This window comes from Hydractinia symbiolongicarpus, chromosome 3, assembly GCF_029227915.1.
Source record: "Hydractinia symbiolongicarpus strain clone_291-10 chromosome 3, HSymV2.1, whole genome shotgun sequence".
NCBI classification, from domain to species: Eukaryota; Metazoa; Cnidaria; class Hydrozoa; order Anthoathecata; family Hydractiniidae; genus Hydractinia; species Hydractinia symbiolongicarpus.
The window spans coordinates 14103554-14159370 of NC_079877.1; the positions used below are offsets into that span (position 1 = coordinate 14103554).

The 55817-nt window shown below is 33.7% G+C and overlaps 4 protein-coding genes across 7 annotated transcripts; 2 read left to right on the forward strand and 2 right to left on the reverse strand.

Annotated features, from left to right (window-relative positions):
• Positions 1 to 18925: 18925 nt before the first annotated feature.
• Positions 18926 to 24252, reverse strand: LOC130635883 (uncharacterized). Of its 2 annotated transcripts, XM_057445404.1 has the most exons (3): positions 24219 to 24237; positions 23979 to 24065; positions 18926 to 19941 (listed from the first exon to the last, which is right to left on the reverse strand). In XM_057445404.1, the coding sequence occupies exon 3, from the start codon at positions 19933 to 19935 to the stop codon at positions 19438 to 19440; it is 498 nt and encodes a 165-aa protein (XP_057301387.1). In that variant the 5' UTR covers positions 19936 to 19941; positions 23979 to 24065; positions 24219 to 24237; the 3' UTR covers positions 18926 to 19437. The 2 variants fall into 2 exon arrangements, with proteins under 2 accessions (XP_057301387.1, XP_057301386.1); XM_057445403.1 differs by having other exon boundaries at positions 23979 to 24252.
• Positions 21463 to 23971, reverse strand: LOC130635880 (uncharacterized). The gene has a single exon (XM_057445397.1). It carries the CDS (start codon positions 22681 to 22683, stop codon positions 21463 to 21465), a length of 1221 nt encoding a protein of 406 aa, XP_057301380.1. The 5' UTR covers positions 22684 to 23971.
• Positions 24253 to 24336: 84 nt separating the features above from the next.
• Positions 24337 to 27284, forward strand: LOC130635882 (uncharacterized). Of its 2 annotated transcripts, XM_057445402.1 has the most exons (3): positions 24443 to 24493; positions 24555 to 24653; positions 24762 to 27284. In XM_057445402.1, the coding sequence occupies exon 3, from the start codon at positions 24795 to 24797 to the stop codon at positions 25392 to 25394; it is 600 nt and encodes a 199-aa protein (XP_057301385.1). In that variant the 5' UTR covers positions 24443 to 24493; positions 24555 to 24653; positions 24762 to 24794; the 3' UTR covers positions 25395 to 27284. The 2 variants fall into 2 exon arrangements, with proteins under 2 accessions (XP_057301384.1, XP_057301385.1); XM_057445401.1 differs by lacking the exon at positions 24555 to 24653 and having other exon boundaries at positions 24337 to 24493.
• A 5118-nt stretch (positions 27285 to 32402) lies between these two features.
• On the forward strand, positions 32403 to 38603 carry LOC130635881 (uncharacterized). Of its 2 annotated transcripts, none has more exons than XM_057445400.1 (5): positions 32403 to 32987; positions 33645 to 33771; positions 35582 to 35614; positions 36575 to 36703; positions 37157 to 38603. In XM_057445400.1, the coding sequence occupies exons 1-5, from the start codon at positions 32643 to 32645 to the stop codon at positions 37396 to 37398; spliced, it is 876 nt and encodes a 291-aa protein (XP_057301383.1). In that variant the 5' UTR covers positions 32403 to 32642; the 3' UTR covers positions 37399 to 38603. The 2 variants fall into 2 exon arrangements, with proteins under 2 accessions (XP_057301383.1, XP_057301382.1); XM_057445399.1 differs by having other exon boundaries at positions 32407 to 32987; positions 36902 to 38603.
• The last annotated feature ends 17214 nt before the right edge of the window (positions 38604 to 55817 follow it).

The following is a 55817-nucleotide window of genomic DNA, read 5'->3' on the forward strand; positions in this document are numbered from 1 at the left end:
CAAAATTGTGGTATGTGTATACTAAAACAGTGCAGGTTTTCACTTATAGAATAGTAGCTAGTTTCCAGTCCCCCTCTCCCCCATTTCAATGTTAAAGTCATTGTCACAGTTTGAAAAATGCAGTTGGCTACTCAACCCACAGCCAGCCATTGGCTTCAACATTGAAATGGGGGGAGAGGGGGGCTTGCATCTTTGTTTATCTTATAAGCTTATGTTGCATTGGAAATTTTATCAACAATTTTGGCCAGGATTGTAGCTGATCGCTTGGTCGGTATTTACAAAACCGATAATTGCACGAAGAGCGTTGTAGTTAATCCGGCATTGATTTGTATTTGAAGTTCATCAATAATTAAAATTGTATATATATATCTAATCACAACCATAATGGTGGCGTAGCTGCGGTGCACGTGACAACACCGATACTTTGTAACAACCGATATTTGTTAAGATATTTTTTATGTTATGTTGTTATTTGTGCTAATTTCTGCGCGTATTCAGTACGAGCAAATTTAAATAAGGGTGAGAAAGAGAAAATAACATGTAGACCGCAGAGTTATATTATCGTACAATAACACTTCTATTTTTTACTTTTTTTTCTTCCTTATACAAAATGCGCTACTTTTGTTATATATGTATTTTACGAAAAAGCAGCCCAACTTACTTTGATTTTTAATCTGATAGAGAGATTCATTATGATCCAAATGTTTTCTTAAATTTTCGCCTAATATCAGCCTGAAGTTTCCGATAAACTAAGTTTTAATTAAAAAAATTGAGTTTTAAATACTTCAGTACCAGTAAGTGGATTTTTTCAGGCGTCATATGACAACGGAAAATAATTCCATAAAAATTGTCTCCGAGTGCGTGTTCGCTATAGCGTTAAATGCAGTCAGATGATAAAGAGTCAAGAACCTTAACTACTCAAAACAGCAATATCGCAGCTTTATATTGTGAAGTGTACTTATTTGCACCATATGCTTAAACTTCGAACGACATACTAAAGTTCGATCTCTTAAAAAATGCGAACTTTGCATTTATTTATGTGTTTGAATGTTTTTGCTTAAAGAGTTTATGGATGAATGTTCTTTCTTGCGTATTTCCATGGAATCAATGTTCTTTCTTGCGTATTTCTATGGATTGAATGTTCTTTCTTGCGTATTTACATGGATTGAATGTTCCTTCTTACGTATTTCCATGGATTGAATGTTCTTTCTTGCGTATTTCCATGGATTGAATGTTCTTTCTTGCGTACTACCATGGATTGAATGTTCTTTCTTGCGTGCTTCCATGGATTGAATGTCCTTTCTTGCGTATTTCCATGGATTGAATGTTCTATCTTGCGTATTTCCATGGATTGAATGTTCTTTCTTGCGTATTTTCATTGATTGAATGTTCTTTCTTGCGTAACTTCATAGATTGAATGTTCTTTCTTGCGTATTTCCATGGATTGAATGTTCTTTCTTGCGCACTTCCATGGATTGAATGTTCTTTCTTGCGTATTTCCATGGATTGAATGTTCTTTCTTGCGTTTTTCCATGCATTGAATGTTGTTTCTTGCGTTTTTCCATGGATTGAATGTTCTTTCTTGCGTATTTCCATGGATTGAATGTTCTTTCTTGCGTATTCCCATGGATTGAATGTTCTTTCTTGCGCACTTCCATGGATTGAATGTTCTTTCTTGCGTATTTCCATGGATTGAATGTTCTTTCTTGCGTTTTTCCATGCATTGAATGTTGTTTCTTGCGTTTTTCCATGGATTGAATGTTCTTTCTTGCGTATTTCCATGGATTGAATGTTCTTTCTTGCGTATTTCCATGGATTGAGTGTTCTTTCTTGCGTACTACCATGCATTGAATGTTGTTTCTTGCGTTTTTCCATGGATTGAATGTTCTTTCTTGCGTATTTCCATGGATTGAATGTCCTTTCTTGCGTATTCCCATGGATTGAATGTTCTTTCTTGCGCACTTCCATGGATTGAATGTTCTTTCTTGCGTATTTCCATGGAATCAATGTTCTTTCTTGCGTATTTCTATGGATTGAATGTTCTTTCTTGCGTATTTACATGCACTGAATGTTCCTTCTTACGTATTTCCATGGATTGAATGTTCTTTCTTGCGTATTTCCATGGATTGAATGTTCTATCTTGCGTATTTCCATGGATTGAATGTTCTTTCTTGCGTATTTTCATTGATTGAATGTTCTTTCTTGCGTAACTTCTTAGATTGAATGTTCTTTTTTGCGCACTTCCATGGATTGAATGTTCTTTCTTGCGTATTTCCATGGATTGAATGTTCTTTCTTGCGTTTTTCCATGCATTGAATGTTGTTTCTTGCGTTTTTCCATGGATTGAATGTTCTTTCTTGCGTATTTCCATGGATTGAATGTTCTTTCTTGCGTATTCCCATGGATTGAATGTTCTTTCTTGCGCACTTCCATGGATTGAATGTTCTTTCTTGCGTATTTCTATGGATTGAATGTTCTTTCTTGCGTTTTTCCATGCATTGAATGTTGTTTCTTGCGTTTTTCCATGGATTGAATGTTCTTTCTTGCGTATTTCCATGGATTGAATGTTCTTTCTTGCGTATTTCCATGGATTGAATGTTCTTTCTTGCGTATTTCCATGGATTGAATGTTCTTTCTTGCGTGTTTACATGGATTGAATGTTCTTTCTTGCGTACTACCATGGATTGAATGTTCTTTCTTGCGTGCTTCCATGGATTGAATGTCCTTTCTTGCGTATTTCCATGGATTGAATGTTCTATCTTGCGTATTTCCATGGATTGAATGTTCTTTCTTGCGTATTTTCATTGATTGAATGTTCTTTCTTGCGTAACTTCATAGATTGAATGTTCTTTCTTGCGTATTTCCATGGATTGAATGTTCTTTCTTGCGCACTTCCATGGATTGAATGTTCTTTCTTGCGTATTTCCATGGATTGAATGTTCTTTCTTGCGTTTTTCCATGCATTGAATGTTGTTTCTTGCGTTTTTCCATGGATTGAATGTTCTTTCTTGCGTATTTCCATGGATTGAATGTTCTTTCTTGCGTATTCCCATGGATTGAATGTTCTTTCTTGCGCACTTCCATGGATTGAATGTTCTTTCTTGCGTATTTCCATGGATTGAATGTTCTTTCTTGCGTTTTTCCATGCATTGAATGTTGTTTCTTGCGTTTTTCCATGGATTGAATGTTCTTTCTTGCGTATTTCCATGGATTGAATGTTCTTTCTTGCGTATTTCCATGGATTGAATGTTCTTTCTTGCGTATTTCCATGGATTGAATGTTCTTTCTTGCGTATTCCCATGGATTGAATGTTCTTTCTTGCGCACTTCAATGGATTGAATGTTCTTTCTTGCGTATTTCCATGGATTGAATGTTCTTTCTTGCGTATTTCCATGGATTGAATGTTCTTTCTTGCGTGTTTACATGGATTGAATGTTCTTTCTTGCGTACTACCATGGATTGAATGTTCTTTCTTGCGTGCTTCCATGGATTGAATGTCCTTTCTTGCGTATTTCCATGGATTGAATGTTCTATCTTGCGTATTTCCATGGATTGAATGTTCTTTCTTGCGTATTTTCATTGATTGAATGTTCTTTCTTGCGTAACTTCATAGATTGAATGTTCTTTCTTGCGCACTTCCATGGATTGAATGTTCTTTCTTGCGTATTTCCATGGATTGAATGTTCTTTCTTGCGTTTTTCCATGCATTGAATGTTGTTTCTTGCGTTTTTCCATGGATTGAATGTTCTTTCTTGCGTATTTCCATGGATTGAATGTTCTTTCTTGCGTATTCCCATGGATTGAATGTTCTTTCTTGCGCACTTCCATGGATTGAATGTTCTTTCTTGCGTATTTCCATGGATTGAATGTTCTTTCTTGCGTTTTTCCATGCATTGAATGTTGTTTCTTGCGTGTTTCCATGCATTGAATGTTGTTTCTTGCGTTTTTCCATGGATTGAATGTTCTTTCTTGCGCACTTCCATGGATTGAATGTTCTTTCTTGCGTATTCCCATGGATTGAATGTTCTTTCTTGCGCACTTCCATGGATTGAATGTTCTTTCTTGCGTATTTCCATGGATTGAATGTTCTTTCTTGCGTTTTTCCATGCATTGAATGTTGTTTCTTGCGTTTTTCCATGGATTGAATGTTCTTTCTTGCGTATTTCCATGGATTGAATGTTCTTTCTTGCGTATTTCCATGGATTGAATGTTCTTTCTTGCGTGTTTACATGGATTGAATGTTCTTTCTTGCGTACTACCATAGATTGAATGTTCTTTCTTGCGTGCTTCCATGGATTGAATGTCCTTTCTTGCGTATTTCCATGGATTGAATGTTCTATCTTGCGTATTTCCATGGATTGAATGTTCTTTCTTGCGTATTTTCATTGATTGAATGTTCTTTCTTGCGTAACTTCATAGATTGAATGTTCTTTCTTGCGTATTTCCATGGATTGAATGTTCTTTCTTGCGCACTTCCATGGATTGAATGTTCTTTCTTGCGTATTTCCATGGATTGAATGTTCTTTCTTGCGTTTTCCCATGCATTGAATGTTGTTTCTTGCGTTTTTCCATGGATTGAATGTTCTTTCTTGCGTATTTCCATGGATTGAATGTTCTTTCTTGCGTATTCCCATGGATTGAATGTTCTTTCTTGCGCACTTCCATGGATTGAATGTTCTTTCTTGCGTTTTTCCATGCATTGAATGTTGTTTCTTGCGTTTTTCCATGGATTGAATGTTCTTTCTTGCGTATTTCCATGGATTGAATGTTCTTTCTTGCGTATTTCCATGGATTGAATGTTCTTTCTTGCGTATTTCCATGGATTGAATGTTCTTTCTTGCGTATTCCCATGGATTGAATGTTCTTTCTTGCGTAACTTCATAGATTGAATGTTCTTTCTTGCGTATTTCCATGGATTGAATGTTCTTTCTTGCGTATTTTCATGGATTGAATGTTCTTTCTTGCGTTTTCCCATGCATTGAATGTTGTTTCTTGCGTTTTTCCATGGATTGAATGTTCTTTCTTGCGTATTTCCATGGATTGAATGTTCTTTCTTGCGTATTCCCATGGATTGAATGTTCTTTCTTGCGCACTTCCATGGATTGAATGTTCTTTCCTGCGTTTTTCCATGCATTGAATGTTGTTTCTTGCGTTTTTCCATGGATTGAATGTTCTTTCTTGCGTATTTCCATGGATTGAATGTTCTTTCTTGCGTATTTCCATGGATTGAGTGTTCTTTCTTGCGTACTACCATGCATTGAATGTTGTTTCTTGCGTTTTTCCATGGATTGAATGTTCTTTCTTGCGTATTTCCATGGATTGAATGTCCTTTCTTGCGTATTCCCATGGATTGAATGTTCTTTCTTGCGCACTTCCATGGATTGAATGTTCTTTCTTGCGTATTTCCATGGAATCAATGTTCTTTCTTGCGTATTTCTATGGATTGAATGTTCTTTCTTGCGTATTTACATGCACTGAATGTTCCTTCTTACGTATTTCCATGGATTAAATGTTCTTTCTTGCGTATTTCCATGGATTGAATGTTCTATCTTGCGTATTTCCGTGGATTGAATGTTCTTTCTTGCGTATTTTCATTGATTGAATGTTCTTTCTTGCGTAACTTCTTAGATTGAATGTTCTTTTTTGCGCACTTCCATGGATTGAATGTTCTTTCTTGCGTATTTCCATGGATTGAATGTTCTTTCTTGCGTTTTTCCATGCATTGAATGTTGTTTCTTGCGTTTTTCCATGGATTGAATGTTCTTTCTTGCGTATTTCCATGGATTGAATGTTCTTTCTTGCGTATTCCCATGGATTGAATGTTCTTTCTTGCGCACTTCCATGGATTGAATGTTCTTTCTTGCGTATTTCTATGGATTGAATGTTCTTTCTTGCGTTTTTCCATGCATTGAATGTTGTTTCTTGCGTTTTTCCATGGATTGAATGTTCTTTCTTGCGTATTTCCATGGATTGAATGTTCTTTCTTGCGTATTTCCATGGATTGAATGTTCTTTCTTGCGTGTTTACATGGATTGAATGTTCTTTCTTGCGTACTACCATGGATTGAATGTTCTTTCTTGCGTGCTTCCATGGATTGAATGTCCTTTCTTGCGTATTTCCATGGATTGAATGTTCTATCTTGCGTATTTCCATGGATTGAATGTTCTTTCTTGCGTATTTTCATTGATTGAATGTTCTTTCTTGCGTAACTTCATAGATTGAATGTTCTTTCTTGCGTATTTCCATGGATTGAATGTTCTTTCTTGCGCACTTCCATGGATTGAATGTTCTTTCTTGCGTATTTCCATGGATTGAATGTTCTTTCTTGCGTTTTTCCATGCATTGAATGTTGTTTCTTGCGTACTACCATGCATTGAATGTTGTTTCTTGCGTTTTTCCATGCATTGAATGTTCTTTCTTGCGTTTTTCCATGGATTGAATGTTCTTTCTTGCGTATTTCCATGGATTGAATGTTCTTTCTTGCGTATTCCCATGGATTGAATGTTCTTTCTTGCGCACTTCCATGGATTGAATGTTCTTTCTTGCGTATTTCCATGGATTGAATGTTCTTTCTTGCGTTTTTCCATGCATTGAATGTTGTTTCTTGCGTTTTTCCATGGATTGAATGTTCTTTCTTGCGTATTTCCATGGATTGAATGTTCTTTCTTGCGTATTTCCATGGATTGAGTGTTCTTTCTTGCGTACTACCATGCATTGAATGTTGTTTCTTGCGTTTTTCCATGGATTGAATGTTCTTTCTTGCGTATTTCCATGGATTGAATGTCCTTTCTTGCGTATTCCCATGGATTGAATGTTCTTTCTTGCGCACTTCCATGGATTGAATGTTCTTTCTTGCGTATTTCCATGGAATCAATGTTCTTTCTTGCGTATTTCTATGGATTGAATGTTCTTTCTTGCGTATTTACATGCACTGAATGTTCCTTCTTACGTATTTCCATGGATTGAATGTTCTTTCTTGCGTATTTCCATGGATTGAATGTTCTATCTTGCGTATTTCCATGGATTGAATGTTCTTTCTTGCGTATTTTCATTGATTGAATGTTCTTTCTTGCGTAACTTCTTAGATTGAATGTTCTTTTTTGCGCACTTCCATGGATTGAATGTTCTTTCTTGCGTATTTCCATGGATTGAATGTTCTTTCTTGCGTTTTTCCATGCATTGAATGTTGTTTCTTGCGTTTTTCCATGGATTGAATGTTCTTTCTTGCGTATTTCCATGGATTGAATGTTCTTTCTTGCGTATTCCCATGGATTGAATGTTCTTTCTTGCGCACTTCCATGGATTGAATGTTCTTTCTTGCGTATTTCTATGGATTGAATGTTCTTTCTTGCGTTTTTCCATGCATTGAATGTTGTTTCTTGCGTTTTTCCATGGATTGAATGTTCTTTCTTGCGTATTTCCATGGATTGAATGTTCTTTCTTGCGTATTTCCATGGATTGAATGTTCTTTCTTGCGTGTTTACATGGATTGAATGTTCTTTCTTGCGTACTACCATGGATTGAATGTTCTTTCTTGCGTGCTTCCATGGATTGAATGTCCTTTCTTGCGTATTTCCATGGATTGAATGTTCTATCTTGCGTATTTCCATGGATTGAATGTTCTTTCTTGCGTGTTTACATGGATTGAATGTTCTTTCTTGCGTACTACCATGGATTGAATGTTCTTTCTTGCGTGCTTCCATGGATTGAATGTCCTTTCTTGCGTATTTCCATGGATTGAATGTTCTATCTTGCGTATTTCCATGGATTGAATGTTCTTTCTTGCGTATTTTCATTGATTGAATGTTCTTTCTTGCGTAACTTCATAGATTGAATGTTCTTTCTTGCGCACTTCCATGGATTGAATGTTCTTTCTTGCGTATTTCCATGGATTGAATGTTTTTTCTTGCGTTTTTCCATGCATTGAATGTTGTTTCTTGCGTTTTTCCATGGATTGAATGTTCTTTCTTGCGTATTTCCATGGATTGAATGTTCTTTCTTGCGTATTCCCATGGATTGAATGTTCTTTCTTGCGCACTTCCATGGATTGAATGTTCTTTCTTGCGTATTTCCATGGATTGAATGTTCTTTCTTGCGTTTTTCCATGCATTGAATGTTGTTTCTTGCGTGTTTCCATGCATTGAATGTTGTTTCTTGCGTTTTTCCATGGATTGAATGTTCTTTCTTGCGCACTTCCATGGATTGAATGTTCTTTCTTGCGTATTCCCATGGATTGAATGTTCTTTCTTGCGCACTTCCATGGATTGAATGTTCTTTCTTGCGTATTTCCATGGATTGAATGTTCTTTCTTGCGTTTTTCCATGCATTGAATGTTGTTTCTTGCGTTTTTCCATGGATTGAATGTTCTTTCTTGCGTATTTCCATGGATTGAATGTTCTTTCTTGCGTTTTTCCATGCATTGAATGTTGTTTCTTGCGTTTTTCCATGGATTGAATGTTCTTTCTTGCGTATTTCCATGGATTGAATGTTCTTTCTTGCGTATTCCCATGGATTGAATGTTCTTTCTTGCGCACTTCCATGGATTGAATGTTCTTTCTTGCGTATTTCCATGGATTGAATGTTCTTTCTTGCGTTTTTCCATGCATTGAATGTTGTTTCTTGCGTGTTTCCATGCATTGAATGTTGTTTCTTGCGTTTTTCCATGGATTGAATGTTCTTTCTTGCGCACTTCCATGGATTGAATGTTCTTTCTTGCGTATTCCCATGGATTGAATGTTCTTTCTTGCGCACTTCCATGGATTGAATGTTCTTTCTTGCGTATTTCCATGGATTGAATGTTCTTTCTTGCGTTTTTCCATGCATTGAATGTTGTTTCTTGCGTTTTTCCATGGATTGAATGTTCTTTCTTGCGTATTTCCATGGATTGAATGTTCTTTCTTGCGTATTTCCATGGATTGAATGTTCTTTCTTGCGTGTTTACATGGATTGAATGTTCTTTCTTGCGTACTACCATAGATTGAATGTTCTTTCTTGCGTGCTTCCGTGGATTGAATGTCCTTTCTTGCGTATTTCCATGGATTGAATGTTCTATCTTGCGTATTTCCATGGATTGAATGTTCTTTCTTGCGTATTTTCATTGATTGAATGTTCTTTCTTGCGTAACTTCATAGATTGAATGTTCTTTCTTGCGTATTTCCATGGATTGAATGTTCTTTCTTGCGCACTTCCATGGATTGAATGTTCTTTCTTGCGTATTTCCATGGATTGAATGTTCTTTCTTGCGTTTTCCCATGCATTGAATGTTGTTTCTTGCGTTTTTCCATGGATTGAATGTTCTTTCTTGCGTATTTCCATGGATTGAATGTTCTTTCTTGCGTATTCCCATGGATTGAATGTTCTTTCTTGCGCACTTCCATGGATTAAATGTTCTTTCTTGCGTTTTTCCATGCATTGAATGTTGTTTCTTGCGTTTTTCCATGGATTGAATGTTCTTTCTTGCGTATTTCCATGGATTGAATGTTCTTTCTTGCGTATTTCCATGGATTGAATGTTCTTTCTTGCGTATTTCCATGGATTGAATGTTCTTTCTTGCGTATTCCCATGGATTGAATGTTCTTTCTTGCGTAACTTCATAGATTGAATGTTCTTTCTTGCGTATTTCCATGGATTGAATGTTCTTTCTTGCGTATTTCCATGGATTGAATGTTCTTTCTTGCGTTTTTCCATGCATTGAATGTTGTTTCTTGCGTTTTTCCATGGATTGAATGTTCTTTCTTGCGTATTCCCATGGATTGAATGTTCTTTCTTGCGCACTTCCATGGATTGAATGTTCTTTCTTGCGTATTTCCATGGATTGAATGTTCTTTCTTGCGTTTTTCCATGCATTGAATGTTGTTTCTTGCGTTTTTCCATGGATTGAATGTTCTTTCTTGCGTATTTCCATGGATTGAATGTTCTTTCTTGCGTATTCCCATGGATTGAATGTTCTTTCTTGCGCACTTCCATGGATTGAATGTTCTTTCTTGCGTTTTTCCATGCATTGAATGTTGTTTCTTGCGTTTTTCCATGGATTGAATGTTCTTTCTTGCGTTTTTCCATGGATTGAATGTTCTTTCTTGCGTATTTCCATGGATTGAATGTTCTTTCTTGCGTATTTCCATGGATTGAATGTTCTTTCTTGCGTATTCCCATGGATTGAATGTTCTTTCTTGCGCACTTCCATGGATTGAATGTTCTTTCTTGCGTATTTCCATGGATTGAATGTTCTTTCTTGCGTTTTTCCATGCATTGAATGTTGTTTCTTGCGTTTTTCCATGGATTGAATGTTCTATCTTGCGTATTTCCATGGATTGAATGTTCTTTCTAGCGTATTTTCATAGATTGAATGTTCTTTCTTGCGTAACTTCATAGATTGAATGTTCTTTCTTGCGCACTTCCATGTATTGAATGTTCTTTCTTGCGTATTTCCATGGATTGAATGTTCCTTCTTGCGTATTTGCATGCATTAAATGTTCTTTCTTGCGTATTTCCATGCATTGAATGTTCTTTCTTGCGTACTTCCATTCATTGCGTACAAATCATACAAATCAGAAGCAATATATCAAACTGTTAAAAAGTATACGTAGAACTGAAGTAGTAAATTTCATGATTTGTAGAAGAGAAACATTTGGCCCAAAAATATGTAAGTATTAAAATACCGCGCAACACAAACACAAACACAAGACGAAACCAAAGGACAAACAATCAAAGTATTTTGAGGGTAACTTTTTATTTTCTAAAAATCGTTTCATTTATTTATGCACAAAAATTCAGCAGCGGTAGAAATATACTTTAACTGATATTTTCTATTTTTATGTTCTTCAATAACATTAAAGTTTTTGTATTTTTTTCTCAATACTTTACAAAGAGTACTTAACATATGAATACGAGATGTACGAGGAATACGAGAATCAAAACAACTAATCTTTATTTAAAATACTATTCCCTACACCAAAATAATCAACCCATAGTATACAAGGTAATTATAAATTATATATTGACTTTTACCTCAAAAAACTATTATTATATTTAATTTCTTTATTCATCTGATTCATCTCCATACGGCCAATGTCCTCCATAGTTACCATTTTCATTTAAGGTAGATCCATGTATTCCAAGACCTGATCGGATTCCGACTAAACCGCGTCCACCAAGGCCAGCTCCAACATGCACATTTTTGCCAACTAAACCTCGTCCAACAAGACCTGACCCGATGATTCCTCTGCCTCCATTCAATCCATATCCCCCGTATCCTTTTCCTCCAACTAAACCACGTCCACCCAATCCTATACCTGCAAGGCCTGATCCAATAAAGACATTGCGTCCTCCTAATCTTTGTCCCCCAATGATTCCTACCCGTCCTAATATACCAATACCGGAACCAACAGTGATTCTGTTACCACCTCGGATACCTAATTTACCTAAACCTCCCAAGACACGTCCTCCGATGATTCCACAGCCTCGTCTAATTCCATACACAACACGTCCGTGACCGGAATAAACGTAACCACTGCGTCTGTATGGTCCATATATGCTTGGATCACTTTCTTCATCTTCTGCCATTTCGTCACCACTCCAATGTGGGCTATATCCAACAGAAACTCCTTTCCCAGTTCCGATAGATTTGCTTATTTCAAGACCAGATCGACCTCTTACCAAACCATGACCTCCAAGAATTCCTCCAACGCAAGATTTTTCTATAACTAAGCCGTGCCCACCAAGGCCGGCTCCAAAAAGCACATTTTTGCCAACTAAACCTCGTCCACCAAGACCTGACCGGATAATTCCTCTTCCTCCATTCAATCCATGTCCTCCGTATTCTTAAAAACGTTGCGTGCGCGCCCCAAATTTCAAGGTTTAGGAGAGTTTTTTATATGTGCGCCCATTTATTTATGTAGAAAAGCAGGACTACATATAAGTAAATTTATAAATTTGTTGGAAACAGAAGGTGCAAAATGTGCTGGAAATAATTTTTATATTCTTCTCTTTTTGAAAATGAAGTTTTACCAATTATAAGCAAGTATTTCTTTTTTTAATAGGATTATTTCATCTGAGTCTGCCTTATATACTTTCAACCCATTGTTATTGTACCAACGTGAAATCAAAACACAACGTCACACGGAAAGTCGTCTATAAATTTTTAGAAGTTACAAGCGTCCGCGAAAGTTTTTTCCTGCGAAATGCAGAATTTTCGCGGTTCTACCAAACCGCGAAACTTTCTTCCAGCGAAAGTTTCTTCCTTTAAAGTACGTGTTCGGTATCAGAGTAAGAATTCGAATTCGTACCTTCTTTTTCGCTAAGTGAATGAATCAGACTGTACATAATCTTCAAGTAAGTGTTAGAACACAAGTTGATAAGCATTCATTACATCAATTTGCTACTTTTATGCAAGAAAACAAAATTAACAATAGTCAACCATATACTAACAAAATAAACAATCTCCAAAAAAATGAGATTGACTTGTGTGGGATTGGGATTAAGGGTTGGATTAAGAACGTACTGGCTTGACAAATTTCTAAGAATTATTAATGTTGGGAGGGAGCAGTTATTGGGATAAATTTTCGCGGATTTTGACCTAATCCGAGAAATCAATTTACGCGAAAATCTGAAAAGTATCAGTTCGTGAAAATTTTTCCCTGCTAGGGAAATGTCTGATCCGTAAAATTTATGTAAGAAAACTTTCATAGTCGAAATCGCTACTACGACAAGCGTTCGTTATTCCCTTTACACTCTCTGTCACCTTCCTGTTTTCCCATAAGTAAAGAAACGAGGGAAAGTTGTGAGATATAATCTATTCTTTCTTTTAAAAGAGACTACCTACCGATTACAAAAGTAACTAAGATCTATTTTCAACCTCACAGAAGTGTTTACTCTCATAAAATTGAAACAAAAGGGAAGAAGAATTGGACCAAGATATACAATATAAAATTGAATCTGATCCTGAAACAGATGTTAACTTTTTTTCGTAACACATTTCATCCATTCGAACTATAAAGCTATTGCAGTTAATTTTTTAGCCCCTTATGGAAACATCGATGACACTTAAGCACACCTGTTTTTAACTCGAATTTTAGTACGAACACACTATATTATGTGTGCAAAAGCCATTTTTACATTTTTCTTCAAAACGGCAGACAAAAAAAAATTTTTTTTAAAAGATTATACATTATTTTTTTCTGAAAGATAGTAATGTTCTCCATTTCCCTCCTTTTCCAAAAAAAATCACGAACTTAAAAGTACTTCCAACGATACCAAGGAGACCCCAAATTGTTTTTCTGGGCAGAATTCACCTTATAAATTCATTCTTTTAAGAGATTTTTAACTGTAACTAAAGGCTAATTTTTTCAATTCAAAAAGTAGTAAAAAAGTGGCTCATCCGCGAAAATAAGATCCCGTGAAAGGCCTAATTTTCGGGGATGAGCTCAACTGCGAAAAGTAGTGAAAGTTAGATGTTTTGATTTTGACAGGCAAATCTAAATTAGAAAAAAAATGTCAACTTGTTTTGCTCACTTTTGCTGGTAACACACTTTTGATGTAACAACAAATTCCGACCGCTACAGATTATTTCTGTCATCAAAATACTAAAACAAAATTAAATAAGAAAAAAAAAGACGTCGCTGCGAAGAATCTGTTTTTGGTTATAAATATCTTTTTAAAATATGGAAGCTAATTGGTGTATTTTTTATATTTATTGATTCTGGTCTTTTTCTTATCCTTAATTATGAATTTATACCTTCATACTTTTATGCATTTCAGAGAAATAACGAAGCGTAAATAGCACCTAAATATGTTTTAGCATGAAAAAAACTTTGTTTGTGCTGCGGCATTTTTCTAGACAACAAAAGTTGGCAAATATCATTAAGAAATGATTACCAGAGAGAACAATAAAAAACATGCTCGATTTTATTTTTAGCTATATTAATGGCTTTCATTTATCACAACACAAATAGGGTGGTTTCGTTTATTTTGTGAATCCATCTTGATTCCACTCATTTGACGTGTGTGAAATGTGTTTAAGTTTTCTTAAGAGATAAAAAATGATTGTATCTTCATCTATATTTACTTAAAAACTTTATCACTGTGACTTTGGTGACTAATGAGTGCAGCTTTAGTAATTTTACGTGTGTGGTTAATTTCAAGAAGCAAATCATATTTTTCGTTGTCATTTTGTCTCCTAAAAAACAGGGAATTTTGATGACACTTGTTTGGGACTTTGTTTGTATGAAAACCACTCTGGACATAGGCGTCCTGTTATTAGCAACGTGAAAAGCACGTATAAACACGCCGTTCTATTGGCTCGTGGATAATTTGTTACCGCTGAAAAATTATCTTTTTTTTTAAATGGTAGTAAAAATTGTGTATTATAAACATTTAAATAACTGAAGAATTTCATTCCCATTATTATATTTGTCCATCTTGGTCTAAATTTAAATGTGCAATCATGTGCCATGATTATTTTGATATATTTAGGAATCACTATTGAACAGTTCTATGAGAACGCATTGGCTGAAAAACAAAAAACAAAAAATGTGCACGCTTAACGCAATTTTTAATGCAGAGTTATTAAAAGTTCAATATAGATATTTTTACCGCAACTAACACTAGCTAACCGTTACTACTCAATTAAGCCTAATGTGAATGTGCTTTGTAAGCCACCAGCAACATATGTGGGTCTTGTCTGTCTTTAATAACGGCCATATTCCGTCTGTCTGTTTATGAGCGAGGAAAAGTCGTGTTACAGAAACACAAAATGCGATATACAAAGGACGGGCCAATCCCGTGGATTTATCCACAGGCTACCCCCTAGTCTCTTAAAGAATAGTAGCATTCCATCTGTCTGTTTGTGCCCGAGAAAAAAGCCGTGTTTCGAAAACATGAAATGCGATATAAAAAGGACGACGTCTGCCTGTCTGTCACGCAAAATGGTAACGGCGGCTTCTTTGATCTTGCTAAGTCCTTAAAAAACCGGGGGCTTGAAATATTTAATGTTGTTATATGTTAAGCAGGGTTTCCATTCAGCGATCTTTGTGCGTAGCGAACGGAGCAAAGTTGGCGGACAAAATCATATCATTTCCATTGTGTGCGCTTATAAAAAGCACGCATAAAAAGCGCGCATAAAACTAAAATGTCAACAAAGATGGCGACAGTTAACAAGTTACTAATCTTGCAAGCAAACTTACTGTTAATGTTGTTGCACTGGCTTAGAATTAAAAGAAAGAGAAGGGAAGACAGGAAAAAGCGATTTTAGGTGCGAGAAATTTTTAAAGACAGAGAAGAGAAGGGTGATTTCCAGCATTAAGTTTGAGATCTATAGTTGTTTGACCACCATTATTTTTACAGAAATTTCAGAATGTGTCCAGGGAAATTTGAACTCTTGCTGTCCGGGGTAGCTACATTCATTTCTAAATCAGGGACCAGGCGTGCCACGACTACGCCTGCTAAACGTCTCTGCGTACCTTTGCGCTATTTGGTAACTGGAGACTTTCAATTTACAATTGCATCAAGCAACCGGGTCAGCCCAACAACAGCATGCCGTATCATACGAGAGACCACACTAGTTATTTGGGAAATGTTGTGTAGTTTGGTATATCATTATTTATTTTTATGTCTGGCCGAAGAGTAAAATTAGCTAAATGCAGTTTGGCTAGCTACACAACAAAATTCTTAATCAATATTTCTTATGCTAAATGCAGTTAGTAGGTAGCAACACCTTTTGTTACTGTCATGAAAACTTACTCCGCAAAAAAAAAATTGCTGAGTGATTTTTCTAACGGGATGGGGTAACGACGGGCTGTTTCCCGTGTTTTTATTCAAAGCGAAGTTGCAATAAAGTTTTTTTTTGAAAAGGGTATTACGCCTATACACATGTGCAAAACCGTTTTCCTGTACTAAGAACTCAACCGTTGTTAGACGGATTATTTCCAGTTTGTTTTGTTTAAATTGAAGCTGTGAAAAGTTTTTTGACGCCTTATATGGATATGCGACACGGTTTACCTGTATGTGATAAGCGCTTAGCCGAGTGTTAACGGAGTGTATCCTATGTTGTTATGCAAACCGAAATTACAACACAGTTTTTATGAAAAGAGTATTGCACCTAACGCATTGACGACACAGTTTACCTGTACTAAGAGCTCATTCCAATGTTAATAGTGGCTGTTTCCTGTTTCTGTTTAACCCGAAGTTATGATAAAGTTTTTTTCAAAAAGAGGTATATATTATGCCAATATGGATGTGCGGCATTGTTTGACTCAGCCCGGAATAATATTTTTTTTGAACCTTTAGCAGGACCATTCTCTGAAAAATAATAAAGTTATGTAAATGTGTTTTTGTTTATAAACTTGTATGTTCCAACTTTATGGTCAAATCTTAGATATCCTAAAATTCATACGATTTTAGTCATGTCGCAGGTAAAATAAAACATTTCCGAAATATCGGTGCACCACAAGCAATAATATTTAATAATTGATATGCAAAAACGTCTTCGTTTCTTTCTTAAGAATGTTAAGTGTAGTGCAGTATTGTAGTAATTTTTATAGATTATTTTTTTACGAGCATCTCATTCTGAAGTCTGATTGGCTTGCATTTTTTTACCACTTTGGCTACTTAAACTTACGATCCTTGCTTTGCTCGCCAGCCTGTCACTCACATTCTACATAAATTTTTTTGGGAAACTAAATTTGTAGACTTGGAACTAATGTTCTAAAAAGGTCCTTGGTTAGGAAACTGTCCTTGCTAGTTTAAGAAAATACCATGGAATAACACCTATTTATTTCAAATGACAGAACAACATTGTAGAAGTTCTGTACAAAACAGGCTACTGCCGATACTGAACAAAATTACATTCGAACAAGAATCTGAAATCTTTTAGCCTGCAAGGGCTTTTCATTATTCATTAAATAAAAAGATTACTTTAATTTTAAGATATACATGTTTTATAAAAAACAAAGAACAAAAAAACAAAATTTAAAAGTTATAAAATATGACGACGGCATTTAAGTATGAACACGCGTACCCTTCAAAGTTCTACTGATGACAGCGTGCTTCGTGGACGGTCTAATGTAATGGTGGCCATTTTGAAGGGTTGTAGGTCGATTTTTGACCTTTTTGTTTTCTAAAAGCTTTGTAATGCGCTTATATGTTTTGCATGTTAAAATAACAATATTATTCTAACTATGAATACATCTTCAACAAACGATTCTTAATATTTTGGTTACAAACGTAGTTTTTGAGGGAGCATGATTAAGTCCAGCTCTGGTAAGCTAGCTACTAGTCCAATTTATTGCTAATCTTTTGAAGTTTTCATTCAGTTAGGTATAAGGGCTTTTATCTTAGCCAGGTTATTTATCATTATGTTGGGTTTGTGACTATCTAGCTAGATGTTTATTTATATCTGGCTGTAAAATGGAAGTAGTCAAATGCAGTTTAGCTATACCAAAATTTTTAATCGATTATTTTTATGCTAAATACAGTAAGGTAGCTATACCTTTAATTAATTAATATTTTTTATTCTACAAATGAAATTGCTGAAACGGCGGGATTTTTCCTGTATTTCTAATTAAACAGAACTGGCAATAAAGTTTAGGAAGGGGTATTGCGCCTACATGGATATGCAAAAATGGGTTACCTTTAGCTACTAAGCGCTCTGCCTGGTGTCACGATTAATTTTCACTGGAACTTTCCCACAAAATAAAATTACTGAGTAACTTTTTTAGCGGCCTACTCTGTTTTTATTTAAGCTGAAGTTAGGATATAGCTTTTTGGAGCATGGTAATAGATATACCACATACTGCATACGTGAACTGGAGCGCTCCACCTAAATGTGTGGCACAATTTCCGGTTTTTATTAATTGCTTAACCAAGTGTCCCACACTAGGCCACACTTTTACTTGTGGCTTAACCCAGGGTTTCGAAGCCGGGGTCCTCCGACTAGTTCTTTAAATTAAAAACTTCATATACAGCAGTTGATTTGTTTATAAGAAAGTATCAGTAACATCCTCTTGCGCGCCTGGCAAAATAAGGGTTTAGCTGGATACCATGAGCTCTACGCATCCAGACCTAGTGTAATCTCTATCTGTTTCTCTGGTCACTTTAAGGTGATTTTAAAAACTCAGAAAAAATCAAGAATAGTGTACAAACAGAGTGGTGCCAAAATGGATTAATTCTCAAAACTTCACACACAGTTTCCTATGTGCAGTATTTTTATTACACGTTTTTGTATAGTATTTTTAAGGGAATTTGCTATAAAAATATTCTTTTTTCTACCGTTGCTTCAGTAGAAGAAAGAACTTTTGCACTCCCATCAAAAAGTAACCAATTTGAAGTGCCAATGAAAATAAAGTTGAGGATTATGCCACGAAATATAGTGAAGTGGGTAATGCAGAAAGGAATAGGTTTAAAACAAGAAATATTTGGAAATAATACATTTTTCGAGCATAGACGCTTCGTGATATCAAATAATTACTTTAATTTCTTTTAATTGGATAAAGAAAGTTTCAAACTCTTATACGTTGTCTCCATTAATAACAAATTCATTCATAACAATTTCATTTAAGACATTTCAAGCTGACAACAAAAATATTTTTCTTTGCTGAGACGGGTAAGAGGAAAGTTCGAAGGATAAAAATCCGTCAAGTTTGTTTCACTGTCCGAATTTTTTAGAAAAAAATCCTGGCAACAAGGTTGAGAAAAATTGGGTTAAAACGATTATATACAGTTAACTCCTGGTAACTTTCCAGGGATTATAGTTCAAGCTATAGCGATTTTTTCAAGGGCAACCTCGATCCCAGGGCCTGTAGCCTTTTTTGATATAAGGATTAAACTCTTACGCCGTTCATCCTCATGTCAAAAAAGGCTACAGGCTCTGGGATCGAGGTTGTTTCAAGGGGTGGGGAAGCAATTACCTGGAAAAGGTGCAATGTTAAGTCCCTTTTAAATTAATTTTTTCTTCACAGACAACATCAACTATCTAATCTATATTACATCAGAAATTAATAAAGTTCGAGTTATTCAAAGAAGTTAGCCTCAAAAGGGGAACGAAAAATGGATCGAGTTAATGAATATTCATGTTATCCACAGGTTGGAGTTTTTTTATAAGAAAATATTAGTGTAGATAATGAAAGTTCGAGCTATCCGGTGTTTGAGTTACCGGGAGCTAATTGTATTGACCTTTCAAAAAGCGTTCGAAGTTACTGTACGGATAGAAAGTCTTGCGTTTATGTCAATAAAACGCATGTGTTCTTCCCATGAAGTCACAGATAATTCTTAACTCGTGAAATTTTATACCAAGGAAATCATGCATTTTCTTATAAGCAAAATGAGGTGACGATCCTTCTAATTAAATAAAGCAAAATAGTATTTAAAAATTTAAAGAATAATTGAATGAGTACAAAATTTTTTCATAAAATGACAGGAAAAAAGGTATGTTTTAAATATTTGAAGTCAACTGATAGTGATCATGTTGGCAGCAGCTTTGGCATGTTTTGTTAGTTCTGCTTGAATAATCCCGATCTCTTCTCTTGTCAGCCCCCTGTTTTCCAAATGCGTATGTTGACTTCTTGATACATCAAGTACGATTCCTAAGAAACGTGTCACCTTCGTCTTGGTTGTACAGATTTGTCTCTGAGCGGTAAACACTACCGATGATTCAATTGCTTTCCATATGACATTGACTTTATTATACGCCTTCGTGTTGGTGGTGATCTCAAAATAGTAAAGTATAGCGAAGTTTTGGCTGCAGCAAAAGTTGTACGTTATTTCCCCATTTTCTTCACTGTTAAGCGCGTCTTCAGCAATTTTTTTACAATACTCTAAAGACAAACCTACGATATCCAATTTCAGTAGATTTGCCAAAGCGTTGACAGAGGAGGCGTTATAATCCTTTGCACCCACTGTCATATTGGTTGTTATTGGGCTAACGGATACCGCTAAATCCACCATATTTCGCTAAAATTAAAAAAGAATGTGCGGTAAACAAAGATTACGCTATAAGTAACAGTTTTTCCTTTCATTTCATAGAGTTTACGTAGCTTGGAATTCTAGGGTAGTATATCTTTAAGCGAGACAGACGTTAAGGTATTTAGAGGGTTATCAAAATTGACAACTTATTTGCAAACGCAACATTTAGAATTTTTTTGAATATAAATCTAATTTCAGCAAAACTGGACATATGTTTTCTGGTTTATCTTGTAGCCAATTTGATATTTGTTTGTTGCCTTTTTAATTAAGTTCTTGTCTTTAGAGAAAAAAGCGTTTGAACAAGTTAACAAAGTTTCCGCCTAAATCGTTTTTATATAGTATTAAGGGGGTTCCTAGGGAAAAAACCTAAGATTTGATTTCACCTTTGTTTATGTCTTTTTTCATCATAAAATGAAAGTATGAATACATTAAAGTCATACTGGCTTAAAATTTTTAAATATTTCAATATGGCCACGCCCTTTCCAGGGTAAGCTTACAAGAAAAGGGGGCGTTTTCGAACAATATTTGTGACAACATTTCACATGAAAAACTAGGAGCAGTTAAAATGAAATTTGGTAGGCTGGTTTAACACAGTGATCCCCATCATATACTCCAAAATCTTTTTATTTGCACAAACAGGTCTCAAAATATTGCAAAATTGCGAAACTTCTCCTGTCTGGCGTCCAGTAACCTATGAAAACTCATTTTTAGAAACGTTTTTAGAAACTAAACTTCTTCCAATGTTAAAGATTTTGGAGTATGTAATAGGCCTACTTATAATAAAACTACCCTGAAAATTTCAGAACCATAGCATGATGCTAAAACGAATTATGATGTTTCAAAAATGAAGAAAACGCAGAAAATAACAATTTGAGAAAATGTGAAAAGAAAACTAATATAAAACTAAGTGAACAAAACAAAGCATTAAAATCCACCAGCAGCATATGAAACTTTTTCCTGTTCTTGTTCCTTATCTATAAAACCTTTTTTGATCTTCCGGATCCTTTTACGCTGTTTTTTTCCTGCTTCTGAAGCTTTCTTCTCTGCAACGCGTATGCTTTTGCGGTTTTGTTGGATTGACGACTCAAAAAAACATCTACCATCACCAAGTCCAAAATACTCAAATACCTTCTTTATTGCAAGCGCTCCATCATTGAATTGCAAAATTGCAGAATAAACTCCAATTTCTAATGTGTGTCGTTCAACGAAAATATTTTTGGGACATTTTGCCCAAATGATTTGATTAATACTTTCGTTTGCATTTTGCGTTTGTCCGTGCAAACATTTTGAAAGGAGGTCATCGTCGGATAGATTCATAAAGATTGGCTTGATGATCTTATGGATCCACTCTGGAATATTTATATGACTCTTGTATATACTAGTTCCAGTTGCTTGGTCCTTTTTGAAGCTACACCAACTGTCAGGTCCTGGTGGACAAAAGCGATGGCGGTAGTTATTGTCTGCAAAATGTGTGCAATGCCATAAGATAGCACCAACCGACTTTTTCATTTAATAAAGTTGATTGGTGTTCTCTCGGATAGCTCGACCGTAGAAATTCTGCAACGAATTAATTACTAACTCTGTCAACTTTCCTTTCCCAGAAATAGGGGTGCTAGTTCCTTTGAGCTCCTTTACTTTGTTACGCAGCCTTGTACCCAATCGTTTCTGCACATGACCGATGCATTCTAATTTGGTGGGTACAATATCAAAGTTGCCATAAGGATTTGAAGCAACAACTTCTTTGTACGAAGAGGTATCGCCATCACCTAGGTATTCGTGGTAAATCAGATCTCTCTTAGTTGATCGACTAAAGATCTCTACTGCACCAACCCCTTCCATCGCACCGGAGGATTTGATGTGGTTAATTTTACAGTCGTGCGTCTTATACCAATCCTCAAACTCTAGTGGTTGTAAAGACTGTCTTTTCAGCTGGCATACACTGCAATGCTTCGACATCACATAGACGTCAACACATTTCCCATCATGACATGCGGTAACCACTCCATTCAAAGAGGCGTGTCCTCGTTTTTGCCATGTACCATCCAGCGACACACGGCAAAGTCCAAGTTGCCTATCTTCACGCTGAATGACGTCTCCATCATCTCTACATTTCTTTAAGGCAGTATCAGCTGCATGTCCCATGCTTTCCACTGCTACCTTCTGATATGCATCGTGAAGATCCTTGTTTATATTTCGATAAGTCCATTCCGATATTGAATGAACGTTCATGCAGCGAGAGAAATTGATGATTGATTCATGGCCCTTTCCAATTTCTCTAAAGGCAGCAACTGTTCTTACGTTACATTCAAACAAATTTCTTCCTTTATTATCATTATTAGTCTTGATCGGTTCAGACTTTCTACATTCTTCAGAGGTAAAGAATGTAACTTCGTGGGAACAATCGTTACACAATAATTGAAGTTTACATGCTAGTCCCATGCGTAGGTTAAGTTTATTCAAGAAGACTACATTTTTGGACCCACAGTCTTTGCGATTGCATACAGCTACTGCTTCAATAAATGTTTTAAGAATGTCAAAGTCTATAAAAACAAAGTAGTTCTCTTTCTCAAGAACAGAACCGTCAGTAGAAGATAATTTTTGAGATCTCAAGCCGTTTGGAGTAGCAGGAACTGGTTCACTATCATTCAATTTACGCTTCTTCTTGAAAGTGTGTTGGTTGTTTCCAAACTTGTGTTTCTTCTTTCTATGTCTGTTTTGAGCATTAACCATAATATAAAACGCGAAATTTGTGAAGGAACTTTATAGAGAATTCTTTAGTAAAATGTGAATGAATAGTAATAAAAAATAAACGAGAATAGTGATAGTAGCAAAAATACGTTTGTAAAACTTCAGCAGCTAGCTTGCTATCTTTGCCACACTTGTTTAACTTCTGAAATTCTCCTAGTTAGTTTGAGCTATAGCCTTTAGCTGTACGGGACATGCGACAGAACACAATAGAGCAAAGAAGACATTTACAGAATATTGGGCATAAGAAAGTCATTATAAGTGTTACTAGTCGATAAGGCCCGTGGAAAAATCCACTTAGGCAGGATAACAGAGAAAAACAACCGTCATTTAAATTTTGATGACGTCAGCAGAGACATGTCAGAACACAAAATGTTTTTTTTCAGAAATGTGTATGCCTGTTGCCTTCATCGTATAGATCTTGAAACGCTGAGCAAGAAAATGTATAGGATCGCGTATTTTTGACAAACGGTTGCAGAGATATTAGGATTTGAAGGTTTTTCGATGACGTCATCAACCCGTCCATTCCGAAACGGATTCGGGGACCCAGGTTTGGGAAAATTACCCAAATTGATCCTAGTTGGTCCCTAGTTACCCACGCGGTGAAAAATCATTGACGTCACCACCTCGTTTCCAAGTTATTTGGCCTCAAAGTTTTAGGTTCACTGTAATGGCTTCATTAATTTAATATAGGATATTGACGTTAAAGTAGTGTTATTTTCGTCGCGTTGTAACGTCAGAAAATTTAACATATTAGACATGCATTTTTCGGCAACATCAAAGGAAAATGAAGACATCAACTTTGCCTGTCACAGACAGACGGACACACTCTCCGTATTATTATAAGAGATTTTAAGACCAAAAACTAGACGTGAAAGCACTTTTTTGAAATATTTGTGCCTATTTATCTTTATAAAAAGGCAAAAAAGGAGCTTTATGTAATCTTTTTACAAAAATAAAGTGCACAGATGAAAAGAGGGATAAATTTTGGATAAGAAAGTACCAATTTTAAAATTTTGATACATTTCGAAAAATTCACATTTATTTCCCTAGGAACCCCCTTAACCAATGAGGTATATTAAGTAAGTTAAGAACTGAAGAAATTAATACTTGAACGATTTAAAGGATTGAGTTCTGTACATGAAATTGATGAAAAACAGTAGTTAAATCAGTGCACATTTTTGTCCATGTATTGATGGGCGCAAAGTATCATACACATTTTTGCTTACAGGTATTAGGTAATAATAAAAATATTTTGTGATAATGTCAGGGGCATTTACCTGTTGTCGATCAATTTCACTTTAGATTGTTAACTTGCGTTAGTTTCGTTCTGTGTTTCGTTCTGTGTAACTTCAGGAGCAGCAAACCTTTGAAGAAAAAAAAACAAAATAAAAAATAACAAATAAAGTTAAGTACGAACCAGATTGTTTATACATAGCAAATAGTTCTGTGAGACAATTGAAAAACCGGGGGTTTTATAATCAAAAATTCAATCAAAGAAGTCAGAAAAGATCAAACACCATGCCAGAATGGATGAACTTCTGTTTTTTTTTTAAAAAAGTAAACAACAAACACTCCAATTGATTGACATCTGTGGTATCTTTAAATTTTCTGTGAATTCTATCGCACATTTAAGTCGTTTCTACGAAATTGCACAAATTTTGATGACGTCTTAAATTGTTATCATAAATGCATAGAATTTAAAGATAAAAAGGATTACTTGATTCAAGTTCATTCTTGACACGGACGAGCTTTTATAAGAAAGAAAAAAAACATTTCTAAGTTTGAACATAAGGTAAGTTATAAACATTTGAATATTTCTACGCATACAACTGCAACTGCAATTTTGTATTTAGTAACTACTTTTTCCATCCTTCTTGCTATACGTTTGGACAATGACTGACCTTTCCATCCACCAATGAAACATTTAAATTACTTCTAATGAAATAGAAAATGTACGTATTAATTTGTTTGCTTATGTGAAAATTAGGCCAAAGACTAGTTATTTTATACGCACCTAACTCAATAGACTTATTCTTGACCTTTCTATTCTACTTATTTAGGTATTTACAAAAGTGTCGATTGTTTTGGTTCTGATGGCTTTGGCAAAATTCACAGCAGCTGTATCAGCAGCAGAAAAACTTAAAAATTTAATACACACTACTTCGTCGAATAAAATTGGGACACCTCAACAAACTGCTGGATTCGAGTTCCTCAACGTTCGAGCCAACGCTCAAAGCACAAAAGGTATTAATAAGGATCACCTTCTAAAGTCAATCACAAAATACATGGAGCCCCTCGCAGCAGGAAATCCTGACTTAATGTGTGTGGTAGATGAAGCTAGAGAGGTTATTAACGCTGATGCCGAGGAGCACCAAGAACAGTCTTTTGTTATTCTTACCGAGAATGGTGCAGGTTCAGCGTATGCTCTGTTTATCTATTTTCAGAAGAGAGAAGATGGGAAGTATAACTTCAGAAAGCTTTTGTTTTGTGGTAATTTTCGACTGGCTGCTGATGTGTGTATTGTGCATCACTCGAAAAACAATATTTTTTACTCTAAGTCTGAGGACGTGGTAAAATATATTCCAAGGCGTGGTATAACACAACAAGATGTAACAGCTTTTTTGGAAGTCATGATACCAAAAATTGCACAAGTTATGGTGGAATTTGTTCCAGATGATCGCAGAAGTATATAATAAGGGGGATTAAAGCAGTTCTTCGAGCGCTTATTAAACACTGGATTGTAATTTTTGAGAAATTTTGTAGTTGATTTGTATTAAGTCGATTTTTATTATTCAATTGTTTAGTTTTTGTAATATTTAGTTAGTAAAAAATAGTTTTGCTGAAAGGTTTGCTGTTTTTATATTAACGAGTAATAATTTAAAAGCTGCTTGTTTAAAAAAGGTGAATTTTTGGCTTAAAACTTTGCAGCACAACAACACGTTATTATACTCACATTATACCAAGAAAATCTCTTCATTAGAAGTTTATTACAAAATACTAGTTTTTATTTTTATCCTTGAATGCTGAATCATTCATTTTATGGTTCATTATTTTTACACGCTTTGATGATCACACTGTTTTTTTAAAAATAATACACAGGTTAAAGATCAAAATAGCAAATATGCTATTAGTTAAATAACACGACGAGAGTATTTTTATTTTTATTACTGAACTTATAAACTAATTAATGAGTAAAGATAAAGAAAATAAAGATTTGTAAACAAAGCTGAAACCGCCATATTGCATGTTCGATTTGTTGTTTCTGGTCTGTGTGTTTATCAAATTTGGCGTCATCTCATCTCAACAAACTTCATCGTTCGAAGTTGGATGTATGTTGTGAAAAAGCGAACCAAATTACAAAAAGAATATTATTATTGGCCGTGAAAGATGTTTAATAAAGTTCCAAGAAGTATAAACGAAGGTTATGAAATGCTGGCAATACGATTGTATGTAAAAATATTCTTGCTTATCTTGAGTTAAATGTGTTATTTTTAATGTTTGTAAGTAAATCTCAAACTTGCTTCTTTTTTACCCACACAGCCATAAAAACTTTGTAAAAATGTTGCTAGGAAGGAATACGGATATTTATTTATAAAACATAGTTATTTGTGTGTCGTTATAGTAATTATTTTATTAGATTCTGGGATTTGGACGTTCCTTAAATTTTGCTACTTCGTCTAAAACATATTTTTTGGCTGCCAAAATAAAGTTTTTCCTTCGTTTCCGGCATTTTGCCATACCCCAGTCGGTCAAGCAACGGGGCAGAACCCTAATGGTTGCTGTTTTAAATTGTAATAAAACTAGAAACCCAAGCGTCTTTTTAAGATTTCATTGTACACTTCTGTTGCATCAACTTTTTCAAGAAATGATGGTCATTCTACCCAACTTAAAAAAGTTAGGTACAGATCCTTTTCAGTACCCAGAAAAAGATTTGTGTGCAAACTATTAGATTAATAAATTATCTAATCTGTGGTACAAGTAACACAAACGTTACTCTAGTCACGTCAAAGAAGAGTGTCATGAGTGGAAACAGTAAACTCTAACAAGATTCACCCTTTCTAGTGAGGATGTTTACGAGAAGTGTTTACCAGAATCAATAAGAGGTACTAATGGAGAGAAAATACTCATGTGTTTCTTTATGAATGTTTGCATGGTTATCATTATTTCTGTCAGTGTTGAGAAGTCGAACGTGATCATAAACATGTATATAGAATAATATTTGCAACACCTTATGTTTATTTTTAGATCTAAACGCTTTAGATATTCTTTAGTATCGTTAGCCCGTGGAAAAATCCACGGGTTTGCCCGTCCTTTTTATACATTGCGTGCGTCTCGCTGCATGCGCAGCTAAGCTACCATTATGCGTGACAGACGGACGGACGGACGGACGGGTATTATAATATAGATGATCGGTATTGTTTTTGTTTCTATTGTTCCTATAATTATTGTTTATTGTTTTAGCATATTGTAGCATTTTTTAATTTTTTGTAACAAGTTTATAAATGGGGTAAATATTTATGATAGTTTGAATTTTTAAGAGATTGATACTTAGACATTTAAGAATAAAGAAAATGTAAATTTTACACGCTTCCTAAACGTTTATTCCTTTCATTCCAGTCAGTTAAAAACTTTAAAGAAGCAGAAACAAAACTCCATTGCTTAAAAATTAGAGAGACGGGGTACTTTAAGCATCGTGCCGGTTCTATTGGGGACAGAAAGTGAGAATAACGTTCAAAATATCGTTTTATGTTACAAAACTTTTCGTTACATTTTTTATTTTTTATGGGAAATGCGTTTGTAAAAACCAAAACATAAAAAGAAGAAAGTTAAGAGTTAAGAGTTAAAAGATAAGAGTTCCTTCGAAAAATCAATATTTTAGGCTAACAACTCTTTCGGTCTATGTTAATAAATTTACGTTAATTACTATGGCCTAAGAATGTAAACCTGTGTCAACAGAGTAGCTTTCGGCTTATTACAACATTTATTTTGCTGGCAGTAACAAGATACAAATTAAATTTGATTTGATTTTGTATAATGTTACCGGTAATACCAAAATTGATTACGTTTTTGATGTCGCAACTTTTAGCAACAACTCTGAGCCAAAACTGTTTGCACCTAGCCCATCAAAATGCAATGATTACATCAAGTTTTTAAATGCTGCCTGTTGCACAGATGTGTGGCGATACCAAAAGTTTTTCTGAAAATTGTAACAAAACAGAATTTGTTACTATCGCCCCAAAATATTACCTCTTATCCCCGTGCCTTAATATCAATACTAAAAATGATTTGCTAATTACACTGAAGAGATTTTCTGCGGTAAAGATCCTTAATTGTTCCCGGGTTAACAGTGGTTTGTGTTTTTGTCGACAAACATTTATAATTTATTCCCGCCCTAATGAAATAACAAAAAATCTTCTTAAGATTGTTAAAAAAAATACTGGAGGGAAAGAATAAATTGAACAATTTATTACAACACCTTCACTTTAATTGTAATGTTTATTATAGTGAGGTGGAAATGTGACGTACGGAGCGTGGTTTCTATACGGAGTAATACTCCGTATAGAAACCAAACTCCGTATAGCTAAACCAAACTCCGCTGCTATACGGAGTTTGGTTTAGCTATACGGAGTCTGCCAACGAATGTTCTTAAAGTGGAAATATTGCAATATATGATTGTTTAAAACTATTTCCAAAAAAAATAAAATAAAAATAATCACCATAAAGAACAAGTTAAAAAGACAAGCACGTCATTTTCCTACTTTTTATCAATCGTAAACATACGAGGTATATTGTAGTTATACGGAGTGTGGGAACATTAGTTTGATTGCAAAAAAAGGATTATGGCATACAGATTGTGAGATACCGAGAGTATTTTATACAGAATTCGCTATGGGGAGTATGCAGAATTTGCTATAAGGAGTATGCCATACGGAGTATGCTATACGGAGTATGCCATACGGACTGTGACATGCTTCATATACGAAGTATGCTATACGGAGTGTGACATGTTTGATAGGAACAGAATTCGATTATTGTTATGAGTTAAGGTTTACAATGGCTGGTATAACAGTACACAATTTTAAAGTTACATAATAAAAAGTCATTGACTGTATGGTTAGTTTTATTGCACATAGAAACATACAAAACAAAGTTGTAAAGCTTAGAATGAATATATTGGAAGCCATAAAAATAAACTTTATACAAAACGCGAATAGTAAACTACGTCATACAGTTGGACTGTCGGTAACTCGAACACCGGTTAACTCGAACGTTTATTAGCTGGAACTGTTATCTACGGTAATTGGTACTCTGCATGCTTATCTCATATTTTAGATGTTTTTCTTCTTACACAAATTATTTGCTTGTTTTAGGCACAATTTTCTAAACTGGAATAGAGTAAATTATTAATAAGAATTCTTAGTTTAGACTTCGACGCTCATGCTGCATTCGCTAATGTCTAGCCAAACCAGTCTCGGCATTATACTCTCAAAGCTGTCTGCGCCGCTCGCGGCTTTGAGATATTTAAATATTTCCGTCTATACGGAGTAAACATGTCGCAAAACGAAGTTATACTCCGTATACGCATGCCTGTACGGAGCCTTACTCCGTATAGCTGCACACTCGGAATGGAACAGAAACACCAACGAACATAGTAAGTGATGTTGTTGAACTTTGGAATAAGTACACTTCTTTGTTTAGATATTCTAAATGAAATAAGCAAGTGGATAAAGTGGATCAAAATAGATATATTATATCATAAATTATAACATATTTATTATAAAATATTAAAGGTCACCATTTGGAGCAGTATTTTGGGACTTATAATAAAAAAAGGAATATATGGTAGAATAAGACCTTACCCAGGTGTAAACAGAGTTAACAGAAGCAAAAAAGAGAAAAACAAATCAGTATATAAGGGTTAGTATATAAGGGTATATAAGGGTTAATCGATGTAATTTTATTAAATCGAAACTGCATAGATCAAACTGAGGACAGGGCCGGAGACACCATAAAATTTGGAAGTAACTGAAGTTTACCTTCTGGAATATTTGTAACAAGTAACATCATGATCTCTTATAATAATACGCTAAGTGTGTCTGTCTGTCACTTTTGCAAAGTGGATTACATTCTTCAAAATTTTCTTTAACAAATTCTATAAAACATCGCCTATAAAATTGTTCTGTAATTTACCAATAAAATAGTATATAAAATAATTTACCGATAAAATAGTATTGACGTCAAAGGAAAGTTAATTAAGATTAGTGAAGCCATTACAATGCACTTAAAACTTTGAGGCCAAATAACTTGGAAACGAGGTGGTGACGTCAATGTTTTTTCACCGCGTGGGTAACTAGGGACCACCTAGGATCAATTTGGGTAATTTTCCCAAACCCGGATCCCCGAATCCGTTTCGGAATGAACGGGTTGATGACGTCATTAAAAAACCTTTAAACCCTAATATCTCTGCAACCGTTTGTCAAAAGTACATGATCCTATACATTTTCTTGCTCAGCGTTTCAAGATCTATACGATGAAGGCAACAGGCATACACATTTCTGAAAAAAACATTTTGTGTTCTGACATGTCTCTGCTGACGTCATCAAAATTTTAATGACGGTTGTTTTTCTCTGTTATCCTGCCTAAGTGGATTTTTCCACGGGCCTTATCGACTAGTCTATATAATAATACGCCAGTTCCGTGTCTCTGTGACAGGCAAAGTGGATGTCTTCATTTTCCTTTGATGTTGCCGAAAAATGCATGTCTAATATGTTAAATTTTCTGACGTTACGACGCGACGAAAATAACACTGCTTTAACGTCAATATCCTATATTAAATTAATGAAGCCATTACAGTGCACCTAAAACTTTGAGGCCAAATAACTTGGAAACGAGGTGGTGACGTCAATGATTTTTCACCGCGTGGGTAACTAGGGACCAACTAGGACCAATTTGGGTAATTTTCCCAAACCTGGGTCCCCGAATCTGTTTCGGAATGGACGGTTTGATGACGTCATCAAACAACCTTCAAACCCTAATATCTCTGCAACCGTTTGTCAAAAGTGCATAATCCTATACATTTTCTTGATCAGCGTTTCAAGATCTATACGATGAAGGCAACAGGAGTGCAAATTTCTAAAAAAAAATTGGGGGTCTAGACGGGTCAGTGCTGACGTCAGCAAATTTTTTTAACCTTTATATCTTATTAATCATTTATCAAAAGCACGTGATTACATACATTTTCTTAATCAGCGCTTTAAACTCCGCACCATAGAGGCAACGTAAAAACAAGGTTCTAATTTTTTTGCAGATGGCTTTCTGACGTCATCAAAATTCATATGACGCTTATTTTTCAATTTTATCCTGCCTCAGTGGATTTTTCCACGGGCTTTATCGACTAGTCTATCTCTTATAATAATACGCTAAGTGTGTCTGTCTGTCACTTTTGCAAAGTGGATAAAATTTCTTTGATAAAGTCTATAAAACATCGCCTATAAATTTGTTCTTTAAATTAGCAAACTTTGACGTTAAAGCAATATTGACGTCAAAGGAAAGTATATTAAGATTAGTGAAGCCATTGCATTGCACTTTTAAATTTAAGGCTTAATAACTTAGAAACGGGTGGAAATAACTGACGTCATCTCCTGCGTGGGTAACTAGGGACCACCTAGGACCAATTTGGGTAAGTTTCCCAAACCTGGGTCCCCAAATCCGTTTCGGAATGGGTGGGTTGATGACGTCATCAAAAAACCTTTAAACCCTAATATCTCTGCAACCGTTTGTCAAAAGTACATAATCCTATACATTTTCTTGATCAGCGTTTCAAGATCTATACGATGAAGGCAACAGGCATACACATTTCTGAAAAAAAAAGTTTTGTGTTCTGACATGTCTCTACTGACGTCATCAAAATTTAAATGACGGTTATTTTTCTCTGTTATCCTGCCTAAGTGGATTTTTCCACGGGCCTTATCGACTAGTATAATAATACGCCAGTTCCGTGTGTCTGTCTGTCACTTTTGCAAAGTGGATTACATTCTTCAAAATTTTCTTTAACAAATTCTATAAAACATCGCCTATAAAATTGTTCTGTAATTTACCAAACTTTACCGATAAAATAGTATTGACGTCAAAGGAAAGTTAATTAAGATTAGTGAAGCCATTACAATGCATTTCAAACTTTGAGGCCGAATAACTTGGAAACGAGGTGGTGACGTCAATGTTTTTTCACCGCGTGGGTAACTAGGGACAACCTGGGACCAATTTGGGTAAGTTTTCCAAACCTGGGTCCCCGAATCCGTTTCGGAATGGACGGTTTGATGACGTCATCAAAAAACCTTTAAACCTTGATATCTCTGCAACCGTTTGTCAAAGATACATGATCATATACATTTTCTTCATCAGCATTTCAAGATCTATACGATGAAGGCAACAGGTATACAAATTTCTAAAAAAATATATTTATTTTGTATTTGCACTGCTGACGTCAGCAAAAAAACTAAAACAACCTATTTTTCCATTGTCCTTCTGCCTAAGTGGATTACTCCACGGGATTTATCGACTAGTCTATACTAATTACCTACCTGCGTTTTATAAACATCATAATTCGTATCATCCATGACGAAGTAATGATTGGTATCAATAGGGAGGCTGTAAATACATTCATTAAAACCTAATTGAATTTTTAAGAGTGATTTTTTTTCATATCTAAGTAACAATAAAATAATCCATTATGTTGGATAAATTGAGAAGATAAATATTTTAAAACTTCGGAAATATTTTGTTGTTTTTTTGTTACTAAGAAGTAAAAAAATGAAATTTAGGAATTCAATGAGATATTGATAAACATATTCAGGTTTCATATCGATTTTTTACAAGATTTGAAATATTTTTTGCTATTACGACACGCCAAGTTTTTGTAAACAGTAGAGCGAAAACAAAAAATGTTGTACCATCTAGTGTTGCTTATGATTTTTCTTTTAAATGAAATTCGTGCACACGCAAATGTCAAGGTGGTTGAGCTTCTAAACAACGTAACATTGACAGCGACATACGCAAGTTTTAAAAAACATGAGAATGTCACAATTTATGGAGTTGAAATTAAAGTTTTAAATGTACAAACGAAAGTTCAATGTGCATCTCAATGCATCAAAACAGAAGAATGTAACACCTTTGCTATACGCAAGAATACACCACCACCATTTTATTGTGGATTGTTCACAGGAAATCTTGATACCAATCATTACTACGCCATGGATGATAATGAATTTGATGTTTATGAAACACAGGTAGGAACAATTTAATAATTCTTTTTTAAAATTGCAGCACCTTGAAAAACCGGTTTCATTCAACCTAAATGATGCTCAATTTTTTACATTTTGTAGGTGTTACATAAACTTCAGTTTCGATATCAACAATCATTAACAAAGAGTTCAACATAAATCTTCAAATGCTTAAAACAGAAAACTTACGCAATACTAAAATTTTTCTTCTTCTATCTAAACTAATAAAACAAGTTGATTTAGTATGGAAGAGCATGGAAAGTTGTCTGAGATATGTACAAATTGATTAAAGAATTTAATGACGTTGCTTTTGATCTGTTTTTTAAAATTGTTTTCTGTTATGATAATTTTGTTCAAGTACGTAAAAGGTTGCATTTTCCTTTGAATGCGTGTACACTCAGGGCGATTTGAAAATTGAAAATTAAAAATCAGAAATAATTGCTAATTTTGATTTTTCAATGAAATTGAAAATGATATTGCCTTATGGGTACACGCATTTCTTTGATACTTATTTTTCTTAAGTAGCCTTTGCAAAGATTTCTTTTCTTTTCTATGCTGTAATTGTTTACTTTTTCCGATCACTGCAATAAAATCGTTACTGGCCATGACTAAAAAATAGATACCAACCATGATTAACAATACAATTATATACATTCATTATAGAACATGTGTACATTAAATCCATTGATATGTGAACACGGAAGTGTGTGTATTCCAAACTTCAACAACAACACCTACTATTGCAAATGGTGTTTTCCACCCTACCATGGTAAACATTGCAATGTGACAGGTTCGTATACGTTGTTGTATCTCTTTATAATAAAGCCTGATACTTACTTCTTGTTTGGACTGGTTTTTCACTTCACTTTTACCAATCTCACACAAGCCAAAACATTGCTCCAGACTCGTGCTATAAATAGATAAAACTTTATCTAGCTAGTAACTGATTTTTAAGAATAAATGTTGACAACCCAAATTATTTTGTTAAAAGCAGGCAACAAAACGTGCTTCCTTTTGTTCTTTATTCCTCATTGACCATATTAAATTAAAAACAATAAATAGGTACGGTTACATCAGCCGTTTCGTTAATTGTGCTAATCAGGCTTTTATAGGACACCGTCATTAGTTCTGTCAACACTCAGATACTCAATGTTGCATTATTCTTATTCTTATTGAAATTGTTTACCTAGGATAGGCTCTTTAGTTTCTAATTGTACTGCTATCAATGAGGGTCTTGCGAAAAGAGTTCTAGTGCAATTTGAGCGTCGAAAGTCATACAACCACAGCAGTCGCTCAACTAGACAAAAGTATTTGTGTATAATCCGAAACCTAAAAGGGACATTCAATTTTTATTTTCGATTCAATACGTATTCAATATGTTTTAAAAATGAAAAAGGTCTTCTTTTTTCTATTTTCAATTCTAACCCATTTCCCAACCCAATTCTAACCCAAGTTTTTGTGAATCACTCCTTTCCTTATACAGTAAACCTTCAAATTGGCGGACAACGATTTAAGCAGCTAGTGACACATCTACCTACGATGGAGAAAGGTTACCCTATACTGTGGAAGAGTTCTTAAACTGTATACAAGAATATTCAAACATTGCATGACAGTTTTAAAACTGTGCAAGAAAATTTTTCAACATTTTGAGAGTTACTAAAATAAAGTACCGATCTATGTCTAACCAATTGGATATTTTAAGACAGATGCCTTAAAGTAACATATTTGTTAATGAATGTAATTAGTGATCGTGATTCTTTCACATGACTTAACTATTAAAAAGTAATTTAGACCTCCCCTTGCAATTCGTGAGAAAAGTTGCCAAAAATTAAAAACATTCGGCTTACGTCGCAATACTTAGCTTGAGTCAAGGGACGAAGGCATATATAGTGAAATCATTGGCAATTAGCTAGTCAATGTTTTAGTAATATAAAGACGTAAAATAATTTGTTCGGTGGATACGTAATGATAATAATTTAAAACATTACTTAAACAAAGTTATAAAAGTTGTTCACCCTAGGGGAATGCATTAAAACAAAACCTATTAAATTTTTAAATCCTATAGTAAATCATTTGGAAACGATTCTCTCCCGGCAAAAAGAAAGGTCTTACACAGTGACAGCTCTATCCATTTACTTCTTTTATCATTATTGTAAGCTTAACCTCTGCTTTTCAGAGTATAAATGCACCATAGGTTAGAGTGTCGAGAAGCTTTACAGGAATTTATCGCAATGGGTCATGCTGCTTATCAACAACCTTTCTATAGTATATTGCTACGCTTATTTTTATTCGGTGAATACGTGTCCACAGTTTATATTATATCCTGTGCTAACTTTTGTGGACGTAGTAGTATTTGCGAAAAAAGCAATCACTTCCTCCATGGAAGATATGGCATCAGATATTGCTGTTGATAAATTATCAGTTTTCGATTTTCTTTAGTGTCGAATTTTAACAAAAGTTTAAAAGTCAATGAATTTGTTCTGAAATTCTGATTTTTAATTTTGAAATAGATTGAAAATGAAATAGTTTTAAGGATATATGAGGAATAATTATTGCTTTTTATTTTAATATACAAGTTAAATTTACTTGCTTTTTTATAGCTGAAACGGTGAACAAAGAAGCCATACCAGAAGGTATTAGTCCGTTACCTACCTAATTTGCGCGGAAGCGCTTACTCTGAGGACTTACATTTCGCTAATTTTAGTGTTTTTTAAACACTTTCTGAAAAGTTTATTATAAATGTTAAACTACGAACAGATGAAAAATCTAAAAATTTGCCTCCCATTACTGTAAACTGCGCTCTAAAATATTTTCTGTTCTGAACAAAGAATCTCTCACCTAACAGATAAAAATCTTCATTACACGATAATCATTTAACATTTAAAGGGAGGATTGTAAACATATCACCAAGCAGAGAACTAAAATGGAACGTTTTTTTGATACAAATCTTGATCAGAGTACAAAGAACATTAAAAAAGTTGATTTGATGCAAGTTGATTTGTTATGGGTAAAACAATTTAATATGTATATTCATTTTATACTTTTTGTCTCACAATAACAATTTTTTTCGCCAAATATTTATATATGACATTGGCGCATAGTTTTTCAGTGTCCGTTTCTTGTTTCGAATTTTTTGTTCCAGTTCTCCACGAAAAGAATCATGATATGATTTTCAACGTATGTTTTCTTTTTATCGCCGTTCTACGTTAGTGAAACGTCAAAATTGTCTAAAAAATCTCTTTTTTTGTTTTTTCTTGTTAAGTTCCTAGTGCGATATGTTCGAAAAACATAAAATGTCAAAATATTTAAATGGGTAAGTAATACTCAAACAATCCCAAATGGACGTGAATATTTCCAACACGGTATTACTTTTTCAAGTTACTACACAAGAAGTTGAACACAAACTAACCAACAACATTTTTAATTTCGTTGTCTTTCAATCTGCACAGCTTCACTATAGGTCGTGTTGCTACATTTAAGAGGATTATATGATGATTTTTGTATAGGATATATCTTAAAAACTTTAAATTTATCTATTTAAGAACTAAATAAAAGTGACTCTTCTAAAGGGTAATATGTATTGTTTTCCATAGACATTCGAACAGGAAAAAACGCATCTTGCCGGAGTTTGAAAAAATATTTTGGCCCACAGAAAACGTTTGTTCCAGTAGTCACGTACCCTTGGCGCGATAACAGGAAACTTGTCGTAATTTGCCACTCAGGTAATGTTATTTCATCGCTATTTTCGTGGATTGCATTTCAATCCTGAAACCACGTGTATAATAAATATAACAGAAGAAACTCGACAACTCCTTTACAATACCCTAACACTGCATTCTGCATTTCTAGCTAACTGTACAGTAAAGTGTCTGCAAGCATAGGTGGTATGCAGTGTTACTTATTTTAATTTTTTTACATAGATGGTTCCACACAAATAAGCAAAATATATATAAACCAACATGGGCCCCTCTATGACCGCGTTTCAACCCTCACGAAGCTTTCAGATATGAAAACTTCAGCTTATAGAATCAGCACAACAGCCTTAAACATGCTTTATAAACTCATTCGTTTTAAACGTATTCAATTTGTTTGCCGTGGCAGTGGAACTTCGCAAGGATTTATGACATCGTCCATTCCTTCCACAAATGTAGTAAGTATGTTAAAGTATTTCATAGGTGAATCAAACGATTTACCAGATTCGTGTGGGACGTTTAAATGGGGCGAACGTTGCGAAATTATGAAAAATCAAAAATGGTCGAAGGAAGGCATCCCATATGAAACAAGAATATACAATGAGATTTTTCGGCTTGATTCAAATGTGACAGAAGGTTTTAGTATGGCTGATCATAAATATGGATGCCTTAATGAGTTTGGAGCATACAAAGCCGGTGAAAGTTATGCTCTTTGGGTTTATTAAATGAAAGTATATGCCAAAAGTTAACGTTAATATTATTTCGTGTTTTTCATCACACAAATACATACCTATCGCTAATATTTCCAATGCAATAAAGTTAATGTACAAATTTATCTCCGGCTTTGGTAAAAATTGGTAAAAAAATTCATTTTGCATTGTGCTTCGGTAAATCTGAAACGACAGGCGTACAGCTATTTAATGTCACAACCTGCTAACCGCATATAAATATCGCCACAAGCCTTAAATCATTGGAATTTGATTGTACTCTGTACAGTTGGGTTACTTGCTGTTAGCGCCAGTTTGATAGACTAAGTTCTGGTGCACTTTGACATACGTTCAAGTTGAGCGCTCAGATAAAAGTATGACATGGAAAGGTGAAGCGTGACTTTTGGCAAAATCATGAAAGTACTGTTCCAAAATACACATAGGCTGCCTTGCAGCATCATGGTAAAAACAGTTACGCGTAGCAAATTCTGTGGAATTAGTTTTAGAGAAAGTTATAAAATTATTCTTCTGGTTCACTAAACGCTATTGTTGCAAAATTGTTTTTGAGCCAGTAATAAACTCTGTAAAGGTAGTACAGCTTTGAGATTGAATTATGTATACCATATGTCTTAATAAATCAAAAAACTTTAGACCTTTCTCTAAATTAGTAATACAATTAAAGCTGCAACTAACATTTACAGCAACAAGAACTGCACTCGGTTTGAAACCATACATAAAGAAGAAACATTTTAGTGTGCGAGTTCAAATCCAAATATTAATAAATCATTAATAAGCTGTGTTTTTAGTTGCGTCACTTCTATGTTCGTAAATTCTGTATTTGAGGAAGGGGGGATAAAATTCAAACGAAATGTTCAAAAAAGGTAATTAGAACAGAAAGTCTATTCAAGAATAAACCCAAACTCTGACATGTTGATTAAAATTTTTAAGAAGTTTTTGTGTAGGATTAGGTCGTGAAAGTTTCTGCACCTTTTAAAATTATGTCAATCATTGTTTTCACTCCGGACGAAAGCTTTACTGGTTAAAAATGCTTCGTATTGTTATTATCAACTTTTTAGACTGTAAAGTATATCCTTGTTATATAACTCGTGCATATATTAAGTACAGGCTCATAAAAAAGGGAAAAATTTTCCTTTTCGGCAGTGCCTAACATTGCAAATCTTGCGACAACGAAATCAAGCTCAGTGGAAAAAGATTGTCGCGGTGTTCCTGTAGTTTTTGCAACGTGTATAAAGAAATAGTTCTGCTAGCGAGTATTTGTAAACACTAAGGATGACTCTGCAACATTTTCTGCAACAGTTGCCTCCTCTCCTTATTTTAATAACAAATCTGTGGTAGCACCTTATACAGTATTCAATAATTAAAAGTGGTAGAGCAAATACTGTGCATTATATTGTTGTCCAGAATTTGAAACATGTCCAAAATTTTTGTTTTAATTGTAGACAGAATAGTAGCAAGGTAAGACACTTATCACAAACATTTTATGATCAATATTTTGCATTTTTATTTTGAAAAAGTTACAAAAGCGCAGAAATGACTTGTTTACTTTTTTATTAAAATTCAAAAATACTCATCTATTAGTTAATATCAAGGAGGTTTAAACCTCCTTATTATTACGTTAAAATTGCACCAGATAGTTAATGCTATGTAATATATTTATGGTGTTGTTTTAACTTCATTTAAACGAAATCACCTTGAATGTTTAAATACAACTATGAAGTTCTTCCAAAATTCTTAAGATAACCATTAAGATGAAAGAAAGGTCTTGTTGCAAGTTGACTTATGTAAGCATATATAAAATATGCAGATAATGTTTAGATTACACCATTCCGACTGCAAAAGACGTCAAAAAAAAAAAGAAGCAAATGTCATGTGACGTAAAGAGCAAGTAACAGGAAATTACTAGAAAACAAAAGGAAAGATTTTTCTCTTAGGCAATAGCGCAGTTTTATATTTCTAAATACATGAGAACAATGTTTCAATATGTTAGATAGGTAAGCTAAATAGGTAATTCCTTGACGAATATGATCACCTCATTAAGCACAGATAGTTCGAGTTGTTTATGTTATTATCCCGGGCTGTATATGTTGAAAAAAGTTTGCCCCACGAGGACCTACAATGGCACGCGCCACCCTTCATATATAAAGGGCCTACAAACCAGCTAAAATGCTCACACACATCGTATATCCCGCGCACATATTAAAACCCGGCAAACGCGTTTTGCGCAATGAACAGACCAGCGCACTTTGCTCGCTGGTTTCATATTATTCATATATTCATCGAAAAGTATATTACAAAGAAATATTTCAGCGGGACTCATTCTAGATCAAAACATGACCAAGGTTGGAGCAAATAAAAATTCTACAAATATCTATATGTTCTAGTCTGTAAATTACATACATGTCGGAAAAATAGCCAGTTGTTTTTCACTGCCACCAGCTCGTGTAGGTCACTAAAGTCGAAAACTAACTGCCGTAGCCCCTTCAACAGACTGTATATGTAAGCAACCTAATTAAACTTTTAGAAGTGCATTATTAATGCAAGAAAGTTGTTAATAACCACAAAATTAATTTCAACGAAATTTTGCAAATTAAGTCTTCGGGACATTAAATTCCAGCTAAGTTTTCCATGTCCTCCGAGAGTAAGCAACGCGTCTTCTTAGATCTTCGTGTGTTTTCTGGCAGATCCTCCCTCTCACTTTTTGGCCAGCTTTACTATTTTGATTACAAGTTAATCGAAGGTGTCAAAATTTAAAAAATTTTGACACCTTCGAGCAGGTTAATATTTTAAGTCATTTTGGGGAAATGATGTCTTATGAAAAACGTGGGTTAAAGTAAACGCTAAGTATTCCAGATCAATCAATACTGTTGAATTATTAAATCAATGGAATTTTAACTTTTTCCATAGCTTGTAATACAGTAAAAAATGTAGCTACCTAGCTGCACTTAGTATAAGAAAGATTACTTGGAAATTTTGTTGCAGCCAATTGTATTAGGTTACTTTAGCTCCCTAACAGCTAGATAGCCGCAACACCATTTGTACCTGATTAAAGAAACATATCGATGAAGATAACGCAAAAATTAATAGTGATGGCCAGGATGAAAAAGCTCTTATACCAAACTGAATATAAGTCTTAGAGAATAGCAATGAAAAAAGGCTAGCTAGTTAGCTAGCAGCTTTAGAAATCTACCGATAAAAATTTTATTTTTATTTTTCCATATTTTAAACATCTTTGCAGAGAAGACATACCTATTGGTGGCAAAAGAAGATTTCAAAGTGCAGCAATTTTCAAGGGAAAAATTTTTCGCAAATATGACAATGCGAGGACATTTTGCATACCGCGAGCATAAGCTCTCGCAAATAAGGCATACTTAATGATTTTGAAAACGTAAACCTTCGCAAATCGATGTTAGAAATGAGCGAAAATTCACCTTCCATTGAATGTCAAGACGTATTCTGCATTATCAAAGCATTTAACATTAAGGATAGCGACAACATAAAATATTTTTAGTTGCTCAGGACTACTTTTGTTATGAAAAGTACTTTCATGTTCTAAAAAAAGATAAATTGAGCTACCCAACTATACATTTCCTTATTCGGCAATTATAACTCAATTTTAGTGAGCTAAATTATTTTTCGACAAAAAAGATCTTTTTAAGAACAGCTACGGCTTAAAATGGTTAAAACTATTTTCTTTAGAACCTGTGTATACTAAATCCATTGATTTGGGAGCGTGAAAGTGTGTGTGTTCCAAACTGTAACAACAACAGCTTTTATTGTAAATGGTGTTTTCCACCTTACTATTATAAACATTAAAATTTAATGGTTTTCTTTAAATATAATTCTCTTTCATTTCATTCTTGTCTTTTTGCGTTCTATGCATGTCTAGTAACAAATTTAACATCTTAAATAGTGGAAAGAATAGTTAAATGCATGAAATGGCCATAACCAGAATTGTACGATGCCACTAATTATCATTCTTTCTATTAAAGAGGAACCAACAAAAAGTATTACAAGGTTTGAAAGCGTTGATTTTGATATATATTTCTTTCCTACAAAATAAGCAAAAAAATGTCGTATTTTCTAAGCTGTTGTTTTGATGTTTCCGCACAAACGTTGGCATATTGGATGAATATTAAATGTTTTTAAAGTCATTTTCACAAAACGACTTTACACATGATCAAAATAACCCCACGGCTAAACCAATTAAATTTGCATGGCAGTCTTTTTTTGGTTAAGCGTTGAAGTACACGAAGTATGAAAACTTTTAAGTCAATTTAGCAAAAATGACTACTTTCCTTATCAATCTGTTGACAGCTTTTAGGAGAATTTTGGGATAGATATTTTTGTAGAAGTTTCATAGCAAAACCGACTCATTTTGTAATACCTGCAGCGTTTTGAAGTAAATACTGTTTATTAAGTCATCAAAATTCTAACGCGTTTTGCAATAAATTTTCAGTTTATTTTGTAATAAAACACCTGACGGGTTTTGTAATAAGTTATCAGTCCGTTATAATATAATATAATCAGTTATAATAAAGAAGCTGACACGTTTTGTAATAAGAAAAATGTTTCGATGGATAGTCTGGTGGAATCAAATATTTTGGTAAGTCCGATGTAAATAGCATCTTTTAATAAAGGTCCCAATGAAGTCAAATGTTTCGGTTATTCTGGCGTTGGAACTATGTTTCTACTGAATGTCCTGGTGTAATCAATTATTCTAGCACTCAGTCTTGACGTAAACAGCCAATAACAACGACATGAACCAAATGGATAAGTTTACAAGGTGTTGACTTATGGGAAAAAAGTTTATTTATTATTTCGATATTGTGTTGATTTTGGTGATGATATACTGTGTGTAAATATTTGATATTATTCATATTGCAACATCAACATATATATATATATAGTTAAAGATTTTCTTCGATAAAAGCAAATAACCCATTTTTTAAAGAGGCGAAATGACAGTTTCATCTTGATTGTCAAAGTGTCAGAATAAACCATTTTGTAAATTGGTTAAGTCGGTAAAAATTGATTTAGAATTAATTAATCTTCTTATAGGTGATAGCAAACTACAAAAAGCATGTATCTAGTGTTTTAAGCTGGATTTCCGCTCAATAATAAAAAGGGTCTGCATAGACAGAACAAGAATAATACTTGAATGTGATTGGCTATTTTGCTAACTTTTTAATATGGTTTTTTTTCTGTTTCTGCTTTTAAGAAAAGTTTCATATGATTTTAGCCTCCTTAAATTTAATAAACCAATACACCCTTTCCCGAATTTCATAAATTATATCAATTATCACGTCACCCAAAATTTTAGAATGACAAAGCTGAAGTTTCTAGCGTACTATAAAATTCTGGTTGGATTTTCTTTAAATTTAAAGAAAATAATTATTCTGAAAACGAAGCTATTCCTAGTAAGCTCGGCTATACGAATGGTTTGACTGTAAATTTTAGATCGCAATTGAGGGACTTTAGAAACAGAAATATTTACGAAATTAGGTAATTTGTTCTACCTTTTGATGAGGAACTTAGGAAAAAAAATCATTTTTAGTATTGACCACTTTAATTGAGTTTGACATAATTAGGAAATTCAGGAAAAGTCTACTAGATTGCAGAAATCACAATAGTCATATCAAACTGTCTCTTTTTTGACTCAGCCACCTCATCTATAAATGCAGCAATAACTCCATTTCGGATTCAGCCCTATAAGTTTAACTTAAACAAAATGTGTTGAAAACATAAAAGTTTGTTCGAAAAATTTTCTTATCTCTGACTCGACCTCTTCTTCAATTTTTTTAGCGCTGCTTCTTTTGACAACGGGGGTTGCCTTTTTCTGGGCTTATCTCTTTCAGTCACATTTAACATACAAATCTTTTTCTTGGGATTACCTCTCCATAATTGGTTGTTTCGACTGTGTATCGCAACTTCGTGCCAGGGAAAAAGTTAAAATGTCTTGGGAAAAGCCTGTGTTGAGTATGTACAATTCTAGGTTTTCATCACCAATCTTATGTAAACTACATTCTTACGAAAAGTCGTTTATCTCTATGTTAAAAGTTGTTTACCACACAGACCATAGCTAAGTAGTACATATCAGTACTCTGGAAAGAGTGAAACTTAAAAAGTTTATTAATTATTAATGATTGTCTATTGGGAAATTCCCTGCAACCTTTCAAAACAATCGTCACAACGGCGTCGAAACTGAAGCCACAAGTTATAACATATAAAATTTTGAATTAACATAATTTCGCCTGCTGAAATAACTTTCACCGTGTTGTCCGCTTGAGTTGGTTATCAAAAAAATTCCGCAATAACGTAGGTACTCTACTGAGCTGCCTACTGAGCGGCCGGTATCACGGTTACGATACAAGGTTTGCACATACACCAAAAGTATATGCCCGACTCATCGCCTGAAAAGGACCGACTACACATTTTCGAGAATAATGTTACATGACTTACTTTTTGGTTCAATTTCAGACTTAACATCATATACTCACACGTTGTCGTATAACGCAGATGATCTTAGCTTGGTATCCGCCGTACTGAATTTAATTGCCTCCGAAAACATTATAGGCTTGCTATGGCTGAGATAAATTTTCTTACTTCTTTGGATTTTAAGTTTCGCGAGTTCATAGAAAATTCTCATAAAAAACGGTGTATAGTATAGCAGATAAAACACAAACAAAAAACACAAAGAATATGTTTAAATTTTACCATTAAATAAAGAATCATTCACGTACGAAAGTATGCCTAGTTGTAACTGGTACTTCTCACACGTAGTAATAAATTAGACACGATTAAATAAAAAATGGAAAACATGATTCTTACGTTACAGATCTATATACGCGTGTATGAACAGCTAAATATTCTCCTTCGTAGACGCTTTTTACAGAGTAAAATTCTCAAATACAAATTGGTAAATTATCGAATGTTACCGATTTATGTTAATTAAAAGAAAAGAAACTAGAATTTTAATAACAAAAATTTTTTTTCAAATATTTTTTTGAAATAAACACCCCCACTTTCAACACACCAGGAGGGGGTCGTTTAATAGAGGGGCATTTATATAATAATTTTACTTTTAGAGAGGGCGTTTATTAAAGAGGGGCGTTTAAAAGCCAGGGAGTGTTTATTGGAGAAAATACAGTATTAATTTAATCAAAATAAAAACACAAGAAATTTTTTCAATTTTTTTTAAGAGACTAGATAATAAGAGACTTAGTACTATCTAAAATTTAGAAAACTTTGAGGAAAAATAATGTTAGGAAAAATAATGTTATTATAGCTAAGAAGTGTTGCAAAAGAAAAAAAGATCTACCTAATTAATGACTGCTAACTTTTCAAAAAAATGTGAAAAACGGTGGTGCTATATACATTTGGTACAGTGCCTAGTTAAACGAAAACAATAAAATTTTTACCAAAAATTTACTTCAACTCACAAATCTACCAAGGCAATTTTGGCACTAGAAGCCTGGCCAGGTTTATTATATAAAATATATTTATTACATGTAGATAAAAGCAAACAATAAAACAAATTCATAGTATGAGAAAATTTGAGTTTAAGTTTCAGGGCCAAATTGGAATAAGCAGGAATGGTTAATAAATGCAGTTTTCAAAAGTTAGCTAGCTCAGGAAAAATGGAGTAGTGAAAGGCAAGCTTAGGCAGTTAGTTCGCACTAGTTTACACTACGGAAATATTAGTCGTCAATAGACCCACAATGAAACGGCTCACTGGAAATAGAAAGCATTTTTAAAAGACATAGTTGAAAAATAAAAAAGATTGTCTTACCACGTGTGAAGCAACTTTAGGGTTATAAATTGATTTCTACATTATGAAAAAAATTGAATTCGTTTCCACTTTTCCACTTGAACAAAAGACTTTTGTTGAACAAGTCAATTTAATCCTGGTCTGTTTTATCACGTGCTTCATATCATTAAGCAAACACAAGCTCACGCGAAGTGAAAACTTTCTCTGTTAAGTTTACATGTAAAAAAACCAAGCACATGTTTACATAAAAATTCGTTATTATACCAGAACAAAAACAAAGACACAATTCAAATTATTATTATTATTAATTATCATTTCTGACGATATATTTTTTATCGCACGACATTTATCATTCATTATAATCATATATCACGACTATTAAAAGCTTGTCTGGACTTAATTCGTTGCTAAAAATGGCTAAAAACATATAAATCCCTTCCAATCTCTTTCACTCCCTATAAACATATCACGGCTTAGGCAGTAATTAAAATCATGGACCATCTATAGGCAAACGTGAATCTTAATTATAATTTAAAAACACAGTACAATGGAGTACTATGTTAGGTTTCAAAAGAGTATGGTGTGCTTATATCAGTAGTGAATGTATCTGTGTGTATATACCATATGCATATATAAGCGCATATATAGCATATAGCAACAGTTGAGGCGCATATCGTGAACTAGTTAACAAAATATTTCTTATCGATGTATTTCTCACGGCACAGCCAAAAAAACATCAGGACAATTTTAATCATGATTCTTATCGTCGTCATGGTCTCCTACATGAAGTTTGACGGTACTCTTAATATCATCCATTTCGATCAGCAAGGGCTCATTGGCTCGACCATTGTCTCGAGTATCGTCATTTTCCACTATTTTGTCTCGATCACCTTCCTTTTGCACCATTTTGTTTTTCATTATAGCTGCAATCACGTGACGCTCTTTTTCGCTGATCAGTGACATGCGATTGCTGCCATTCCTTGTTTTGTGATGCCTGCGATGGCGATGCTTGCGTCTGGAATTGCGTCGCCCTAAGATGCTTTAACTACATTTTTTTTGTATAGACTATGTTTTAACTTGCTTTCCTGCTACACAAGCTGGTTAACGGTCAGTAAATGGCACCAAATAGGCTGACCAAACTACATTAAAAGTGCGGCGGAGTGCGGACTCAAACCTGAAACCTTATGATTACAAGCTAAATACGCTACCACTACACCATCTCTACATAAAAGAACAAAATTAAAAATAACAATTTAAAGAGCTTACCGCGCTCCGGATCATCATCAAAGTTTTCAGAATTTACAGTTTTCCAAACGTCACATTTTTTAACTTCATTAGAAAGATTAATGCTCGGAACGTTTATTTTCATGATATTTGCATACTTCATGGGAATCTATAACAAAGAACATTAAAATTAATAAGGGAAAAATAAATAAATAATTTGGAATTAACACAACTCCAGTAGTCGGAAACATTCAGATAGAAAATCTCTATTCATTTGATACGGGAATGCTATTAGACTACATGCCGTATATAAATTTTGCGGAATTAATTTCTGAGAGACCTATTTTTGCGAAATATTGGCTGAGATTAATCCTGCAAAATAAAAGCAGAAATTATATATCTTTAGTTCTCTACCAGTAATATGATTTGGATTTTGTTGAGCTGGGTAAAGACCCAGTCTCAACTTCTTCATCAGAAGTAGTCCGGAATACAACAAGATTCGGCTTGTGCGAAATTAAAGCTAGGGTTATATCACTCACTTTCAAGTGAGCGAACGCTTCGTTTTGTCCTACCTACAAATATGAACTTTTGCTTGTGACTTGCAAGAATATTTTGCGTTCTTTTTTGAATCTTGCTTAGTTTTCTATAAGTTCTTCTTAGTCTAGCAAACAATATTTTGTTTTAATTAAATTTAATCTGCAAAGAATTTCGAAACCAGTGACAATTGTAGTCCATACTACAGGACACCAATTTATCAACTCCTTTGTACCTCTGATCCATATTTTTTACATAATCTTCCCTTTACTTATATATAACTGTGATTTTGATCTAAAAGAAATCAGGTTTTAAATAAATTACTTTTGCTTCATTTTGGTGCGTCACATGGGAGAACTACTTCCAAGGAAAGCAAAAATTTTTCTCGAATAGTAATCCAGCTTGCTCAATTACTTCAAAGTAAGAGATTTTAGCGCCTGTGAATTGGGACCTGAAATTGTCCACATTAATTATTTAAGTATCCAAAAAATACCTAACAAATTTTAAAAGTTTGGATATGTTTAAAATTATTATTCAAAACAGCATTAGGGCTTAAAACAAAAACAAAACATGGAAATATTCTAGAAAAAAAGACAAGTGGATTAATTAAGCTATTTAATGGCATTCTAATAATTTTTGTAATTCCCGTAAAAAGTATTTTGCTTCATTTACATGTACACCTGCTTAATCTATCTATAGGTGTTCAAGACGGAGTAAAATACACAATACACAAGTTTTTTTATCAGTCCTATGTGTTAAGGCGTATGCAGAACGTCAAAAGTCTCTAAACAATCCAAATTATTTTAGTGCAAATGCAAAAGGGACTTATAGCCGTTTTTTGCCAGACTGTTAAATCATCGGCATAAGAAATTCGAAAAAATGGCTTAAAAACAATTTTGTTGAAGTTTGGTGCGCTTCCCTTAAATTTAGAGGTGCTCATATTCACAATCCTCTTCTTTAAACCTTGGAAAACACTAAACTTGAGCTCCGGACCAAAACAACTTAAATCCTGCTGCAGTGAAGTATCTTTCTCGCTGTTACGTTTCAAATATTTTTCTTCATTCATTCTGGTGTTCCTATTACAAACCAAAAACGGCACTATATGCTTCTAATTAGTTTTAAAGGCTTCGTAAAACAAAGTTGCAATGTGAAGGTTGAAGAACTACAAAGCAGATTCTGCAGTATTATTTCTCTCTCCGACTTGACGAAATATTACTTTTCTCCATTCGGCTGTTCTCAGTACGCATGCAATTGGATCTGCCAGTCCATTAATGGTGTTCATAAAATGAGCCCAAGACAAAACGTACCTTTCAAGAAAGGCTCTATGACGGGAGAATTTGGAGTACATTCCAATAACCGCAATAAGTTTGAAACTGACAATGAATGAGCTTGTGAAAATCACTGTTGTGTCAAATGCATGTTTATCTGGACTTCGGACATTGGGATTTCTTTCACGTACAAATAAACTGTTGTTTGTACCAAAATAATATAACAAAGCAAGAGAATTATAAATACCCAAGAAATTATAGCATAAATATCCCAAAACTGTTGCGAGATAATACTTTGTAATCAAAGCAAATGTGACTTATTTTCGAGGTTTTAGATTCCATTGCAGTAAACATTATGATGTTTTAAGTCAATATGATTGATGATCAAATTTTCAATCTTGTATTAACATATTTCCTCAAACTAAAAAAACAAGAGAATTTATTTTAAAAAAACCCAATAAGAAACAGGTGAGTGGCTGAAAAAGTATTTTAAATTGAGAAAAAAGATTTGTTTTTTAAAGAACAAGTGATAATAAACAAAATGATAAATAACTAAACGTAACAAGGGCGATTACATTCGTTTTGTTAAATCTATAATCGTAAAGATAATATTTCTGTAGATGGCCAAGTTTGCATTTGTTCTTGAAGTCAACAAAGAGAATTATCTTGCCTAAATTACGAAGATTAAGGGCTACATAAGCATTATTGTTGTAGATGTGTAGGTGACCTGCGCAGCACCAATTTAAAACTACTCTAAAAAGTAAAACCTTTTAACCCGTTTTGACAATTCTAATTGTCATCATCGGGTATATGGTTTTAAAGTTTTGATAAGTATATTCTAAAAGTCCAAAATTCATACTAAGACATAGTAAACATATAGTGAAGGCTTTTTAACCAATAAAGCTTAATTTTTGCCTTGACTCTTTCTTTCTTTGCCTTTGTGAGATGCAGTAAAAATAAAAGGAGAAAAAAAATTCGTTTGAGTGGTCGAGATGTCGTCCACTCGTTCATGACAACTGGAATGTTAAAGATTTCAAGATAAATGTGCAAGTTTTTAATTACGCACCTGAAGCAGGTGAACGTTGAAACAAAGGACTGTACAGTGTCCTGATCAGTTTGTAAGAATTTGCAGGTCGTTTTTAGAGCTAGAAAGACTTATCGACTTCAGATGGTTAAATAGAATCATGTGCTGGAAAACTATGCGTCAAGTAATCTCGATAAGCCTGTTTAATGCTTTTCAATTGCTAGATGATACTTTAGGGCCTCCTAAGAAAATATACGACAGTTCTGAATATTAAATGTGGTGTTCCACAAGCGTTCAGAAAGCTGTCTTAACGACGCACCCTCCGAAGCGAGCATGTCAGAGTTTACTCGAATGCTGTCCAGGAGAATAAAGATTTCTCAAGACCAAAACACTCATACTTTACAATTGTCGCTGACGACCTAATGCTGTTACCTCCTGCTTCCCAAATCAAATTCTGCTCCTCAGTTATTCTGCTGAGAAACTGACGGCTTTGCCCTGTTTTAGCCTTTTTATAGCAAGACTTTTGTCCTTGGAAGACGAGTCAAGCTCCATAATTGTCGGTGCTACCATCCACACACGTGACCCTTGCGAAACATACGCGACCAAAGAAGCACTTGTAGGAGAGCTCGTTATTCGGCTATTTGGTTTTTCGTTGAGCGTCGAAATGTTATATTTTGCCTAACAACCAGGCACCATGGCAACTAATCGAACAAAGTGTTGACTTGTTTTTGATTTACTGTCACATACTACGATATATTTGTCAAATAACTTCAGAAAAGGCGGCCCTTTGAGATATAGTTTATTTCTGTAGTAACCACCTTAACGCAGATTCAAGGAAAACAGAAAAATGTTTGAAAACGGAGTATTTCGAATTACTTAGTATTCCATCAAAGCGGACGCTACTGTTCCTAGAAAGAGAGACAAATTTTGAGCCTACAAACAAGACTTGTAAAGAATAAAAACAAGCTGAAAATAAAAAGATGTTATCAAAAATAAAAGCTATAGCTTCTGAAATGAAAATTAAAAAATTATTAAAGCAAAGACAATGCAATAAATAATTAATTTTAATTAAAAAAATAAAAAAAACCCATATAATATCGTACAGTGACAGCGAATCCACCAGCACTCATCACAATCATTGCAAATGTAACTTATTTTCGAAGGGTTGATTACATTACAATAAATCTTGTAGTGTTTCGAATTAATCTGTTTTCTGACAAAATTATCAATGTTATATTGAAGCATTCTTATAAAATACTTTCTTTCGATTTTGGTTGCTTATTTAAAGGAAGATAATTTGTAGAATAATTGCTGGGTGATTGCTGATGAAATTATTTATTTAATTAAAAATATTTGCAAACTCTTTCTTTCCTTAAAGGAGATATAGTTACACTGATATCAGAATATGTTCAAACACAGTGGAAGCTATTTGATAAATGGACAATTCATAATTATTAAACCAGCCAGCAGGAAGTTCTACGGGGTATTACTAATTTATACCAAATCCTCCATTGGTGAGCATTTGCTTTAGTTCTCCAATTATTTAGAAAAGTGATTATTATTATTAATAATTATTATTATTAATAATTGATTTTTTCAACTGCCACACCAAAAGACAAAAGGAAATTATGAAAGTAGAAAAATGAGTTCAAGTTTGTAAACACCCCCTTTTGAAAACTAGATGAAACGTAAAAAATTAATAAAAACAACTATTTTTGATTTACTTCGTTTTTAAAAAGAAATTTAGCCTGTTGAAACCTAGCTTCATAAAATGTCAGATCACAAAAGAAATAACAAGCGACCGTTGTAGCTTGGTCACATTGGCAAAACCTACTGAACATAAAATAATAATTCAAAATGATTTTATTTGAGAAAATAATAGGTTTTTGTACCGTTTGTACCGTTTAACAGGGTAGCTCTGTTATCAACACTAAAAAAATAATAATTTACGTACCACTACACTACACTGGTACCCTTCCGTGTTTTACTAGTCTCGATAGAAAAAAGGGTGACAAAAAAGAACCCCATTTTAAAACGATCAAGGCCTACAAAGAGAATATGGTACGAACCAGATAGCAAATATATCGCGGGTAAATATAGGATTCAACTTAATAATCATTTTAAACATCATAATAATATTTTGCACATGAATATTTCTTTCAAATTGCACAGTTCTTCATGAGAAAAGTCTTCTTCACATTGTAATATAAGCCTCGTTGCTCTTTTATGAATATGGAATATTCTATTATGAGGCTTACGAAGACAGAACATCCAAATGAGAGGACAATAGTTGAACTGGGATTTGACAAATGCATTTACCAAGCTTTATAGTTTTCACTGTCATTTACTTTGACTGATATGACGCTCTTTAGAAGACTGGAACCTAAATCGATAGAATGAGAAAGGTTGTTTTGAAATCCTAGTAAAATAAAATGAGACTTGAAACTTGTCTTGAAACCACGCTGGTACAACCTTTACTTCATCCACCAATTTACGCTATACACAGGCAAGGTTGTCAGGGCAGTACATGGAGTTATCATTAGCAAAATTGCACATATCTAAGTCAATAAATTTGAAAAGATCATTAATAAAGATATTGAATAGCAAAGGACCGAGTATTGATCCGTGTGGTATGCCAACTAAAATATTTAAAGCGTTTCCAAGAAATGACTTAACTTTAACACTTTGTTTGCTGTCAGATAGATAGCTAAAAAAAGCATCAGGGCTGATTTCCTGAGACCATAACATTTAGTTTTAGCTGATAAAAGGTGGTGATTTATTGAATTGTTGCTTAAATTCATTACAATTACCCCAACAATTTCACCCTTGTGCAGACAACTTTGTCAACTTTTAACCATTTGCAAGAGTGCGTGTTGAGTGTTAAAGATTTTTCGAAAGCCACAAAAGAAGGGAGATAATTTAGGCTCAATGCATTTAGATAGTTACCTGAACAAAGTTTTTTTAAATAACTTAGGAAATATAGGTAGCACACTTATTGGTCGATAATTACCAGTTCTGGTCAGATCTTTTTTCTTAAAGATCGGCGAAACTTCTGCTATTTTTGAAATTGATGAAAAATCATAGAAAAGAATAGAAGCATTTATTAATGGTAAAATATTTTCGCTAAATATATCAATAATTTTATTACTCTGATAGGAACATTAGCAGTTGGCTTAGGATACTTTACGTTTAATTTTGATATTTAGTTTTTAAGAAATAGAGCGTCACAAAGTTTGAGTTATCAGTATTAGCAACAGCGATAACAGGATGTTTTTATATGACTAGCACGCGCAGAACCTTCGTGTTCTATGATTTTCTTTATGAACATGTTTATTACTCCTTGAAAAAAAAAACTGGATTTTGATCAAATGTTTTTTAGATGATGCCATTTTTCCATTTTTTAAAATACAGCACAAATTGCTTTTCGTAAAATTCTATGCTTTCTAAAATCGTAATGCTTGAATATAATTTTCATGGAACTTATACAAGGATTAGTAATATTCGGATTGGGTATGAGCAAATAAAAAATTTTATTAAAAACTTGCATTTTGAACACAAAATACATTATTAGCAGTTAAAATATAATACATGGAAATAAATATTAGTACTTAAATTTAAAACAATACAGAAAAAAATATTAGTAGCTAAAATAAAGTACAATGTAAATAAATATAAGTAGTTAAAATATAATACATGGAAAAAAATATTAGTACTTAAATATAATACAATATGGAAATAAATATTAGTAGCTAAAATATAATACATGGATATAAATATTAGTACTTAAATTTAATACAATACGGAAATACATATTAGTAGCTAAAATAAAGTACAATGTAAATAAATATATATTAGTAATTAAATATAATACAATATGGAAATAAATATTAGTAGCTAAAATATAGTACAATATGATTGTCCTAACAAATTATATTCTAACATTTAAGTGCACTGAAATTAAGTGTATTTGTAAGAAGTGTATGCCAGTTTCAGAGTTCACAAAATACCTTTGACATTTAAAATATAACAACCTTTAAAAATATATATAAAAAATCATACCTAAAAAAACATCATAATAAAACATCAATGTTCAGGTGATTTTAAAAGTCGTATCCTATCCAAAAAAGCTTCATGTCTACCACCTTGATTCATACCCATTATGGCAGTTGACAAAAGTGTATGAGACTCTTTACCCAAATGTTATTGATTATTTTGAAATATCGAAGTCTGGCTGGAAAACAAGCGAGATATTTATAGGCAATGAAGTTCTTGGTTCATACAATTCGCGAAGTGTTAATTCTAGTTTTGTGGTTGCATACTGGGGTAATGAACATGGAACGATTCAGCCATCTAGTGAGATGTACCATTTTCCACACCCAGGAAGAATCATGTTTTTTCTAAAACATGGATTAATTGTAAAAGGAAAGCGCTACGAGCATTTATTTGCATACGTTGATTGGTTTTATCACACTCCTGATGTAACAAAGTTTTTTTATGGGAAACCGCTCGAAGTTTGGTGCAAAAACCTGTATCAGAACAGCGGACCTGCAAATTTTATTCCAGTGCAGTGCATTAGATCAAAGTTCGTTCAAATACAAACAAGGCTACATGGAAAAGACGTTTATGTTGTTTCGTGTAGAAGTAGAGCTATTGGGATTTAATAATATACCCATTTTTTATAAAATCATTTTACTTAAAAAAAGCCTTCAAAAGTTCTTAACTTTTTCAATTTAATGCTTCAAACTGTTCTTTAATTGTTCTTTTTTTTTCTCTTATTTTGGACCTCTGAAGCCATATGTTTTTTATTATATTTTTCACATAGTTATTATCTTAATTTTTTTCTTTAAAGGGTTGCCAAGATTTAGAATGACACAAATTTCTAACTTCCCCTGCTTTTAATGTCTAGTTGATGGTCCAGCCTACATGAATAATATAACTAATTTTCTTTTGTATGCACGTTATATATGATTAAACCTTGCAAATACAAAACAAATATGAAAAACAGTGTTATAATTTTCATATAAGGAGAATTATTTCGATTCTCTTTTATAATTTTCTTAATTTTTTCAATATTTTATAAGTTAGCAGTTAAAAGTACTCATAATTTTTGCCTTATGTTTCTTAAAATCGTGTATCTTATGAAACAAAAGCGTAAATCTCTTAAGCTTGTTTCTTAAACTTAAGCAGACTTTCACACAACATATCTTTTATAATAATATGAAAAGTATGACGGCAAAGTGAATGTTTTCGTTTTTCTTTGAAGTCGGCGGAAAATGCATGTCAACAGCTTAATTCAAATTAATGCAGTAATTGCGATGCAGTTTAAATTTTTAAACCTTTGTATTTCCTAAACGTCTGTCAAAAGCGCGTGATCATATACATTTTCTTTATCAGCGTTTCAAGCTCTGCAAACGTCATCAACATTCAAGTTATGGTTTTATTTTCCATTTTACTCCTGCGGAAGTGGATTTTTCCACTAGTTTTCAATAACAAAACTAGTTTTCAATAACAAAATTAAAAAAAAAGAAATGCAAAAACATGAAATTTTCAACTTTTATGTAATATTTACATAAAAATGTAATATTTTATTGCGGACCGTTAACCTAAAGTATTTTTTTTTCTATAACACAGAAAACATTGTCTTATCATGTTTTCCGAATAACGAAAACATAATATATTTTTTTTTGCATTGTAAAAGCTTAAAACTTAATGTTTTTTAAAATCAATAAGCATTAATTTCAAAAACATCATGTTTTCGTTTTTCTGAATATTGATTGTACAAAGTTATCTGTTTACGAAAATTGGAAAACACTGAATTTCATGCAGTGCAGATTCATACGACTAAAGCAGTAACACTTGAGTAATGGTTGAATTTACTTATTGCTGAAACAAGAGCTAAAAAAGCTGGTACGACTAATAAAGAAGCAGAAAAATGGCCACTGAAACAACAACTGTATCATATATATCTACCAGCCCCGAAGTATATTCCGAAACCTATTTATGCATATTCGATTTATGCTACAACTAATCATATACATCAAACTGATATTTTATACTTACCACATGATAAATACAAAAGAAAACATGTAAGTATGCTCTTTGTGTTGTAGATATGGCTACTAGGTACAATCAGCATATCAATTAACTAGTACAAGTTCCTAAGAAACTGCAAAAGTATTTGAGTGGCTATATGATAATACTGAATTACAATTTCTCAAAACATAGATTTGTGATGCTGGTAAAGGGTGTTATGGTGATGATACTAAATTAATAAACAAGTATATATTTATATAGTATATATTTTCCTTAAGTGTATTTAGACGTATATAAAAAATTCAATGACATCACAACAGTGAACCATGTCTTATTAAAAATGAGATGGAACAGGTATCGCAAAAACTTTCAACACATGATGACATCATATGAACCCGACATATGAAAAATTATATAGATTACATCATATGGAAAAGTAGTATAAACTCGGGAGAGTTTTAAAAGTTTGGTCACGCCCCAAGTATTATACTGCTCCAATTGGTAGAAAATTTAATAAAAAATTTTGTTAATATTCTTAGGTTCTTAACCTATTGATCTTGCCAGA

Bases quoted from the DNA above. Each gene is read 5' to 3' on its own strand.
- LOC130635883 (XM_057445403.1), bottom strand. From the start codon at position 19,935: ATGGTGGATTTAGCGGTATCCGTTAGCCCAATAACAACCAATATGACA.
- LOC130635880 (XM_057445397.1), bottom strand. From the start codon at position 22,683: ATGGTTAATGCTCAAAACAGACATAGAAAGAAGAAACACAAGTTTGGA.
- LOC130635882 (XM_057445401.1), top strand. From the start codon at position 24,795: ATGGCTTTGGCAAAATTCACAGCAGCTGTATCAGCAGCAGAAAAACTT.
- LOC130635881 (XM_057445399.1), top strand. From the start codon at position 32,643: ATGTTGTACCATCTAGTGTTGCTTATGATTTTTCTTTTAAATGAAATT. The intron at 33,772-35,581 runs GTTCGTATACGT...GCTTTTTTATAG, and splicing joins TAAACATTGCAATGTGACAG to CTGAAACGGTGAACAAAGAA. The intron at 36,704-36,901 runs GTAATGTTATTT...TTTTTTACATAG, and splicing joins TGTCGTAATTTGCCACTCAG to ATGGTTCCACACAAATAAGC.